At 37.4% G+C, this 72089-nt stretch overlaps 1 protein-coding gene and 1 non-coding gene across 3 annotated transcripts; one reads left to right on the plus strand and one right to left on the minus strand.

Annotated features, from left to right (window-relative positions):
• Positions 1–32485: 32485 nt before the first annotated feature.
• LOC133824278 (NADH dehydrogenase [ubiquinone] 1 beta subcomplex subunit 7) lies at positions 32486–36127 on the minus strand. 2 transcript variants are annotated; one of them, XM_062257149.1, is made up of 2 exons: positions 35709–36127; positions 32486–32700 (listed from the first exon to the last, which is right to left on the minus strand). In XM_062257149.1, the coding sequence occupies exon 1, from the start codon at positions 36023–36025 to the stop codon at positions 35723–35725; it is 303 nt and encodes a 100-aa protein (XP_062113133.1). In that variant the 5' UTR covers positions 36026–36127; the 3' UTR covers positions 32486–32700; positions 35709–35722. The 2 variants fall into 2 exon arrangements, with proteins under 2 accessions (XP_062113133.1, XP_062113134.1); XM_062257150.1 differs by having other exon boundaries at positions 32641–33907.
• Positions 36128–42867: 6740 nt separating this feature from the next.
• Positions 42868–42974, plus strand: LOC133828078 (small nucleolar RNA R71). Its single transcript, XR_009890721.1, has one exon. It is a non-coding gene; the product is annotated as a small nucleolar RNA R71 (small nucleolar RNA).
• Positions 42975–72089: the final 29115 nt, after the last annotated feature.

Here is a 72089-nt window from a genome sequence, read left to right on the forward strand (position 1 = left end):
TTTTGTTGTTGAGTTCATGATATAATTTCTGTGATGGTTAGCTTGAGTTGTTGGTTTGATTTTGGGGTTAATTGGATAAGTTTTCGTGGCAAAAATGGAGGACTTTTCTGGGTTCGAAGGGTTGGGTCGCGGCATTGTTCTTGTTGATCCGTGACCCTTTTAAGCATTTTGGGGGTCAGGATGAAGGGCGGGCCACGACATGCCCTTGCTTGAGTCATGGTGCGCCTGCCCTATTTTGGGGTTGGTCTCTAGTTGGGGGCGGGCCGTGGCATGGCCTCATGGGGCCGCAGCACTTAGTGCATTTTTGGGCTTTTAAGAGGTTTTAGGCTTGGGAATCCAAAGGTTAAGGCTCGAGATGGATTTTATCACCCGGATTGATAGAATTCAAGGTCCCGGAGACTAGAATTATGACCCAAAGTTATTTAATGGATTAGAATTTGATGGGTGGGTATTGTTGGTGTGTTATGACTAGGGTTTTAGAGAGGCTCGGACTAGGGGCTGTGCTCAGGACATCGGTGCTTGGAAGCTTGGGACACAGGTAAGAAAATTGTTGTACTGTAGAGCTTGTGTTGCAGGGCATGACCCTATATGATTGTGTTGCAGGGCGTAGCCCCTTTGAATGAGTTTATTCATGTTTAATTATGTTATGTGTGCATATATGTGAATGAATGGCGAAGGCCGAGTGCAGCAAGGCCGAGAACGGCAAGGGGCTGGAAGCATCGTTTTGCACGCGGAGTGCGAGTTGCTTGGGAGAGACCCTAAAGGATATCTGGGATATCCTCACGGTGTGGACCGCGAACCCAGGGCCTGGTAAAGCGCCTGGGACGACATGGTTGTATGTGATTAGCCTGGTGATGGCTTGTTTAAATGTTAAGTGTGTAATATGCATATGTTATCTGCTTGTGAGGGTTTTCTTGCTGGGTGTCAGCTCACAGGTGCTCTGTGGTGCAGGTAAGGGCAAGGGGAAAGTCAACCAACCATGAGTACAGAGAGCGTGAAGCGGCGCATACATGTTTGGCCTACCTGGCTGCCACAGCCAGGGGTATTTTGGGAGATGATTGTACTATACCTAGATTTTGTCGTTAACCCGACTCTGGTAATATTATTGAGTTGTAAATATTTCTAAAAAGTATTTTGGGATCCCAAATGTTAAACGCTTTATGATTTTCAGTAAATGGAATTATTTTCAAAGTTATTGACTCTGTTTATGGTTTGATTACACTTTTGTCTTAAAACCTCGATTAGCGAGTTAAATGCACGTTTTAAACTCACTTAGTAATGGCTCTAAGGAAGTATGCGTTACACATAGAGTCAATAATGTGTGTTCCGTACCCTTATCCATGTGATGATACAGTCACTTGGGCCGTTTGCCCTGGCTCTGAGTAACTAGTCATAGAACTAGGCCAGCGGTATTAGATTTCCTCGAACTTGGGGTTGGTCCGGCATTAATGCTCATAATGAGTCATTCAATGCAGAAGTCAATTAGATCTAATCTTTTCTCAGCTCTTTGTTCATGACGCTTATGCCGCTCCGAACTCATAGGTCAGTAACATACGACCAATGCTCAAAACTGCTGTTGAACTTGACTAATGAGTCACAACTTCACAACTAGTTTTGACACCATTGCCGATTTTGACTAGTAAGTCAGTGCCATTCACAAGTAAGCAAGATTTGCTAAGCATTTGATATGCAATCACTGTCCATATTTAAACACTCAACATGCCTCAATAATAACCATTCATGTCATATATAGGGTGCAATTTTCTTACCTCTAGTTCGAGCGAGAATTAATAAAAGAATGACCCTTGAGAACGATCTGTCTATTAGTTCCTTAGCGGTTACCTAGTCATAACCAATTGGAATCCATCAATAAAGTAAATCAATAAAAGGTTCATAATCTAAACCCACACTCCCGGAATCAATCCTGCACTCTCGGGACTCCCAATGCACCCAAACAGGGTAAAGGAACCAATCTCCGGGCCCCCAAAGTAATCCCGAGCCCTAAAAATAGGACTTGGTGAAACTGACCTAGCGCTGGGGCGCTGCTAGGTAGCCCTAGGAGCTGCCCCAAGTTAGAGAGACCCACCCACCTGCTCTGCCTAGCGCTGGGGCACCAGAAGTGGCGTTGGGGTGCCACCTACAGACCATATTTTTCTGGTTTTCTCCCATGCGACTTCCCCTGAAAACCAGGCTTCTGAACCAACCCCAAACATCATTCAAACATTCCATTTAACCCAAAAACATCGTCCATATCACAACCTCATCAAAACCCTAGTTAACTTACTCAAAATCTTCCATTGATTCCCAACTAATCACTTCAAATTTCTCAACTGAAAACTATTAGAAAAACATAGTATAACTAAAGTTTCATGGCTGAATTCTTAACTCAAGCTTGAAATGAGTCATCTTCAATGGATGAACCAAAGTTATAAGCCTCAAACCTTGGTTCCCTAGCTTGGTACTTCAAATAGGGTTCAAAAATTGAAAAAGAAAAAGAGGAAGAATGATGAACAGATGAAAAAAGAGATGTGCTACGCTTTGGTAAGCTTCTACAACCCAAATGGTTAATATATATCTTAGGGGTGAAAAGAATATTTTGCCCCTAGGCCATTTAAAGTTTTCTAAAGGCTCCCAAGGGTAAAATCGTCATTTCCTGCCTATTTCGTTAATCATAATTAACACCCTCCAATTCCTGTTATTCTCGATATTCTCAAATACAAATAATTCATATCCCGTTACCCTTTAATTCCCAGCAACACTCTTGTAGCGACCCGAATTCGCTAATAAGGCTTAGGGGCCTTGATTAGCGTGCCGGGAGGGCATAAATGGGATTAGAATGGATATTGTTGACTTAAATGTGTGAATATGTGATTAATGTTGATTATATGATAGTTGATGATATTATGTGATAATATAAAATAGATGTGTGATATATATGAGAACCACATTATTATGTGGACAGGTTCACAGAGCACGACTTGAGACGATCCTAGGGTCAGATAGCGGGAAAAGTCACAACGGGACTTAAGATACGACTTTGGGCAAGTCAGGGGTGTTTAAGGTATCGGGTAGTGATTTGGACTATCGGGTTACGAAAATAAATATATGGAGATATATTTGAGGTTAGGATGTCTAGGCGGGAATATTGGGGGATTTTACCATTTTGGCCTCGGGGACGGTTCCGGCACCCCAAGCCTTGGGATTGATTTAGCAATAAGATAGACTTAAGGAAACTTTTAAAAGAAAATACAAACCGACTAAAACTTTTACCTCAATTCTCTCTCACTCTCAAGGAAAACAAAGGAAAGGAAAACACAGAAAACTTAAGGGAATCAAGCTGGAATTTCCGAGGATTGAGGTGGGGATTTGGAGGCTTAGCTTAGGGATTAATCAAGAACTGAGTCAGGGTTAAGGTAAGCAATTTAATCTTCTCTTCTGTGGTTGGAAAATTCTAGGTTTTGGTTAAGTTTTGAGGCAAACATGGTTTTGATGTTTGAAGGCAGAATTGAGGAGGAAAGTTGGAGACTTAGCTTGCCTTTGGCTTGGTGAAGTGGTTCAACAGAAGAGGTAAGTTTTAACTCATGGTTTAGAGGTTTTAAATTGGATTTGAATGATTGGTTTGAGTGTTTATAGCTCTTGAGTTTCAGAAATTGAAAAGAGAAGATTAGTGTGTGTTAGGCTGTGTTTTCTGTGGAATTATGTTGTTTAAGTCATGCTAAAGGAGTTGGGATTGATTGGTTGTGAGTTGGGGAGCTTTGGGATGGTTTAAGGTGAGGTTTCAAGCTTAGAAATGATGGGTTTTCTGGGCATGAAGGGGAGGGTCGTGGCTCTATTCTAGAGCGCTGCGGCCCTAGGATGAGAAAGGGCCAGGGAGGCTCGACCATGGGAGGGCGCCGCGGCGCCCAAGGCAAGGGCCGCAGCGCGTGTCTTGTTCAGGATAGGCTTGGTTCTGTTTTGAGGCTAGGGCCGCGGCTAGGCTTCAAGGGCCACATCCCTTGGTTGCACACATGGGTTTTGAGGGTTTTAGGCACGGGAAGGTGGTCTAGTGTGCTTGGGATTTGTTTCACCACCGTGCTTGGTGGAATTCGGATTTCCTGGAGTTAGTTTTATAACCAGAAACCTATATTCGAGTATTAATGGAACCTTATACTTTGGTTGTGACTAGGTGATAAAGGCTTAGGCTCGGGAACGGATTGTGCTTGAGGGACGTGGCTTGTAGTTAATAACTATACAGACTAAAGGTAAGAAAACTGCACCTGGTTGAATATATGTGATGGGACTAAGGGCTCCCTATTGTAAATTCTTGAAAAGATGGTATTACGCCATGCAAGCCATTTAGTGAACCAACGGCCTAAGGGTGCCAAGGGTTTCACTAGCGCACAGGGCGCGGCTCGGCCACTGGTAGCCGAGGACAGCTTATTATGCACTGAGTTCGGTTTAAGCGGGTCGGAGTCAGTGGGTTAAATAGAGGGTGCGGCCTAAGTCGTCAGCCCTGAATATTTTGTAATATGAGTGTTATATGTGATAGATTGTATCTTGAATCTGATTGTATGTGCTGAATATCTGTTGTGGATCATTTGATGGGAATACATGCATAATGAGTTAATTGTCTATTATCATTGATTGAGTTGTATAAGATGTTTTCTTGCTGGACTTTGGTTCACGGGTGCTACGTGGTGCAGGTAAAGGCAAGGGCAAATTAGACCAACCTTGACTGGAGAGCTCAGCGAGCTGAATGTACATAGCCAGGTGCTCGGCCGCCACAATTGAGGTTTAGGCAAGGACGTGAGACCTGAAGACTGTCTGTTTTGCCTTAGTATGGCTAGTGAATATTCATGTACTTTTGGGAGTTTATAAACTTATTTTAACTTTGTTTTCTCATGGGATCCCGTGTTTATAATAGTTTAAATATATGAAATGAGTCTTTTGAGACTAAAACCTTTTTAACCCTAGCTTTTACATGTTTAATGACACGTTTCTAAAATGCTGACTTGATTAGCGAGTCTTGCACCTTTATAAGTACACAGTGTAACGGTCTTGGCTATCCAGGGCGTTATAACTCTAATCACCAAATTACCCCGAGACTCACTCCGAGCCCCGAACTTAATCTCATTATGACTAAACCGTTAACTTGCACTCAAAGATCGTCTTATGCCGAATAGCTCGAACAAATCCACATTATAATGTGGCCTCAACAATAGATCACCGACATGCATACAAATATACAATTACGCCCTTAACGGGCCAAATTACCAAAATACCCCTGTGATGAAATGGAGGCCCACATGCATGCATTTAACATCATATTATAATATAATTCACATAAACATGCATATAATAATTTAATGGCATAATAAATCACTTTCTAACACTTAATGCCCAAGATTCCTTATTATGGTTAATGGCCGGATTAGAGGCCGGGAGGGCCATAACTGTTTAATTATGCCATTAAATGTGTTTATGCATGTTTATGAGAATTATATTATAATATAATGTTAAATGCATGCATGTGAGTCCACATTTGTTTACAGGGGTATTATGGTAATTTGGCTCGTTGAGGGTATAATTGTATATTTGTATGTGCGATAATGATATATTGTGAGACTACATTATAATGTGGATTGGTTCGAGTATTCCGACATGAGACGATCGTTAAACGTGATTATCGGTTTGGTCATAACAGGTTTGAGCTCGGGGCTCGGGGTGAGTCTCGGGGTGATATTAAAGGCTATCGCGTTACCGGGGATTTTAGGGTAACGGGTTATGAAATATTGGAGTTTGAGGATATTGAGATTAGCGGGAAATGGGAAGCGTTAATTATAATTAACGGGTTAAGCTAGAAGTACCAATTTTACCCCTAGAGTAGTTTGAAAGGCTTTAGATGTCACAAGGGCATTTTGGTCTTTTTAGGGGAGGTTATATATAAGGTTTAGTGGCTGAAGGCTGTGGAATAAAACAGAGAAAAACAGAGTTTTGCCTCCTCCATTCCCGTACATCACCCTCTTCATTGCTTCTTTGAGGTTTTGGAGCTCTAGTTGTGGATTCAAGCTAAAGGAACTTAGGGCTGGGTTGGAGACTTGGTTCTGCTTGTGTGGGAAGTTCAAAACAGGTTCTAAGGTAAGCTTTGACCATTGAATTCAAATTAAGCTCTGTTTTTGTTCTAGCTTTTGATTCATGGAGTTTGATGTGGGAAGTGAGAATCAAAGGGGGTTTTGGTGTTGGTTTTTTTGGGGTTTGATGTGAGTAAGCTAAGGGTGTTGTTTGGGGGTTCAATTATGGGTTAGGAAGAGGTTCTATGAGGGTTTAAAGGTCTGGTTTGAGAGGGAATTGTGCAGGGAGAAAAACTAGTTCGTGTGGCCGACTTAGCCATTCTGGGCTGGGCGCCGCGGCGCAGCAGGGGAGCGCCGCGGCCCTTGGCGTTTGGCAGGCAGGGAGCCTCTCTGTCTGGAGGCGCGCCGCGGCGCAAAAGCAGGGAGGGTCGCGGCCCTTAGAGCCAATTTTGCTAAAATAAGGTTTTTAGCTTGGGGATTCAAACCATAGGCCTCGGGGTTGGACCTAGTACCCGGTTGGGTAGTATTTGATGTCTCGGGGGCTGGGATTTGGTTTGGGAACCCTTGGTTATCATTTTTATTGATGAATCCTATATTTTGGTTATGACCAGGTGACCGTCGAGGAATTTAAAGGTTGATCGTTCTCAGGAGTCGTTCATATTATAATACTCACTCGAACCAGAGGTAAGAAAACAGTGTATGAATACAGTTGCACCCTGTATAGGTACATGACATGCATGGTTTGATATAAAGGCGTGTCGATTGATATATGTGGACATGGATTGCATATTAAATGCTATTGAATGCCGATTACCTGCTTGAGACACTGACTAGTCAGGGACCGACTCTAAAGTCGAGAATCATGCATTGAATGGCTCTAAAGCATTAATGCCAGTCCGACCCTAGGGACGAGGAACTTATAAGCGCTTGCCTGGTCTACGACCAGATGATTATAGCCAAGGTATATGACCCCGGTGACTGTTTGTCACAAGGCTAAGGGACGTTGTCCATAGTTTCGACTCTAGAGTCGTGAGGAAGGTTATGTTGGTGACTAATCACCTTGCACCTGTCCTAAACAAACTTATAAATGAAACACTTATCGATTAAGCCCTGGTGATCCTATCGTCACATGGCTAGAGGGAGCGATGCTCATTATTGTGACTTTTGGCTATTGTCACCTATTTTTTGGACTGATAGTCCTGAAGGAATAACTGTGATTATTGTTGATATTATATCATGCTATATTGTGTTTTCTTGCTAGGCCTCGGCTCATGGGTGCTATGTGGTGCAGGTAAAGGAAAGGAAAAGCTTTGCCAGCCTTGAGTGGAGAGCTTGGGCGATGTGATGTACATACAGGGCCGCTTGACCGCCACGGTCAAGGAGTTCTCAGAGGGACTAGGGGTTTACCCTATTTTTGCCGCTTAGGCCGGCGGAGTTTGTATATTTGGAACTGTAGCAACTCTTTTGTAACTTGAACTACTTGTAAACATTTTAAAAGGCTCATGAGCATTTTATTTACTTAATAAAATGTACCCTTCCCTTTTTATTGGTTTTTCACCTTAACCTGTTAATGGTACCTAGATCACGTTTTTAACCAAAGGACTCGGGTAGCGGGTCAAATTTTCGGTTCACCGTTCACCGTAACTGTTCTGGGGTAACCAGGGCGTTACAACTTGGTATCAGAGCAATGCCAAGGTTAGGGTTCCTGTAGACTGGCTGGGTATGTACACACATCGTCGAAGACAAGCTCGACTCACGGTTTGGTAACTATTTACGTGGTTACATGAATAATTGTTTAAACGTGATATATATGTGTTACCTGCGTGCATGAGATATTATGCTGAGCCTGTACCCTGAAATATCATATCTTCAGCAAATGTGTACTGATTAGTGCTGAGATTGCTGGCGCCTGCTTATTAGTATGGTTGTTTATGAGTTATTATGTGATACATGCTGAGTGCTGAATGCCATGAACATGTATCTGATTGTGAATATTGAATGACTGTGGAATGTGACTATTATCTGTTTGTTCTTGGACCGTAAGGCGGCAAGAGGTTTAGTTATTACTACCTGACTGGCCGTATTGATTATTGTTTCAGTAAGGTATCAGCGACAGAATGAACCCAGAACAGACATGCACCTCAGCTGGCCAGAATGGTCAGGGTCAGAATAATGACAGTAGTCAGGGTCAAGTGAATGACCAATCTCAGGTTCCACAGCCAGCACCTGCAAACTGGCAGCAGATGTTTAATGATTTGCAGGCTATAGTGATAAAGCAGGGAGAGGAGCTTCGTCTCCTAAGACAGCAACAAGTGCCAGTGGTAGCCAGTGTTGCAGAGGCACCTTCTGTGTCGGTGCCAGTTATTGGACCACTGCCTGGGGTTGAAAACAGATTGGAACCTCTTTATGAGCGGTTCAGGAAACAGCAACCTCCTGTGTTTGAAGGCAGTGCTGATCCCACCAAAGCTGAGCAATGGATGAGCATGCTTACCACTATGCTTGACTTTATGAGGGTAGTTGGTAATGAGAGGGTGGCCTGTGCTGCCTATATGTTTCGGGAAGATGCCCGGATTTGGTGGGAAGTGGTTGGTCAGACCAAGGATGTTAATCTCCTGAGCTGGGAGGAATTTCAGACTTTGTTCAATGAAAAGTACTATAATGACGCCATTAGAGCGGCGAAGGATGATGAATTTATGAGGCTACTTCAGGGAAACTTATCAGTGACCGAGTATGCCTTAAGGTTTGACCGTTTGGCTAAGTTTGCCAAGGAGCTGGTGCCCACTGATGGGACTAGGAGAGAGCATTTCCTACAGGGGCTACAGCCTAGGTTAGCCCGAGATGTGCGCATCACCACTGTGGCAGGAGTCACTACTTATGCACAGGCGGTGGAGAAGGCACTTACAGCTGAAACTGCAGAGATTAAGATCTGGCGTGAGAATGCAGCCAGAAGAGATTTCAGGAGGCCAGGTCCTCCATTTATGGGTTCTGGTAGGGGTGTTGGCCCCAGTGATCAGAAGAGGAAGGTTCCTGACACCTTCCCAGTTTCAGGTCCTGACAGGAGACCTCGTGGTGTTACAATAGGTCGTCCTGGGGGCAGTGAAGCCTGGAAGTCCTATCCCGAGTGTCCTAGATGCAAGAGGCATCACTTGGGAGAGTGTAAGGCAAGGGCCTGCTTCTCTTGTGGAGCAGTGGGTCATCTTAAGAAGGATTGCCCTAAGGCAAGAAAGGAAGAGCCCAGGAAGGCAGACAGCTCGGCCCCAGCGCGAGTGTTTCCTTTGACTCAGGCAGAAGCTGAGGCTTCCCCCTCAGTTGTTACAGGTCAGCTTCTTAGTGCAGGAACTGTTTATAATGAATTGATTGACTCAGGTGCTACGCACTCCTTTGTTGCTAGTAGCGTTATTGATAGATTGTGTAGACCTTGTGATTTCCATGTTGTGGGGTTTGGTACTTTGTTACCCACTGGGGAGCTGGTTGTATCCAGGAGGTGGGTTAGATCTTTGCCAGTGATAGTGGAGGGCAGAGAATTGTCAGTGGATCTTATAGAGTTGGTTATGACTGACTTTGATATGATACTGGGTATGGACTGGTTAGCTAAGCATGGGGCAACCATTGATTGCAGAAGGAAGATGGTCACCTTTGAGCCTGAGGGTGAGGATCCTTTTGTATTTGTTGGTACTGTGCATGGACCCCGTATTCCTATGATTTCAGTATTGAGGGCTAGGGATTTATTGCAAGGGGGTTGCATTGGATTCTTAGCCAGTGTGGTTGATACCACCAAGGTCGTGCCAGTGAGACCAGAGGATACTAGACTTGTGCGTGAGTTTCTGGATGTGTTTCCAGAGGATTTGCCAGGATTGCCACCACACAGGGAGATTGAGTTCGTTATAGAACTGGCCCCAGGGACGAAGCCAGTGTCTAGAGCACCATACAGGATGGCCCCAGCTGAGTTGAAAGAATTAAAGGTACAGCTGCAAGAGCTGTTGGATTTGGGTTTTATCAGACCTAGCTTTTCACCTTGGGGTGCGCCAGTTCTGTTTGTGAAGAAGAAAGATGGTTCTTTGAGGATGTGTATAGATTACAGAGAACTGAATAAGTTGACAATTAAGAACCGGCATCCTTTACCAATCTAACAACAAAATCCAAGCTTCACAATACCTAAAACACCTCCAAATACCCAACTCCATTATCAAATGTCCAAAATTACAAATAACCTTATAAGCAGAAGAAAACTCAAAGGTTAAGCTTAAAATCCTTACCCCAACATTGAGTTAACACCTTCAGTTGCTGCAATTAAATCCTAAACTTCGAAGCATCAAGTCCTCAAGCTTAATCTTCGAGCATTACCTCAAACACCAAACTGAAAGAGAGAAGGAGAGAGTAGTTGGGAGAGGAGAGAAACTATGTTTTGCCTTGTTTATTCTACAACCTTCCTTGGCTTAAGTATATCTAAAGCCTCAAAAGACTAAAATTCCCCTAGAGCCATCCTAATCCCTCAAAGCCGACAATTTTGTCATTTCCACTTACCCCGTTAATTATAATTAACACCTCACAATTCCCGTTACTCTCAATTTCCTCAAATGATTTCCAAATCATTTCCCATTACCCACTTAAATCCCGGTAATGTACTAAGAACCAAATTACCCCTAGGCTCACCCTGAGCCCATTAATTAACCTCATTATGACCAAACCGCTAACTTGTTTCCTAGGATTGCTCATGCCGAATAGCTCAAATAAGTCCACATAGTAATGTGGTCTCACCCATATATTACATACATGCATATAAATATACAAATATAGCCATATAATAATACAATGCACATAATCACATAATAACGCATTAAATCAAGTATGGCCTTCCTGGCCCCTTAATCCAAGCACTAAGCCACATTAGAGAATTTGGGACATTACAACTATCCCCTCCTTACATCAATTTCATCCCTGAAATTTACCTGAATAGCTCGGGATACTAACATTTCATATCTGACTCCAGCTCCCAGGTCGCTTCCTCGACCTTGTTGTTTCTCCATAATACCTTGACCAAAGTTATAGTTTTATTTCTCAAGACCTTGTCCTTTCTGTCTAGTATCTGGACTAGCTATTTCTCATAGGAGAGATCTGCCTCAAGCTCCAGATCCTTGTAACTCAACACATGAGTCATGTCTGATACATACCTCCAAAGAGCTTAAATATGAAATACATTATGCACAACCGACAATGCCGGTGGTAAGGTCAACCTATTGGCCACCTGACCAATTTTCTTCAGGATCTCAAATGGACCTATGAATCTAGGGCTCAACTTGCATTTCTTCCCAAATCTTTTCACCCTTTTCCATGGCGAGATTCTAAGGAAGACATAGTCTCCCACTTGGAACTCCGCATTCCTGCACTTGGGATCAACATATCTTTTCTGTCTTATTTGAGAAGCGAGCATCTAAGCTCTAATATTCTCAATGACCTCATTGGTCCTCTGAACTGTTTTAGGACCCAAGTATCACCTTTCTCCTATCTCATCCCAATGAATGGGAGATTTGCATTTCCTACCATACAACATCTCATAAGGAGCCACCCCAATGGTAGATTGACATTTGTTATTGTTGGAAAACTTTATCAAATGTAGATACTTACTCCAGGACTCACCAAAGTCAACCACATATGCTCGCAGCATGTCCTCTAATATCTGGATCATCCTCTCAGATTGTCCATCTGTTTGAGGATGACAAGCAATACTGAACTTCAACTGTGTACCCATGGTCCTCTTAAAACTTCCCCAGAACTTAGAAGTGAATGTGGGGTCCCGATCTGACACGATCGACCTCTGTGCCCCATGAAGGCGCATAATCTCTCTCACATAGAAATCTACGTACTGGTCAACTATATAAGTAGTCCTTACTTGTAAGAAATGAGTTGACTTGGTGTATCGATCCATGATAACCCACATCGAATCATGTTGACCCACAGTCCTGGGTAACCCTACCACAAATTCCATCGTGATGTCCTCCCATTTCCACTCTTGGATGTCCAGAGGCTATAATAGCCATGTTGGCCTCTGATGCTCAGCCTTGACCTGTTGACATGTCAAGCACTTAGCCACGTATTCTGCCACATCCCTCTTCATCCTAGGCCACCAATAAAACGATCTCACATCCTAATACATCATCGTGGTGCCTGGATGCAAAGAGTAAGGAGTAGTATGAGATTCATCCAGAATCTCCCGTCTGATAACAGTGTCCATCAGAACACATATTCGACCCTTGTACCTCAATAAACCCATATCCGACACTGTATAATCTTTGGACACTCCAGCTAAAACATCATCTATAATCTTTGTCAGTAGTGGCTCACCCAACTGACATTCCTTTATCCTTTCCAACAGCGTAGTCTGTAATGTAATGATGGTCAACTGGCCTACCAACAACTCTATATCATCTCTGGTCATATCCTCTGCTAACTCTCTGGATATCAGCCCTACATTGAAAATCTGTCTCGGACCTTTTCGGCTTAAAGCATCTGCTACCACGTTGACTTTTCCTAGGTGATACAGGATTTCACAATCATAATCCTTCACTAACTCTAACTAACACCTTTGTCTCATGTTCAGGTCTTTCTGTGTGAAATAGTACATTAGGCTTTTGTGGTCAGTGTAAATCTCACACTTCTCCCCATATAGATAATGCCTCCATACCTTCAATACAAAGACCGTTGCTGTCAACTCTAAATCATGAGTGGGGTATCTCTGTTCATACTCTTTCAACTGATGTGAGGCATAAGCAATCACCTTCCCTGACTACATAAGAACACAACCCAAACCCTGATGTCAGGGATCACAGTATATCATAAACGTCTCCTGATCTGTTGGAAGACTCAGAACTGGAGTTGTAATCAACCTTTGCTTTAGTTTCTGAAAGCTGTTCTCACATTTTTCTGACCACACAAACTTTTGATTCTTGCGTGTCAGTTCAGTCAATGAAGTAGCAATCTTAGAGCACTCTTTCACAAAATGCATGTAATAACCTGCCAACCCAAGGATGCTCCTAACCCCTGAAGCATTCTTTGGCCTTGGCCAATCCCTAACCGCATCAATCTTGGCTAGGTCCAACTTAATCCCCTCCTTACTGACAATGTTCCCAAGGAAAGTTACCTGAGATAACCAGAACTCACACTTCTAGAACTTTGCAAACAATCTGTGTTCCCTTAGTCTCTATAGAACCAACCTCAGATGCTGCACATGTTCTGACTCAAACTAAGAATAAACCAGAATATCATCAATGAAGACGATCATAAACTGGTCCAAATAATCCTTGAACACTATGTTCATCAAATCCATAAAAGTGGTTGGGGCATTAGTCAAACAAAAGGTCATGACTAAGAACTCATAATGCCCAAATCTAGTGCGAAAGGCAGTCTTCGGTATATCTCCCTCCTTGACCCTCAACCGATGATAACCAGATCGAAGGTCTATCTTTGAGAATACCCTTTTACCCTAAAATTGATTAAACAGATCATTTATCCTTGGTAGAGGATACTTGTTCTTAATTTTTAACTTATTCAGTTCTTTGTAATCAATATACATTCTCAGTAAACCATCATTCTTCTTCACAAACAGGACTGGTGCACCCCACGATGAGAAATTAGGTCTAATAAAACCCAAATCTAACATCTCCTGTAATTGTACCTTTAGTTCTTTTTATTATGTTGGGGCCATTCTGTAAGGTGCTCTAAACATTGACTCCATCCCTGGTGCTAGTTCAATCACAAATTCAATCTCTCTGTGTGGTGGCAATCCTGGTAAATCTTGTGGAAACACATCCAAAAACTCATAGACTAGTCTAGTCCCCTCTGGTCTCACTGGCATGACCTGAGTGGTATCAACCACACTGGCTAAGAATCCTATGCAACCTTCCTGCAATAGATCTCTTGCCCTCAAAACAGATATCATGGGTATACGGGGTCTACGCACAGTGCCAACAAACACAAAATGATCCTCACCTTCAGGCTCAAAGGTTACCATTTTCCTTCTGCAATCTATAGTTGCCCCATACTTTACCAACCAATCTATACCCAGAATCATGTCAAGGTCGGTCATAACCAACTCTATCAAATCAATTGGTAGCTTTTTGCCCTCCACTGTCACTGGCAATGATGTGACCCATCTTTTGGATACTACTAACTCCCTAATGGGTAATAAGGTCCCAAACCCCACAACATAATAATCACATGGTCTACACAGTCTATCAATAATTCTACTAGCAACAAAAGAATGTGTAGCACTAGAATCAATTAAAATAGTATAAGGGGTTCCAACACTAAAAAGCTAACCTGTGACTTCTGAGGGACAAGTCTCAGCTTCTGCCTGAGTCAGTTCGAACACAAGAGCTGGGGCTGAGCTATCCGCCTTTCTTGGCTCTTCTTTCCTTGCTCTCGGTCAGTCTTTCCTGAAATGTCCCACTACCCATCACAGAAAGGTGTCCGCCTCTTACATCTAGGGCACTCAAGAAAAATCCTTCATCCCTCACTACCGCCATGGCGGCCCTTTCTAATACCACGTGGTCTCCTGTCATGGCTTGGAGCTGGGAAGGCATCAGGAGCCTTCCTTTTCTGATCATTGGGGCCTCTGCCCCTACCTGAACCCATAAATGGAGGACCCACCCTCCAAAAGTCTCTCTTGGCTGCATTGTCATGCTAGATCTTGTTCTCTGCGCTCTCAGCTGTAAGCGCCTTCTCAACCACCTGTGCATAAGTTGCCACTCCAGACACAATGTTAATAAAAACATCATGGGCTATCCTAGGCTATAACCCCTGGATAAACCTCTCCCTTTTGGTCCCATCAGTGGGCACTAGTTCTCTTGCAAACTTTGCCAGTCTGTCAAACTTTAGAGCATACTCTGTCACTATCAAACTTTCCTGAAACAACTTGCTGAACTCTTCAACTTTTGTAGTCGTGATGGCATCATTATAAAACTTTTCATTGAACAGAGTCTGAAACTCTTCCCAACACAGGGCATTAACATTTCTGGTCTGGGATATCACTTCCAACCAAATTCGGGCATCCTCCCAAAACATATATGTGGCACAAGCCACCTTCTCATTACCAGACACCCTCATAAAGTCTAGGACGGTGGTAACCATACTCATCAATTGCTCAGCCTTAGCTGGATTTGCACTACCCTAAACCATTGGAGGGTGTTGTTTTCTGAACATTTCATATAGAGGTTCCCATTTATTCCCAGCTTCTAACGGCTGCTCAACTGTTGGCACCCCTAAAGGTGGTGTCTCTGGTTAAATGTTCCTTGCAGGAACCTATTGTTGTCTAAGGAGGCGTATTTCTTCTTCATGCCTTAATACCTTGGCTTGTAAGTCAACAAGAAACTGTGGCCAGTTATCAGGAGCTAGCTCAGGGGTCTGACCCTGGTCAATATCCTGATCCTGTCTATTATTCTGGCCCTGATCCTCCTAGCCAGCTGATGAATCTACCTGTCTTTGAAGCATTCTTTCAACTTATATCTTAATGCAATAATCAATGTGGCCAGTTAGGTAGTGATAACTGAATGTAATGCCCCAAAATCCTTAATGCGATTTAATGGTTGGATAAGTAGGTCGGGAGGGCCATAATTGATTTATTATGCCATTAAATTATTATATGCATGTTTATGTGAATTATATTATAATATGATGTTAAATGCATGCATGTGGGTCCACATTTCATCACATGAGTATTTTGATAATTTGGCCCATTGAGGGCGTAATTTTATATTTGTATGCATGTCGGTGATCTATTGTTGAGGCCACATTATAATGTGGATTTGTTCGAGCTATTCGACATGAGACGATCTTTGAGTGCAGGTTACCGGTTTAGTCATAACGGGATTAAGTTCGGGCTCGGGATAATTCGGTGATTAGAGCGTTGCTGGGAATTAAAGGGTAACGAGATATGAATTATTGGTATTTGAGAATATCGAGAATAACGGGAATTGGAGGGTGTTAATTATGATTAACGAAATAGGCGGGAAAATATAATTTTACCCTTGGGAGCCTTTATAAGACTTTAAATGACCTAGGGGCAAAATAGTCTTTTCACCCCTAAGACATATATTAACCATTTGGGATGTAGATGCTTACCAAATCAGAGCACCTCTCCTTCTTCATCTGTTCATCATTCTTCCTCCTTTTCTTTTTCAATTTTTGAACCCTATTTGAAGAACCAAGTCAGGGAATCATGGTTTGAGGCTTAGAACTTTGGTTCATCCATTGAAGAGGACTCAATTCAACCTTGAGTTAAGAATTCAGCCATGAGACTTTAGTTATACTTTGTTTTTCTAATAGTTTTTGGTTGAGAAATTTGAAGTGATTAGTGGGGAATCAATGAAATTTTTTGAGTAAGTTTACTAGGATTTTTATGAGGTTGTGGTATGGATGAAGTTTTGGGGTTAAATGGCATGTTTGAATGATGTTTGGGGTTGGTTTGGAAGCATGGTTTTCAGGGGAAGTCGCAGAGGAGAAGACCAGAAAAAATATGGTCTGTAGGTGGCGCCCCAGCGCTAGGCAGAGCAGGGAGGTGGGTCTCTCTGACTTGGGGCAGCACCCCAGCTCTACCTAGCAGTGCCCCAACGCTAGGGTCAGTTTCAGCAAGTCCTATTTTTAGGGGATCGGGGATTGGTTCCTTTACCCCGTTTGGGGGATTGGGAGTCCCGAGAGCGCGAGATTGATTCTGGGAGTGAGGTTTTAGATTATGAACCTTTTATTGATGGATTCCAATTGGTTATGACTAGGTAAACGCTAAGGAACTAAAAGACAGATCATTCTCAAGGGTTGTTCTTTTATTAATTCTCACTCGAACCAGAGGTAAGAAAATTGCACCCTATATATGACATGCATGGTTATTATTGAGGCATGTCGAGTGTTTAAATGTGGACAGTGATTGCATATCAAATGATTAGCAATTCTTGCTTACTTGTGAATGGCACTGACTTACTAGTTAGAATCGGCAATGGTGTCAGAACTAGCTGTGAAGTTATGACTTACTAGTCAAGTTGAACAGTAGTTTTGGGCATTGGTCGTATGTTACTAACTTATGAGCCAGGAGGGACATAAGTATCATGAACGCAAAGCTGAAAAAAGATTAGATCTAATCGACTTCTGCATTGAATGACTCATTATGAGCATTAAAGCCGGACTGACCCCATGTTTGATGAAAACTAAAAGCGCTCGCCTAGTTCTATGACTATTTACTCAGAGCTAGGGACAAAGGCCCAGGTGACCATATCATCACATGGCTAAGGGTACGGAACTCACATTAGTGACTCTATGGTCACTCGGTTGGTTTACATTGGTGACTTGCTTATCAGTCACTTATCCTGTTTAAGCTAGTGACTTGATCACTTATTTCCTAAGGGTACAAAACCCACCTTAGTGACTTTTACAACTGTCACTCCTCTGTTTAGGGCTATAAGTCCTGGATGATTATTATGATCTTCGTTTGATATTATATATATGCAGTATTGAGTTTTCTTGTTGGGATTTGGCTCATGGGTGCTATGTGGTGAAGGTAAAGGGAAAGAAAAGCTCACCCAGCCTTGAGTGGAGAGCTTAGGTGGCGATGTGTACATATGCGGCTGCTTGACCACCACGGCCAAGGAGTTTCTCAGAGGAACTAGGGGTTTTACCCTATTTTGCTGCTTAGGTCGGTGAGTTGTGAATTTTACAGTGTAATGACCGTTTTCTATCGGAAACAACTTGTAAACATTTTTTTATGGGCCCATGAACAGTTTTATGTTTTAAATAAAATATATCATTTCCTTTTGATTGCTTTTACACCTTAACCTTTTAATAACACCTAGATGCACGTTTATAACCAAAGAACTCGATTAGCGAGTTAAACACGGTTCAAAGATCACAGTAATGGTCTTGGAGTAACCAGGGTGTTACACTGAACCTCTTGCCGCCTCACAGTCCAAGATCGTGCAGATGCTCATCCATATTCAACAGTCATGCTGATAAGCATGTCGATTCAGAAATATAACAATTAACACTTAACACTTAGCAATTAACAATTAACGATGCTCATAAGCATGTTATAGAAATATCAATGCTAATAAGCACGTTCTTGATTATCATGCAGCAGTCAAGGGAAAGCCTTATTAGTGTATTTCATGTATGCAGGTAAAGCATTTATATTCTATTTAAGCAGTTAAACACATAACCACATAAAGATTTATCAAACCATGAATCGAGCTTACCTTCAGTCGCGAGGGTACATGCCCAACTAGTCTACAAGAATCCTAAACCTTGGCATGCTCTGATACCAAGTTGTAACGCCCTAGTTAGCCAAGACCGTCACACTGTGTACTTTAAATAGTGCTTAACTCGCTAAACATGATATTAATGGGCCAATGTTAAAATTTCGGTCAAAAGGAATGGATATGTTTTATTTAAATCGTTTAAATGTACATGGGGTCCTATAAAAGTGTTTACAAAGTCATTTACAACCCAAAATGGTCATTACAATTCAAAAGTAACAATTCGCCGACCTAAGCGGCAAAAATAGGGTTAAACCCTAGTTCTCTTGAGAAACACCTTGGTCGTGGAGGTCAAACAGCCGCATATGTACACGTTGCCACGTAAGCTCTCAACTCCAGGCTGGGTAAGCTTTTCTTTCCCTTGACATGCACCACACAGCACCTATGAGCCAAGACTTAGCAAGAAAACTTTTTATTGCATGTACACAAATATAAATAAATTAGATGACTGTTAAGTCACTCTGGGGTCTTGTGCCTTGGATAGATGACTACTAAGTCATTCTGGGGTCCTGCGCCCTGAATAGATGACTATTAAGTCATTCTGGGATTCTGCGCCTTGAATAGATGACTATTAAGTAATTCTGGGGTCCTGCACCCTGGATTGATGACTACTAATTCAACCTGGGGTCTTGCGCCCTAAGCCATGTGACCATCAAGTCACCTGAGCCTTTTTAGCCCCGGCTCTGAGTAACTAGCCATAGATTAGCCAAGCACTTTAGTTTTCTTCGATCCATAGGTCGAACGAGCAAATAATGCTCTTGTTGATTAGATATAATCATATCGACCAACATTCAATATGCTATAGCCGCTCTTGAGTCATAAGTCAATTCCATACGACCAGTACTTAGTACTATTGCCAATCTTGACTCATAAGTCAGTGCATCATGACGAACACTCAACACTATTGACGTTTCTGACTAATAAGTCAGTGCCACTCACAAGTAAGTCTTGCAACTAGGCATTCATAATGCAACAAATGTCCATATATATAGCACTCAACATGCCTCATCAATAATCATGTATGTCATAAAATGGGTGCAATTTTCTTACCTCAAACTTGAGCGTAAAATAAGTTAAGAACGACCCTTGAGAATGATCCTGCCCATAGGCCCTTAGCGGTAACCTAATCATAACCAAATATGAAATCCCATCAACAAAATGAGTAGTAAAAGATTCCCAGACCTAGTCCTAGCCCCCGGGACCTCGAACCCCACTAAAACGGTTAGCAGATTTCATCCCGAGCCTTAAGATTCGAAAACCTATGCTTAAAACTAAGTAAAACCAAGCCTGGTCAAAAACAGACAGGCGGGTCGCGACGCGCCTCTCACACAGACAGACCCTATCTGGGTGTCAGGGGCGGGCTGCAGCTTGCCCTCGAGAGTAGCTGCCCGCCCCTGGCATCCAGACAGAGCCTAGTGAAGGCTCTGGGTTCACTCAAGTTGCGGCGCCCATGAACTCGGTCGCGACTTGACCCCGCGAACCCTATTCCCCTTCATATTATTCAATTCAAACTCAGCCAAAAACACAATCCAACAATCCCATTATCAAAACTAAACATCCACACAACATTATCACCAATCTAACAACAAAACCCAAGCTTCACAACACCTAAAACTCCTCTAAATACCCAACTCCATAATCAAATTTCCAAACTTACAAAAAACCTTAAAAACAGAGGAAAACTCAAAGTTTAAGCTTAAAATCCTTACCTCAACACTGAGTTAACACCTTCAGTTGCTGCAATTAAATCCTAAACTCTCAAGCATCAAGTCCTCAAGCTTAATCTTCTAGCTTTACCTCAAACACCAAACCGAGAGAGAGAAGGAGAGAGTAGTCGGGAGAGAAGGAGAGAAACTCTGTTTTTCCCTATTTATTCTACAACCTTCCTTGGCTTAAGTATATCTAAAGCCTAAAATGACTAAAATGCCCCTAGGGCCATCCTAATCCCCCAAAGCCACCCAAGGGAAATTTTGTCATTTTCACCTACCCTATTAATCATAATTAATGCCTCTCAATTCCCATTACTCCCAATATCCTCAAATAATTTACAAATCATTTCTCATTACCCACTTAAATCCCGGTAATGTACTAAGCACCAAATTACCCCTAGGCTCACTCCGAGCCTGGTAATTAACCCCGTTATGACCAAACTGCTAACTTGTTTTCTAGGAACGTCTCATGCCGAACAACTCAAATAGGTCCACATAATAATGTAGTCTCACCCATATATCGCATACATGTTATATTATTTTATTATATAATGTAATATTATATTATATTATTTTATAATATAATGTTTTAGATTAAATAAATGTGACAAAGAATGCCACATATTGTAACATATAATAGAGAGTTACAATATTTAGATGTATGAGAAATATTCAAATATGTAACATATTTGGTGTTACAAATTCAGCTACAAATTTGTAACTTCCAAATATTACCCTTTATTGTGTAAATTTGTTGTTACACAATATTGAGATGAATTTTTGAAAGCCATATGTGAAATGGATGTTAGAGATATGATTTTAACCCCAATAATGTGTTTTAGGGATTACAAAATCAATTGGGAAGGTTTGGAACCGTTTGGAAAAATAGCATAAATTCATTTGCTGAAATTGGTTAGTGGCTGCGGCCACAGGTGCAATTCTGACCAAATTTTCTGTTTTTCCAATTTTTGTTGAACGGCTCAAAAAACTCAAATAACTTCCAAATCTCACTTTTAATTTCATAAACATCCAATTTATCATTGGTAACAGCCATGGGGGTGGGTGGAATTTGAAATTTAAAGGGTGTCTCTAAACTCTATAAATATGAGCATATTGCTCACTTGAAAGACACAACTTTTCTATCCATTAGAACACTTGGCTAGAAAACAACTTGAGGCTTGATTATTCCAGAAAGAATTTCCAAAATCTATGAGAGATCTCTTAGTGCTTTAGTTAGGGGGAAATAAGCTTTTGGACAAAGATTTCAAACATTGTTCAAGTTGGTGATCCCCAACACTTTTCACTTTGGTTGTGTGAGTGAGACTTTATTGTTTTGTTCTTATTCTTAATTTTTCTTCTATTGCTTTTCTTTTCATCATTCTTGAATAATTTACTTGTATCTTTGTTTAGAGTTATAATCTTTATTTCTTTTATTTCAAACACTTAACTTTATTTGTATCATTTTGCTTAGAGTTGTATTTCTCTATTCTCTTCTTCTATTTCTTCTATTGTTTATTTGTATTTTCAGTCATAGAGTTGTAACACCTTTTAATCAATCATTATTTATTTGTAATATTTTTTCTAGAGTTGTATTTTCTTACCAATTTCCATTGAGACAAATACATTTTTCCTAACAATACATGCACATAAATATACAAATATAGCCATATAATAATACAATGCACATAATCATGTATATAATCACATAATAACGCATTAAATCAATTATGGCCATCATGCCCCCTAATCCAGGCACTACGCCACATTAGGGAATTTGGGACAATACAATCAGTTAGAATACTAACCACTCAGAATTGAGATTGAATTGACCTATGGTCAACTATATGATATGAGTAGAATAGATAATAACGACATGTTTACTTATCCTATCTACTATCAATATTGGTCCAGTCCGATGTAACAAATACATCCGATCTTATCTACTTTGGTAATGTTCTGGAAATAACATAACACTGCGATGTGTAAGTGGATCATATCGTAGATTGGCAAGTCAGTGTAAATTCTATGCATTGACTAATCTTAGGACTAACTTATTTTGAACATATATTCATATTTATATTCTACTGTGATTACGTCACTATAAATATGATTAGCTATATGCTCTGGATTTAATAGAAGTTTATATTAAACAAATAATCATAAAAATAAAACATGTGAGCAAAGTGATTGACCAAGTCAAAAATTGATTTCTATTCTTTTATTGATAATAAGATGAGATTACAAAGAAATTGAGGTTTAATTAGGGCATAAAACCCCAACACTAAGCTCATCAGAATTCTATTTCTTCTGCCATCTTAACTCACCACAAGTCGGACATGCATTTGCATCAACCGGTCTTTTTAGATACCGGATGCAATCGTTAGGACAAGCATGCATTTTTTCGTATTACATGCCTGACGAACGCAATGTCTTCTTTGCCTCATAAAATGACAATGTCATTTCATTATTTTTAGGTAATAACTTTCCTAGAAAGGAAAGTATATCTGTAAAGCTCTTATCACTCATCCCATTTTTAGCTATTATATTATAAAACCTAAGAAGTGTTGACAATGTAGTGGACTTATTACAAACAAGGTAAATGATTTTCTCAGCATCCTCTAAAATGGTTTGAAATTTCACTAGATCAAAATCTGATTCAAATTGTGCATCACTTGTCAATTCTGCAATGTCATCTCTCTCATCAACATTCACATAATCACAATTATTCTTCTTAGATGGAGATTCTCTACTAAATGTGATTTTTTTCTCCATGTAGAAACTACATCTTATAACTTTTATCTATTCCATACTTAAATAAGTGACCATTTGTCTCAATAATTTCCATTCTTTGAACATTACCACACTTAATACAAGGGCAACAAATGTTATTAGGATCTTGAGCATTTCTTGCGCAAAACTCAAAGAAATGCTCAACTTCATCCTTATATTTCACTGATAATCTATCCGTTGACATCCAATCTTTATCGATTGCCATTATTTTGTCTAAAAATGTAGACAAAAAAAAACAAAGAAAAATTATTTTCAGGCTTATGTTCAATTAAATAATCTAAAAAAAATTGACAGAGTTTCCTGTGTTAATACAACATATCCAATTTAGAATATGAACTAAATTCATAGTAATTAAACATACAAAAATAATATAACACATATTATCATGGCTAAATTTAAAACGGACAACACTTCCCATGTATTTGTAACCTAGCCATCTGTCAATACAGATTTAAATAATTCAATCAATTCAAACAACAAACAAATTTTCTTCCTTATATCTCCCTCAACACACAATTATATAAATATATATATATATATCACAGAACCTACTTCACTAAGGCATGTAAGTTATCAACATTTTGTTATCACTGCAACACACAATTATAATTCTATAACGTACTTCACTATGGATGAATATTTAAGATATTCAAACTCCTTCAACGTTCACGTGTATAATATTAAAAAGATTAAAAGATTATATCTCTTCCAATCAATAGCAAACTTTTCTAAAGTTCCTTGCTAATTCCACTACCTAAAAATAAAATTAATGATTGAAATATTATAACATGGAATATATTGTACTAAAAAGTAATACAAGTATTTTTAATTAATTTTGTATGCATAGAAATGAGTGTTTTATATGTATTTAGTCAAAATTTTCATAAATAAATTTTTGTTAGGCATTTTTGTTGTAGCAACGTCAATATGATGCTACTACATCAATTTTGAGCAAACTCTCTGACTTACTTTTGCTACAGCAAAGTTCGTGTAATGCTACAACAAAATTTTAGTGAACAATGACAGCTCTCTAACTTACTTTTGTTGCAGCAAAGTTCGTGTATTGCTACAACAAAGTTTTAGTGGACAAGGAGAGCTCTCTAACTTACTTTTGCTACAACAAAGTTTTTTCACTACTAACTTACTTTTGCTGCAGCTCTCTGACTTACTTTTATCACTACTAACTTTATGTGTTAGTACTTTTACAATGAATGATCCATACCTCTCAAAATCATTATAATTATATTATATGTCATCATTTTTTTTTAATATTTTTCCATACTCAAAAGTTTCAATGAACTAATTTTTTTTCTTTCTAATACTCTATATCAAAACAAAATCAATAAATCAAAATTTTCATACTAGAACAAGACAAAGAAAATACAAAGCATCAAGGCATAAATACACAAAATGCATTTTATCGAACACTTTGTGTGCAACTCAAAATCCAAATTAAAACACATAGTTATTTACCAAAATACATCCATAAATGACAAAATCAAAGGTAATGTTCATATAAATGAATGTTATTTTGCATGAAAAAAGTATACTAACCTTGAATTTACAAGAACAAATTCGAACCCTAAAGTTTGAGATTTTAGGGTTTTAAACTTTGAAATCTTTAAATCTAACAAAGAAATCAAACAATATGTCAAAACTACAATTAAAAACATATAAAACATAGCTTTCCATACCAAAATTGCAAATAAATGGGTTGATATAACCTTGGGCAAAGATATCCGAACAACCCGCACCAAGCTTGAGGAGGCCTTCTCGAGTCCCACGGCTAAAGGATCGTTGACCTTCGTGCAGCGTCGCCCGGTTGCTGGAAGGTCGCTGGTGTCGTGGTGGCTGGAGGATCTTCGGGTGTCGCATGGTTGGGGCTTCACGGTTGGAGCAAATTGCACGAGAGAGAGGGAGAAAGAAGAGGAAAAAAAAGATGAAAACTGAATTTTTAAGTCTGATTTTTTTTAAAGGCAATGTCGACACAATTGGAGCAATGCCAACAACCTATAATTGTTGGCATTGCTCCAGTAATGTGTCGACATTGCCTTTAAAAAAATTTAATATTTTAAACATACATATTAAAAAAATTATAACTAAAAATTTATTGAAATTTTAAAATTATTTTACAATCTTTAACCAATCATAAAACAACTCGTTTTTAACAAATACTAATTTTATAAGTATGTTAATTTAACTATATTATTCTTTATATCATAACTAGTTTAAATTGTAATATAAAAATTATTATAAATACAAAAGTTAATAATATGAAAAATTTATAAACAAAAGAAATCTAGTTTTAAAAGTTTTTAATAAATACCGAAAACTAGGTTCAAACATGTTATTTTCCACTCGCATAAAAAAAATTAGTCATGCGTGCAACAACATGCTTGAACTTAGTTTTCGGTACTATAAACTATTCAAAATTTTCTGAAAATTTTCATGATGCTCTAAATAGCTACAATATACACGGTCATAAAAAAAAATTGCACCGAAAATTATTCACGGATCAAGAACACTGAGAGCCCCACCAGTAAAATTTAAAGTGAATCCCTTATAGGAAAATTCTCCTATATTTATATATACAAGGCAATTGATAAGCTATAATAATAATAATAATAATATTATTTATATGTATATCAAAATCTAATAAATTAGAGTGATATTATTTCCTAATATATAAAATTGATTGAATGAACCATATAGCTAGTGAACCTTTTTTGACTTAAGAAACACTAGTTTAGATTCAGATATCTAATTTTAACCAAAAATTAACCTTACTCGATCGATCGAGTTTCCACATGATTCAATCTCAGCCATTAGAGAAGACTTTTCTTGAAAAGAAATATAACAAATATATGATATGAGCGCACGCGTGTGAGTGAGGAGTCTCTTTCTTCCTTTTCCATGATTTTTCTACGTAATTACTATATAATTAATTATTTATTTATTTACATCTCTTTTTGGTAAGCGTGTTAGGTTTTTAACTTTATTTTAATTGTTAATTATTCTTCAATAATCACTAAGTAATCATATCTTCTAATCCATATATAGTCTTAATTTTCCCTTGCACGTGAGAATAGTTTCAATTTTAGCATGTAATGTAGTACTACGTACTCATTATATAATTAATTAAAGCTCAAATCAAATCAAATCAAATCAAAATCAAATATATATGATACATTAATATATGGCTAATTAGCTTAGCTGCACCCTAAAAAAAATCATAAACCACTATATGAAGTTTGACATTAACAATTCAAATTCTATGCACTTTTGTCAAAAAGATGGTCATCTAAATATATATATACATATTTTTATATATATAGCTAGCTAGATTAGCTATAGCTGTTTATATGCTAATTTCACGATCCATCTTATTCTACTAAAAAGCTTTTACCTAATTTCAAAAGTAATTAAAACAGTGAAAGAGACATTCAAAATCAAGGCATTATATAAATATGTATATATTTATTTTTTATTTGGGTTTTTGTTTTTTTTATTTGTTTGTGGCAAGTGTGTGAATGAATTCTCATCCCCGAATTTTCTCCAGCTACATTTTGTCAAGATCATTCTTTTATAATTTATTATATTTATTTACACATTGTAATCAATTATAGTTAAAACACACCTTTTTCCCAGATAGGAAATAATGATAAAAATTTTTGACCTTGACTTTGTCATATTGTTTTGACAAAAGTGTTACTAGCTACTTCTCTCTGGCCATTATTCAAGGACTATACCTAACCTCAATAAATTATTTGGAAAATATAGCTGATTGAAAGACACTATATAAATTAATATTATATGCTGCAAAGAAGAAGAAAAAAAAATTACTAATTTTAAAATCTCGAAAAAAATAGTATTGAATTGCATAGCATTATATAATAATAATAATAAGAAGAAGAAGAATAAGAATAAATGAATAAAAATAATATGGGAATAAAAAAAGAATTCAGAATTAAATTCTAGCTAGTTCAAAGATCAAGATCGAGTAGTGTAATAATTGAGTACTTTGCATAAAAACTCAAAACCATAAAACAAATATATATATATCTTGAATAGACCAGAGCATTAAATATTACAATTGATTGAAGAAAATTCTAATATATATTAACTATATATATATACTTAATTAATCAGTGTCATTTTTTTTTATATGTTTTTATGTTGTTTTTGTCATTTTCAAATTATTTTTTTGTTTTGTACACGAAAACCATAAAGAATTAGGGAATAAGGAATGAGAGATGGCAGAAGTTGACAAAATATTAGCATATTTTGAGGTCATTATATAAAAATATATATATTTATTTATATATAATTCTTGTGGTCTTGGGATTGAACAATGATTAATTGAAAAGCTATAAAGAGCCGTTCCCACTTTCTTGACTTTTTCAATTTTAGATTTATTAGGTAGAAAACTTTTGAATAATTTGTTGATTTGTTCATGCATGTTTCCATATTGCTTTTAATTAGGTTATATTCTTTATGATCCGTTCATATTATATACCTCCAAATTATGAAAAAGACCCACAAAAATCTTTAAATATATATATACATATACATGGGACCTATTCAATTATTTTTCTTTATTATTATTATTTTTTTAATACACTAGCTAGTACTCCAAAAAAAAAAAAAAATTCATATATTGGATAATTCTTTATATATATTCCAAGTGACGTTGGGTTGCGTAATCAAGTTCGTATCAATGTCATCACTGTTTATCCATACAATTGACATCGTTCAAAATTTTATTTAAATTAAATCCATGAAAAACGTTTCAAAAATATATGAATTAATATTGACAATTAGGTTGGTCGAAACACATGAAACGAGTCATACTAGTATTCGATCGGATATACAATGAATTTAATTGATAATTCATTTAAAATAAAATAAGAATATATATATATATATGAGATAATCACTAACAATAAATAATATGTCTGGCCATGTTAGTTGTCCATATATATGCATACATAATTGTAAAATCATGAAAATGAATTCCAAAATAGTGTAAAACAACATAAATAAAAAAGTACTCAATAGTTTTGTCGAAGTAATTAATAAATATAAATATAAAAATACTTACCATACATATAAAAGTTATTTGAAAAAAGCAGTTGTGAAACTGAGAGAAAAAAGGATTACTAATTTACAATATACAATATACAATGTATGTAGGCTTTTATGTGAGATGTATGAATATCTTAATTAATTATTACAACATGCGAAATAAATATAAATTTAATTAAGTTCACATATATATAGTATAGTATAGATCTAGATGAGACAGAGTAAATATTTCTTTAGAATAATGAAAGCATTATATCCTTGTTCAATTCCCTTAATTAATATAAAAAGGTTTTTACTTTTCACATGAATTGCTCAGCCATTTACGTGAGATTTCTTGAACTACTTTTGACTTTTGTTTGGTTACATATATATGTGTGATTCTGCCTATATCTACATCTCTCTCTCTCTCTCTCCATATATTAAATATATATATATATATATATATAATATACTCCCATATATGGTTTGGGTTACCTTACCTTATACTTCAAGAACGAGTAGACATGTATAATAAGTTGGCACCGGCCAAGCTTAGAGAGACAATCAATTAATTAAGCTTGTAATTATAAGTTTGTAGGGATTTTGAGTCAATAAAAGCCAGCTATTTTTGGAGGTTTTAATGATATTTTTACATAATTATTATTATGTATAACAGCGTAAGTATAGGGGTGAAGCCCTAATTGACATAAGACTTGTGTGTAACGTTCTATTCTATATATATATATATATATATCTATAGAATGTGCCGTGTAGTTATGAATTTAATTTTTAATAGCAATTAGTTAATTAAGGATAATGGGGCCACTTGATATTATTATCCTTGAAGAATGGAATTGGGTATAGTTGAATAATGCAAAAGTTAAGCCTTTGTTTTGTTTTGATATGGGTATTTTCCAAGCTTTCTGTTCATGGAAATGGACGTAACACCTCCTATTTCCCATGCAATAGGAATTGGCTGATTTTGACACAAGTACTCTACCTAGCTCGCTAGCTAACATCAACATGTTCACATTTTTGGTTATTATTAGCTCTAATAAATATTATTAGACTTCCTTGTTATACAAAAACAAGTCAATCTATAATATAAATATACATATTCCTTGTTTGACAAAGATATTAATAAAAATTGGATAATAGTCATTTGGTTTTGATGGTTGACAATGATATTGCAGCCTATTATAACTTGCGAAATATCTTCATTTCATATATTTACATCTTTTCTTTTTCTATATATGTCGATTCAGTCTTTTGTGATTGGTTGGTTGGTTGTATGAAAATTGATAAAATTAATGCTTGGAATATAATTGAAGTGGACTTGTGGGAAATTGGTGAACTAAAAACCATAATAGTGTACCTAATAAACTGACAACTTGGATATGGGCTTTCAGCCACTTGGCCCGACCCTCTAAGGACTTTGCTTCAACTATTTTTCAAATGTTGAATTTACAACAAGTATGACTTTTCTTCTTTTTTTATTTTTACAAAAATATGAGAATTTTGTCTTTATCATTTTTTTTCTACGGAATTACCCCATTTTAATTAAAATTATGGGATGGATTTTTTGAAAACTGCCTACTTTTGTCCTTCATTAACTATAAATAGCCACATATTTTATTTTTATAATTAATAACCACACTTAGAGACAAAGTGACTAAAATGTCATTAGTTTACATTTAGGCCTGTGATTTTTATTTTTGGCTTGTAGTTTACATTTCAAAATCTAGTGATTTACATTTCAAAGGGTTGTAGTTTACATTTCAAAGCCTAGAAAATGTAAAATAAGTATTATGATTAGAAAAGTGTGTATTAATTAACAATTTTAAAATTTTGGGTAAAAATAGAAGAGGCTAAGTAAAACCGGATACTACATGTAATTTCTTCTATTTTTTTCCATATATTTTTGCATATATAAAAGAATACCCTAGTTTATGAAAAATGTAATATCAATTCGTTTATATTATTTTAAGGGTATTAATGCCAATTTAAATAGTTTTATTATATCCTAGTAAAAAAGTGGTTTTATTTATTTATCTCTTCCTTTTGTTGTGTTCTTTCGTCAATGGAGAGAATTTGACTTGGATTATTCGTTAATGGAGAGATCGCGATTTCTTCTTCAATGGTTTTTTTGTTTGCTATAGTAACTGGTTACTATCACATTTTATTATGTATTTTTAATTTCTGGGTTTTCTAGTTTAGTAACTAATTGTTGCTTTATTAATACCAATATTATTAACTAGTTATGATGCACTTTAAAATTTGTAACCAGTTACTATGATGTCTTTTTTAAAATTTTAGTATCTCACTACCATGCACTCTGAGATAATTGGTTACTCGAACATTTTTTCAAAATATTTGTAACCTGTTACCGTGCACTATAAATAGATACGAAAGTGGTAAATGGTCATTCTGACATTCTTATGAAATATTTTTTGGATATAAAATGAAAAAAGAACCCCAAAATCGTCAGTCCTTCAATATTCACTTTCCCTAAATCACTATTTATGGAGGTCCATTTCCAAGAGAAATGACACAAATCTATTCTCTATCAAGGGCAATTTAGAGTAACAAAAAAAAAATGCATTGTTGGTTATATATTTATATTGAGCATTAAGGTCACCAAATGACACACATAATGGCCACTTGATTGATAACTATTTTATACGCTAAATTAGAAGAGGAAATCATATTTTATAGAGATTTCTAATAGAATTTGCAAAAATATGGCTTTTTTTTTTCAAGAAAAGTTAATCTATGGCTTTTTTTTTTAAGAATTTTCACTTTTATGGATTTTTCACTATGACTTTTAAGAATTTTCAGTTATTCTATGACTTTTTTTTTTATTTTTAATCAAGTTTTATTAATTTGGAAGTGCATGTTTGTAATTGGATTATTTTTCTTAGCTTATTTGATTTTGTTATATTAAATTTTTCTTTGGTTGTTTTGCAAATTTTTTATTATTTTTTTTAATATGAATTGAGTTTATTATTATTTTTACTTATTATAAACATTTTTTTCCATTTTTTTAGATTGTACATTTTTTTTCAAAGTTTGGGTAAGGTAACCAATTACTTGATTGATTTTTCACAGTTATGTAAAAAAACTCATAGAGTTAGGTTAAATAACATGTATTAGGAAGGGTAATCCGTTACTTGTTTGATTTTTCACAGTTATGTAAAAAAAAGTCCTAGAGTTAGGTTAAATAACATGTATCAGGAGGGGTAACCAGTTACTATAAGAAGGGTGACATGTCACTCATATTAGAAATGAAATGAAACATCAAATTTGAAGGAAAAAGAGGAAGAAAATTTCATTAAAAAAGGAAGAAGAAGTAAGTATGATTTTAGTAGCATGGTAACCAGTTACCATAAAGAACCCAGAAATATACACACACATTAGAACGTGAAGGTAACCAGATACCCCTAGAAATATACATACAAAGAACGTGAAGGTAAACAATTACCACAATCCTTAAGAAAGAAAAAAAAAACAGATTTGACCACGAACCACCCTCCTCCCTCGCCTCCAACCACCACCAAAACCCCTTATCCCCTGCACGTAGAACCCCGTCGCAACCCCGATCATCCTTGTCGTTTTGTGCAGCTTTGAGCACCATAGATCGCACTCAGCCCAGGCACCACCCTTCTCCCTCGCCTTAGTCTAGCCTTGTCGTTTTGGATTTGGGGGCTTGCGAATGGAATCGCGCAGAGATGCACGGATTGGGGCTGGGTTTCGCAGAGATGCGCGCCTAAGGTGAATCGTAGGTGGTAAGGGTGGGTGGCCGGAGATGAAAGTGGGGATGGTGAGACAGGCGAGTGGAAGACAAGGGAGGTGGTAGTTAGGGCAAAAGGAAAGAGAAGAATGGTGGGAGAGAGAGAACCGTGCGGTTGGGTTTGGAGAGAGAAATGATTTGTGTTGCTGGAGTTTGAGAAAGAGAATAGTGGAATGTTAATTTACAATAGTACTCTTATTTGGTTGATGTGCTTTAGTTTTAAATTTAGCATGCATATTTTTAGTTAGCTAGTAATTGTGCCCATACTTTATTTTTTTTCTAAGAAAAACATAATTTCTATATTTTTGTATAGCGATGGCATAAAAGCTATATCAACTAAAAATCATAAGAAAAGCCCAAATACATATTGTTCAGTCAATATTACTATTGAGAGGGCATAACGGTCGTGACCTTTATTTGTGCTTGGGCTGGGAATAGTATTTAGAAAATTAGTACGAATGCGTAGCACACCATTTTGTACTAGTCCAAATTGCGAAACTAATAATTTTTCTTTTTCATATGATTAGTTGATAAACATCACGTATATGGACAAGACAAGACTAAACCAAGTCAGATGATCTTGGAGAAGCAAATTACAAAATGCACAGCACTAATTTGGACTACTAGTTTACTTCCACCGAGATCAAATGACTGACTTGGACAATTGGTGCACACACATACATAGTACTTTGATACAATTGTTTCGGATGTAGTGAGTTTGGCATTTTTATTTTTCTTTTTCATGGTTGGAATTTATTTTATTGGGAAAAAAGATGCAACTAAAGGAGAGATCATCAAGTACAAAACTCTCTTCGGGGATAAAGTTAGAACATCAATGTTAAGAAGGAATTTTATTCCAATATATTGAGAACAGAATTGGGAAAAGAACAAGACAGAAACATAACTGAGTTTTGATTTGATACATTTGTCTTTTTGAAAACCAATTCCCATTAATAGCAATGAAAATCATCAAACCATTCACATCTCACCAAATAAGAAGTACCCTGCAAAAAACCAATCCAGCATTGCAGGCATGAGTGGAAAATAGCAATAAAAAACCCACTATTTAAAAGAATATGAAAAAACATTCAACAAGAACATTATTGTTTCACAAAAATAAATCTAGTGTCCCGAAAAACTCGTTTTAGACGAATTAGAGAGGGTGGACATATGAACTACTCCATCTGAACCATTACCATCGAATAATTCAACAGGGTGGACATACAACTCTTTTAACAAATGCATGCATGAGTGAACCAAAATATTAAGTTATGACTTTTAAGGTAAGATAGAGACACACACAACAGTAGTTAAGCCCTATTTTGTGAGAATAAAAGATACAGCATTTAATAGAAGATATGCAATCTGTAATCTAAATCCGAAAAACAGATGGAATAAAGAAGATATAGCCATCACTGTGCAAAGCTTGCTTTTACATAATAAAGTCAGTAAAACTGGAAAAGTAACTTCTATAGTGTAAAAACAATAGATCGCACTAATCTTCAACAAACTTGCATATAATACAAACACAAAGAAGATGAAGATCATATAGCATCATCCTATCCATCCAAGCAAATCTAGGGTATTCAACTTTCATTAGCTAAAGTTCACGCAGAATCCCAAGAAGATGATTCACCAAATAAAAGAACTGAAGAAAGATCAGCATTTGGATACAAAAGAAGTATTCATGGACCACACCTATTGAATGGAACTTACAACTTTAAAACCAAAGTCCTCAAATAAAGTCCAAAGTCTCTCATTCATCTAAGTTATGCCATAAATCAAAATTTATATCAAGAGTTTTTATGTGCCTGCCAGTAATAAAAACAATACTTAATTCTGAGAGAAACCAACTAGATTTTGGTTCAAGTAAAATCACAGTTACCTACAGGCTCCTACCACAAGATCTCTTAAATTCCCATATTTTCCCCCATCACATGACAGTTATATGCAATGCAGCACAAAAGTTCTCAATTGATTACAAATTTACAATGTTTGTATATAGTTTATCTACCCAAACATCATTCCTATTACATTTCTACAACATTTGATTTACTAATTACATTTAAAAGCAAAACTTCTAGAGAAACATGTGGTCTATTTCTTAGCAAAATTGTGCTCAATTTCATAGATTGCAATTCCACCAAGATCTCTTCTCTAGTTGGGGAAATTAAGTATGATAAATTTAACTTCACAACAAATCCACAACATCTGCAATTAGAGAAAAAATCAGAAGAAAGATTAAAATGCTAAACCTTGTCCCTTCAGCCTAATTTAATATGGTCCACAAAATGCATTGTGAGGGGGGCTATTTATTTATTTTTTGTGGGGGTGGTTGGGTGTATTTAAGTTCCCCCGCAGCATGCTGATCATATATCATAACATGAGTTTATAGTCAAAGGATATATCGTTATTACTTCCCTTCTTTTGAAATTTCATTAGAGTGAAAAGGCACCGACAACACCAGAGAATACAACTTCTCTTATCACTCCTTCAACCCGTATTGCATGTGTTTCTTAAGTAAGCAACACCTTTTAATAGGTGTACTCATTAATTCAGTTTATCCAAAACCTTTGCCAAAAGTTTGCATCTTAATGACTAAACATCTACCTTATTACCTAACAAAGCCTAATTCCTTTGCATAAGGGTTCTATATCACATAGCATAATTTAAAAATAGAACTTAAAACAATATAGCTATTAACTTCAATGATATTCAATTAACAAAAGTGAATATGGCTGGAATCTGCCTTTTATTGTGCTGATTCTCAATGAACAATACCCTATACATGAATTTACAGAACTTACATTGCACATGAATCAGAAATCTTGTTTCATTCTTCATAAAAAGTTTAAGAGAACATCCAAGATAGCATCTTTATGGAACCTCAAGTTCAGGAAGTAAAGACATAGAAATAGCTTTATTTCAAAGAAATTTAACAGCTAACAAAACAACATCCCAGAAACCCTCACTAAATAAAGACACGCCTCCCAAAATTGTTTGCTAATAGATTCTCTGATCATGAATCTATAGTTTTAATATACTTATGGTCCATCTAATCTATCCCCCATCACATGTGTAGAATACCAATGGAAACAAGCTAAAAGTTTAAAACTGGAAAAAACAGTTCCCATAGTCTACTTAACTACGATTATCAAGGAATTTACAACAAATGGATATCAAATAAAGATGAAAATTGTAAACCAGACAAAAATTAGTTAGAAGTTCACCTGTAAACCAGGCAAAAATTAGTTAAGAGTTCACCAGTAAAGAGAATTATTGCTAAAAGCAAACAATTATACAAACAAAGTCAAACATCCATGTATCTTAAGGTATCGATTTTAACTTGAGAACGAGGGCAAATTAAAATAAATAAAATCAATCTCTATTAGCGAAAAACCACTGATCAAAGTTACACAAAAGTATTTGATTAAACTTATCGCTGAGTATAGTTCAGTGAGTCTCGTGACACTTCATGCCAGAGAAAAAAATTATATCATGTGTACTAATTTAGGACGCGTAATTAAGAATCCAATCCAATGAAATTCAAAGAAAATTCAGATTTAAAAAATGCAGCCTATTTCCTGAATCCCATAACAAATTATGGCTCGACATTGACAATGACAATAGCTGTTAAACCATATGCTGTCACCATATATGTAAGATAAGTGAAAAGCACTACACTTGCAAAAGAAAACTAGATGTCTAATGTAGCTCATAAACTTAAAATGTTCAGGAAAACCCCTTTTACCAAATATAAATCCCAAACGAACATAACTCCGACATCCATCGAATTAATCCCTAATTTAATTAAAACCCAAAGGAAAGATAACCAATATACCGAAAAAAAACTACTGAAGAGAATCAGAATCGAATCCTAGGTCATAGAAAGATACCCAAATCGTAAAACTCATAGATTACGAGTGCAATCAATCACAGACAATGTATTGAAAATGGAATAGCAATAGATTGAAATTGATTATCAAAGAAGATAAAAAGTAGAGGAACGAACCATAATTTTTTGGGCTAAGCATTAGCAGTGTTGGGAATGAGAGGAATGCCCTGCTTCTGTCCCTGCTTCAATTTGGCCTCTTTTTCTCGGATCTTCTGCATCTGAAGCATTCTCTCCATGACGAGCTCGTATTCGCACTTCTCATATGAGTGTCTCTCGTTCTCGCACTTCCATGGGAGGAAGAACTCGGCTTGACGGCACTTGTTGAGAGGGATCAGCAAGTGGGCACACTGGTCTCTGTACGCTAGAGGAACCCTCGCCTCAACCATCTCAGCCTGAGTCGCTATCATCTTCTTCGAAGAACCCTCCACCTCCATGGCCTCGCACGCTCTCTCTCTCTCTAGCTTTCGTTCTTGTCTCTGAACTAGACTTTCGTCTTCGTCTTCGTCTTCTTCTTCCCTGGCCACTGTATTTGTCAAGCTCGGTCCCAAAATCTCACGAGAATATAACGAGTTGGGCTTGTTAGGAACAGGCCGTCAATGGACCCAATCGTGGTGGCCCATATTGGCGTAATGGGCTCTTAATAAAATGACTCAATTCTAGGCGTCTTTTTTAAAAATGGCACTTTTAAAAAAATGCATAACATAGCAAAACAATCGGTAATAAATATGTTAGACTATGAAAATACTATAGGGGCTTATTAGTAATTTGTAAGTGGTGTAAAAGCCTATAAATATGTAGTGGTGTAGCTATTTGGAGGATGGAAATGAGATAGTAGAACTTCGGTTCAATTTGGAGTTTGGCACTGACTCGAAGAGTGCATCCCGATACAATTGATATTGTATCAATTAGTGCTTTCATTGAGAGAATTTCATTGAGAGCCCCGCAAAATGACTGACGAAGAGCTTTATGAATTCGCGAGAGCCATACTGAAATCCATAGAATTGCGCATGGATCAATTCTTCGATGCTCAACCGAAGGCAATAAAAGTGCATCTCAAAGAGGAATTAGATGCTAGAGTTGAGAGATATTGCTCATCAACAGAGACATCGATGGCTCCCTCAAGTCCGGCACTGCCTACTTCGCCGAAGGTTGAATCGGTCAGCAACACGAAGCAATTGGAGATGCCTCTTGATCTCGTCTGTAGCAACATTTCTAATGGATCCGATCCAGGTAGATCGCAATCGATTCCAGTACGATCTGTGGCGATGACGGCAGTTTGCAGATCACCGACATCGGAGAAGACACCTCTGGCTTCGTTAGAGGTTTTAGATCCAACGATTTCGTTGCCTCCAGATCGTGGTGTCGATCTATGTAGATCGCAACTGATTCCAATCCGATCTACGTTGATGACAGCTTGCAGAGCACTGAAGGCGAAGAAGACGATTGTGGCTTCATTGGACATTGTAGATCCTAGATCTGCAGCCATGAATGAAGCTCGAGGAACACCAACGCCGAGGAAGATGATCTTAGCTCCAATGACCGATGTTAGCTCCGACATTGTCTTCGTTGTTCGTGATTCGAACCAGATCTGGCACGGATCTGGTCGAGTTCATCGTTCAGAGTTTCCAAGCAAAAATGTCAAACTCATTCGAAAATTATTAGAGGGAAGGAAAGTGGAGCTTGCCGGGGTAACAGAGTTTGACGACGATGGACGAAACAGAGTGATTATGGACGGTCGGAGAGAAGCTTGGTCACGCCGAATCGCGGTAGCAAGTCGGAGGAGCAGCGACGACTCATCCTTGATATGGTATCTCATGAGTTTGCTGTAGAAGAAGAAATATATATATATATACATATATCTACGCATATGTGTATATGTTACAGAGAAATCAAGAAGAAAGTTGATGGAATCTACAAAGGAATTAGCATCATTACTTCAATTTCAGGAGTTGAGTTGCTTCAAGGTTCCAGTGGCGGCTAGTCATGTGGAGAAGAAGACCCACGTGTTACCTAGAAGTCTTATTGAGTTTGGGCTTGGGCTTGCTAAAATGGACCAAAACAAAAATAAATGGGGTGTAATTAGATTTTACCTTTCTATGGTTGGGCATGTTTTTAGTTTTATTTTTCAGTTTTACCACCTCGAGGACAAGGTGATTTTGAAGGGTGGGAAAGTGTTAGACTATGAAAATACTATAGGGGCTTATTAGTAATTTGTAAGTGGTGTAAAAGTTTATAAATATGTAATGGTGTAGCTATTTGGAGGATGGAAATAAGATAGTAGAACTTCAGTTCAATTTGGAGTTTGGCACTGACTCGAAGAGTGCATCCCGATACAATTGATATTGTATCAAAATATTCGAGTGGGATGTGATTGGCATCAAGAGATATATTAAAATTGGAAAGTTTTTAATATTAATACATAATTTATTCATTAGGTATACACTCTATCAATAAAGAATAATGATATGTGCACCGAAATTATACACCAACTGAGGTGACACTGTTTTTTAAATAAATTTGCCTCTTCAGTAGGTCCCACCTGAAATAAATTTGATTAGTTAAATGAAACTGCCACATCAGTTGATCAAATATTTTGATGTATAATTTTGGTGCACATATCATTATGATGTATTAATATTAAAATTTTCCTATTTTTTAGAAATAAACTTTCAATTCCAACCTTAGGGTCTAGGGGAGACAAACAGAATCCCCTACGGTCAATCGATAGACGATTGAAGGTCGTTACGAAGGCATCTGATTCCTCAATAATTAACTCATTCAATTCAAACACTCTTCCAATTCACTTAAGTCCAAACAAAACATTCTTCCAATTCACTTAAGTCCAAACAAAAAATAAAAGCTCTCAAAATTATGATTAAAAAATAAAATGTATTCGATTCAATTCATGCTCACCAATTTTTTTTTTTTCATTACAATCAATTAATATCATTATCCCATAAGCTTGCTATACTTACTAATCTCCACTAATGTAGAAAACACATGCTCATAAATTAGTAGGACTTTCATAGCTTATAATTGAATGACTTAGGTAAAGGCAAATGAAAAAAATCATTTAGGCTAAAGTATACCATAAGTATACAAACCAAACAATCCAATCTTATGACAAACTTACAAACCCAAAAGCAATCCCAAATTTCCCATTCTTTCTTCTTTTGAGAGAGAATTCATAAACATGCTTTTTTTTTTAATTATTTTTTCTCTAGATACTCCACTCCCCCAAACTTATATCTTTGTATTTTCAATTGGAGTATAGTTCATTTTTATTATATTTTTTTCTTTCTTTCTCTCTCAATTTTTCTTTTTCTATCGACACAAATTTCCTAATATAAACCCCATTACAAACCATCCCTCACTCACTTTTCATATGCTTATGGTATATCAAAGGGAAGGAATAATAACAAAGTTTTAAATAAGCTCAAAATAAGTGTCAAACAAAAAGAATCAAATTAGGCTCAAAAATTGGGTAACTAAGTGTTGACTGTGTTTTTAGCCAACGACGTGAGAACGTCAATAACGACAAACCTTCAAGAGAATTTAAACGACATAGATAGTTTAATCAAGAAAAGTAAATAACACACAAGATTTTATAGTGGTTCAGCCCCGTTCAGTCGGTAATAGCCTAATCCACTTAGAGATTTTATTACTTTATCTACACTCAAGATCAGATGAACCAGTGTCAACTGAGTTTCTTCAGTGTAAATTTTCAGGAATACAAAAATGGTTCTCTCTCAAGGAAAACACACATTCTCTCTCTAGAACTCAGACCAAATCTCAAATTGCCAAAAAAAGTCCTTTTCTGATCCCATCAACCCTCTATTTATAGGCTTGGGATCCTAAACTAATATCCCCCTAGGATCGAGATATTTTATTACTCATATTATATTTAAATTACACAAAATATTCAAAATACAACAGATTCCTCAATTCAAGTGAGGAATGAGAGATTCCCGCGATGCCCAGACTGATTCTTACTGAAGCCGTTTCTGGGAATTTGACGTAGTCTGGTCCATTTGTTTGATGAATATCTTCTTCTGGTCGGACATATGCATGCTGAACACCTGCATACGGACCATACCCCTTAGACTCTCTTTGGACCAAAATCCAACCAGACACCTTTTGGGCTCACCTCGGACCACATCCTTGGGGTCTCCTCGGACTAAAGTCCGACCATACCTCTAGGTTCTCCTCGGACCAAGGTCCGACCACCCCTCATGGGTGCTCCTCGGACCAAGGTCCGAGCCACCCTCTCCTTGGCTCTCCTCGGACCAAGGTCCGAGCCATGCATGGGGCTTCTCCTCGGACATGGTCCGACCGGACCTCTTGGAGTGCCTTCCTCGGACCAAGGTCCGAGCACATCACTTGTGCCCCTCCTCGGATGAAGGTCCGACCGGACCCCTTATGGCCTCTCCTCGGACTAGGGTCCGAGCCCATCTCTTAGGGAATTCCTCAGACTAAGGTCCAAGCACACCACTTGGACTCCTCGGACTAAGGTCCGACCGGACCCCTTGGATTGCTATCCTTGGACCAAGGTCCGACCGGGCACACCTTAGCCCAAGCATTCTCCTCGGGTGCATTTGGCTTGGTTATGACATCTCTCAAGCAGTCCAAACTCTTCACTGATGTATTGGGCTACTGCTAAGCTAGATCACCCAACTAATCCATGCCACTTGTCAATTTTATTGCCACATCATCATTTTCAAATTTTGGGATAACACTAAGGTTTAAATAATAAATGTTAGCTTGAAAGGCATAAACGTTCCAAAGAATTGCCTAAATCATCTTCCTAAGCATGCATCATCTAGGATTTCGTCCCAAATAGCAAGCAAACAAGTTCTAGGATAACAACATTTTCATAATTTTTCTTTTTAACATTCCGCAAGCATAAAAAAATTTCAATTACACAAAATTTATTAAAAATCATGATTAAGCTCTCAATTATTTAAGTAGACAAAGTAAAAATGGAAAGAACTATTCAACCAAGCACATAGATTTTTATAGCTTCATTCCCATTCAATTTATACAGCACATCATTCAATCATATTATCATTGACTAATCATTGTCAACTTGATTCAACTAACATCCTAAACAACCTAGACAACACATAACAAACACAACACAACACAAACAAAATAACATAACATATACAAAACAATAAATCTCTTCCCCCAAACTTAACCTAAACATTGTCCCCAATGTTTAAATAAAAGCTAAAGAAAAAGAATCTTACCTGACACCTCATACTACTTAAAATGATACGGATCAAGATGGTGAATCGAAAATGGGGAAAGGAATTTTTTTGCCTTGGCCCGAAGTAGCGCTGCAACTCAAATTAGTCTCATATTTAATAGAAGTTTAAATCAAATAAAAATAAATAAACAAAATACTAAAATTAAAGTGTTCATAATCCAAAACTTAAATAAAACTAATAAAAAATTGCAAATAAAAGATTGTAATGCCTCCAAATGCGTTGTCGTTGACGTCATTTAGTTGGTCGCTTGTTTTCCTTCATATTCAACTTAGATCAAGTCCTCCCCTCACATCCTTGAGAGCCATAGTATCATGAGTTAGCCCTCGTTTCTTGTGATTATAGATTGCTGGAACTTTCCACCGCTCATGTAACATTCGAGCTTTCCCACTAAAGATATTTTTCACGCGCTGATGAACTGTTCAAACACCACATTGAACCATTGATCTTTTGTTAGAGAATTCCAACTTGTTCTCTCCTTGTTTTACCACTTCAACTCTACAACAAGTTGGAATTTTCATTGCTGCAAAACCATTAAATATTACCTCATCTTTTTGCACTCGCAACTTTAACTCACCCTTTTGTACATAATTCAAAGCCCTACCGGTAGCCAAGAATGACCTTCCAAGTATTATTGGAATATTTTCATCTTCCTCCATATCTAGAATAATAAAATACGCAGGAAAGATGAATTTATCCACTTTCACCAATACATCCTCAATCACTCCACGAGGATGTTTGACTGATCTATCTGCCATCTGCAAAGATACGGCAGTAGGCCTAGCTTCTCCCAAATTCAACTTCTGAAATATTAATAGAGGCATTAGATTCACATTGGCCCCTAAATCACATAAAGCATTTATTTCTACTGAACCCCTATAGAACACGGTATATTGAAACTACCAAGATCTTTAATCTTGGGAGGTAGTTTCTTCTGAAGTATCGCGTTGCACTCCTCAGTAAGTGCCACTGTCTCATAATCTTCTAGCTTCATTTTCTTTGAAAAAAATTCTTTCATAAATTTCACATAACATGGCATTTGTTCAAGTGCCTCAGCAAACAGGATATTAATGTGTAGCTTTCGAAAGATATCCAAAAATTTAAAAAACTTCTTGTCAAGCTTATTCTTTTGAAGCCTCTGAGGATATGGGATCTTTATATGGTGATCTATACTTATTTCTGACTACTTTTCTAAGTTCTCAGTAGCATTAGACTCACTCACTTCCTTCTCCTTATCAGCCACTTTTGGCTTTTTTAACTCCTTGCCACACCTCAAGGACATTGCATTACACAGTTATTTTGGGTTTACGTCAGTAGTGCTTGGAAAGTTTTCTTGAGCATGGTTAGTCATCAAAGTAGCCAACTGCCCGATTTGAGTATCCAAACTTCTGATAGATGCCCCAGTTTCTGTCATGAACTGGTTCAATACATTGGGCTATACTTCAAGTTGTTTCATATGTGTTGGCTGATGTGGTTGTGGCTGTGGAGGTGGAAATTGGTGCTGACTTTGTGGGAAAGGCTGTTGTGCAACTTGATTATTTATCCAAGAGAAGTTAGGATGATTCCTCCACCCTTGGTTATATGACATCGAAAATGGGTTGTTGGTTGGTCTTTGAAAATTTCTTATAGCTTGGACTTGTTCCATAGGTATATTATTCATATCCATGGCAGGACATTGAGTTAATGGATGAGCATTCCCACATGCCCCACATAAACTCTGAACTTGCATGGTTTGGGCTGACAGGTTGCTCTGTTGTAACTGCTTCGTTAAAGCTGCCACTTGCGCTGTAAGCATTGTAATGGCATCTAATTCAATCATACCAGCCACCTTCTTAGTTTGTCCCATTTCAGTTGGCCATTTGTAGTTATTCATTGCCATTTCCACTAGCAATTCATACACCTCATTAGCACTCTTGCTCATGAATGCACCTCCTACTGCAACATCTATTATGGTACGAGTAGTACCATTCAACCCATTATAAAAATTATGGACCAACATCCACATCTCTATACCATGATGTGGGCACTTCCTTAACAATTCTTTAAATCTTTCCCATGCATCATACAATGATTCCCCTTCTGTCTGGTAGAAATTATTTATTTCCCCTCTCAACTTTGCAGCTTTTGCTGGATGGAAAAACTTTGCTAGGAAATTCTAGGCTAACTCCTCCCATGTTGTGATATAATTAGCTTGCAGTGAAATTAGCCAACTCTTTGCCCGATCTCGTAGAGAGAATGGGAATAATCTAAGTCTAATCGCATCGTCACTCGCCCCATTCATCTTAAATGTTGCACATAACTCCAGGAAATTGGCTATGTGCAAATTTGGATCTTCTGTGGGAAACCTCCCAAATTGATCAATAGACTGCACCAATAGTGGGGTGTTTGATGCAGGAATGCACTCCTGTGGTAGTAGGAAGTACATAGTCTCTAAACGTCCTTGGTCCTCGTTCCACTGAGACTTTTGCAATATTTGGGATATTATTAATATTAGCAGCATTTCCTTAATTCTCAGCCATGGCAAAATCCAACCTTTTCTTTATCTTTTGGCTCTTTCTGTACGTTTTTTTCAATTTCAATTTCAATATCTACCAGTATGAGCTCCTTTTTTCTACTTCCACGCATATACCAATGTTGACCGCATTTTTGGCCAACGACGTGTAGACGTCAAAACGACAAAAAACCTTCAAGAGAAATATACGACACAGACAATTTTTATAGTGGTTCAGCCCCAATGTGTTGGTAATAGCCTAGTCTACTTAGAGTTATGATTATAGATCTACACTCAAGATCAGATGAACCTGAGTCAACTGAGTTTCTTTAGTGCAGATGAAATGAATACAGTATTTCTCTCCAGATACAAATATTCTCTAAGAAAATTCCCCCTTCTTTATGATGCCATGAGCCTTGTATTTATAGGTTCAGGATCGTACAAATGAAGTCCCCCATAATCGGGATATTTTGTTATTCTCACTATATTTAATTAATAATAATATTCAAAATACAACAATACACTACTTTTGTGGGATAATCTGAGAGATTCTCGCGCAGGTATGACCGATTCTTGTTGATGTCGTTACTGGGATCTTTTGCGTAGCCCTGTTCTGTTTAGTCAGTCCACATCACACCTAGAAGGAAAATTGAAGGGGCAAAGTACTCCACTGGTCAACCAAACACTTGACTGGTCGGCCAACACATTTCAAGTCGGCCAAACACTTGGCTGGTCGGACAAGCACATGACTGGCTCGGCGGACAAGCACCTGACTGGGCGGACAAGCACCTGACTGGGCGGACAAGCACATGACTGGGCGGACAAGCACATGACTGGTCGGTCATGACACTTGACTGGTCAGTCAAAAATCTTCACCGATCTATCGGATCACTCCTAAGCCAGATTACCCAGCCATTCCTTGCCACTTGTCACTTTTATTGCCACGTCATCGAACTTGAAATTTTGGGGATAACATTTGCCCCCGAAGTTTATTATACGATTTACTCGTATGATAAACTTTTCTTCTAACAAAATGTTTTTGAGGTCATCCAAAAGCTTCCATCCGGTTAGTAACCTTCACTTTTGTAATAAACCCACGATCGAACTTTTCTTTTGATTTCTTCAAATTCCATTCTTTGAGCTTGTTTGAATAGATGATTTGAAATGCCTATTTGGTCCCCGGGACCCAAATAATTTCTTAACTGCTGACCCTTGGGTGCTTTGTTTCCTGCTGCTCAGACGCTTGCTTGGCTCCTCGGACACCACTCCACATATATGCTCAACCTCTCGGACATGTAGCCTTGGATGTGCCAAACTCCTTGAGAATGCTCCATTCACTTGGCATGCCTGGCTAGCAGCTCCTCGGGCATGCACCCCAACACTCAGACACCACCCAGCTGCTCAGACGCATGCAGCTGCTCAGACGCCTACGTTGCTGCTCGAACACATGCAGCCGCTCGGACGCATAAACTCCTCGGATGCGTGTGCGCACCTACAGCTGCTCCTCGGCGTGCCTGTCTCCTCGGATGCACACCTGCAACCAGCCGATCGGACGTGCTCAATCTGCTCGGACACACTGCCAGCATCCGCTCGGATGCACCACCACCTTCCGCTCGGCGCGCGCATGATTGCTCGGATGCAGTCCCCAGGCTGCTCGGACATGCACACCAGCCCCTCGGATGCTCCTCCATCCGCTCGGACACTCACGCTCACCGCCCGGATGCAACCTCATCCCGCTCGGACACGCACGCTAACCAATCGGACGCGCCACCATCTGCTCGGATGCCAGGGTACAATCACTAGGATGCTAGAGCCTAACCGGCTCTCGGTTTTGAATGCTTGGATACCACCCAACCGATCGGCCATATGGCATAAGCACTTAAGCCTATGCCTATGACTTATCCCTCCAAAATCCATAAAAACACCTTGTTTGATTCTCTCAAAAGTGTTTTGAGAGATTGATTTCTCTCCATCAATCTTGGGGAAAAATTGACTTCTCTTCTCAAAGACATTTTTTCACTATGTAGTATTTACTTTGCATGTATTTGTTCGTGTTTGTTTGATTCACTTCAGGGACTCATCGTTGTTAGTCATGCTAAACAACAGAGTTTCCTACTCGACCAGTGATATATGCTCAGCCGACCAGGAAAACTTTGCACCTGATCAGCTAAACTTTGCACTTGGCTAGTAGTTTACTCTTTATTCTTGTGAAGACAATCGTTGCTTAGTAACTTTGATATTTTTCTCGTACAGGCGAGTTGTTGGCATTTATACTTTACTTTTCTTTACTAACTTGAAACATTCTAAGTCTTTTTAGACTTAAAAAGTTATAAGTTTTTTTTGAATAGTAAAGTCACTATGATGTATGCCTTATATTTTCGCATGAGTACTTAGTTTTCTAACTTAGAAATTCTAGACATTTCATAAGTCCATACTAAGTATACTTTCTCACACTCTTATTGCTCTAACATTTTATGAGCATAATGTTTATTGTCACACGAATATTTGCTTCTAACTTGAAATTTTGAAAAATTCCAAGTTACTTAAGCTTTGTCGAACAAGTTAGCTTAATGGCCTTTTTTGACTTCAAAATTTTACAAGTCAGCCTAAAAACAAATATGTTTACTCGTGCTCTTATTGCCTATGTTAAATTATATACCAGTATACCCCATGTGCCCCCCAAATGATCGAGGGTTGAAAGATTCTTAGTCACTTGCTACTTGACCGAATCTGTTCGAGCAATTTATTGTTCGTGAAACACATAGAATATATTGAAAATATTCGAGCAGTTGAACATTGCTTGAACGTATTGACCAGTTGAACACTGTCCGATTTTACCGACCAGTTGAACACTGTTTAGATAATTAACACATATGCACATTTGTAGCAAGAATCGACCACGCTGCGCGTAATCTCTTTTATTACTCGTAAATTAAAAAAGGACAATACGTGTCTAATAACGAGTCTTAACAACAAAAATTGTTCAAAAATAGCTGACTGGTCAGCAAATAACCAGCTCATAAACCAAATTTAAATAACAAGTTAAACAACTTGAAATTAAACTACCACTTTGAAAGCGGTATTTAGTGATAATATATTCACAGACGCTCGCCGTTCCAGTGGCTCCTGATCCTAGCACTCCCGCTCATGCTGAAGTGTCTCGGCATACCTCTCCCTTACCTTGTTGCTATCCTCAGCCAAGTGTGGACCTCCACATATAGTGTCTAAGGCGAAGTCCACAGGTCCGGGCTGCAAGGGTGGAGATCTTTGTCGTTTGAACCCAGGATTGCTGCTGCCTCCTTCTCCTTGGAGTGTCTCTGCCTGGTATTTCCTCAACTTGCCCGACCGAAGAAGAAACTTTATCTCGTCCTTGAGGTGATTGCATTCATTCGTGTCGTGACCATAATCTCCATGGAAACAACAAAACTTATTCATATCTATCTTCCTCATCTCTTTCCTGATGGGTGGAGGTTTCTTGTAGGGAACCTCTTCATGACTACCAAGATATATTTCTGCTCGGCTGGTCGAGAGAGTGGTGTAATTAGTGAACTGAGGCTCATACTTGGTTGGCTTTTCGTTTGAACTCAACTTTGCTTTCTTTTCCTCATGGTGGTCAAACCCGTTATTTCCACGTTTCTTTCCACCATTATTAGGAGGGTCAGTTGATCCGCTCGGATTGTTTTTGCCATTCTCCTCTTTCTCGATTGCATCATCCAATTTCATATACTTGTCTGCTCGGTCAAGAAATTGTTGAAGTATTGAAATTGGATTTCTATGTATGTTATCCCACAAAGGGCTCCAATAAGTTATCCCAGCGGATATTGCAACCATCTTCCCCTCGTCTCATACAACAGTTGCTCTATTGTCTTCTCTCATGAATTTCTGTATATAATTCTTTAAAGACTCATATTTTCCTTGTTTGATATCTGCCAAATGGTTGGCATAAACTGGTGGAGTCCGGGCAGTGTTGAATTGTCTACAAAACTCCTTCCTGAATGCTTCCCAAGAGGTAATGGAGTTCGGCTTAAACTTCCAATACCATTCCTGGGCAGTATCCGACAATGTAGTCAGGAAAACTCTACACCGATAATTGTCACTTACTCTGAGCAATTCCATCTGGTCCTCGAACTTCCCAACATTTCTGATGGGATCTGCCTTTTCTGTATATACTGGTAGAACCGGTGCTTTATATTTTGCCGGCGGCTGGGCTGCTCTAATCCGGGCACAAAATGGGTTGCCACTCCGGTGGTCTATCGCATCTATCTCGGAAGGTCATTTTGATAAACCTTGCACTGCAGCTGTTAGCACGTCAAGCTGGGCTTCGATGGCTGGTGCAACTGATGAAGTTCCAAGATCTTGACCACCTGGTCGGGCATTACCATCTAGCGCACTGTCATCAAGTATTTCTACTTGAGTGGCAGGGCGGTCCAAATTTTGCCCTTCGACCGGAACGGTCCTCCTCTTGTTGGTGATAACATCCCTTAGATCCTTCTAGGAAGCATGCTCTCCTGCCCAATCGAACATTGTACTCTTTGATTTCCCAGAGGGCTTACTACGTGGGACTTGCTCTCTCCTACTACGTTGCTGGCCGGGGTGCAGTGGAGGCCTTTCGGTATGCCCCGGGCAGTCTTTTCCTCCTTGTTGTTCGTTGCCCTCCTTTTCCTTTGACTAGTCGGTGTGATGAATACCAGCCTCATCAGGACCATGCCCATCTTTGAATTGTGAAGTCCTCTTATCTCGAGGAGTCCTGGTCTGATCCTGCCTGGGTGGAGTCCTTTTACTGCCTGATCGGTGACTTCCTGATCTCAAAGTTTCTGATCGTTGGCTCCTAGAGGGAGTTCTAGAGTTCTCCCTATGCGTTGATGCAGTTCCAGAGTGGACCCCATCATCTTCCCGACCAGGGGGTTACTCCTGCTTCTGTCTGGTCCACGAGAATTGACTCTGTCAGTGGTCCTCTGATCAGCATTATTATTTCTTACTCCCTGGGAGGCTGCTCGTACCGTGGCTTGAGCATTGGCTTAGGCCAATTGGGTAGCTGCTTCTAGAGCAAGTGCTGCTTTATGATGTCTCCGGTCAACTTCCTCCTGTCGCTGTCTGAGCTCTTTGCTGCTCTAACACAGCTCTTTGTCTGGCCATCTCTTCAGCGAAAAACTCTTGCTGAGCATTGAATTTCCCCATCTCCTCTTGGAAAGCGCCTATTGCTTCCTGGAGTTATTCAAATTTTGGAGTGGTCTCCTCGAGAAACACCCTGGGCTTAGTCTCTGGGTTCTGCGGTCCCGGATCTTCTGATCTAGCAGGCTCTTTTGACGTGCCTGACTTTTTGGATGCCACATTGGTATTCTTGGGTGCCACTTCGATATGATAGTCGTGTGTTTCTTCTCTTCAGGCTCTCAATGAAAGCACCAAAATGTTGACCGCGTTTTTGGCCAACGACATGTAGACGTCAAAATGACAAAAAACCTTCAAGAGAAATATACGACACAGACAATTTTTATAGTGGTTCAGCCCCAATGTGTTGGTAATAGCCTAGTCCACTTAGAGTTATGATTATAGATCTACACTCAAGATTAGATGAACCTGAGTCAACTGAGTTTCTTTAGTGCAGATGAAATGAATACAATATTTCTCTCCAGATACAAATATTCTCTGAGAAAATTCCCCCTCTTTATGATGCCATGAGCCTTGTATTTATAGGCTCAGGATCGTACAAATGAAGTCCCCCATAATCGGGATATTTTGTTATTCTCACTATATTTAATTAATAATAATATTCAAAATACAACAATACACTACTTTTGTGGGATAATCTGAGAGATTCCCGTGCAGGTATGACCGATTCTTGTTGATGCCGTTACTGGGATCTTTTACGTAGCCCTGTTCTGTTTAGTCGGTCCACATCACAACCATGAGGAAAACTGAAGGGCTAAAGCACTCCACTAGTCGGCCAAACACTTGACTGGTCGGCCAACACATGTCTGGTCGGCTAAACACTTGGCTGGTCGGACAAGCACATGACTGAGCAGACAAGCACCCGACTGGTCGGACAAGCACATGACTGGGCGGACAAGCACCTGACTGGTCAGACAAGCACATGACTGGGCAGACAAGCACCTGATTGGTTGGACAAGCACATGACTGGGCGGACAAGCACATGACTGGGCGGACAAGTACCTGACTGGTCGGACAAGCACATGACTGGGCAGACAAGCACCTGACTGGTCGGACAAGCACATGACTGGGCGAACAAGCACATGATTGGTTGGACAAGCACATGACTGGGTGGACAAGCACCTGACTGGTCGGACAAGCACATGATTGGGCGGACAAGCACATGACTGGTCAGTCATGACACTTGACTGGTCAGTCAAAAATGTTCACCGGTCTACCGGATCACTCCTAAGCCAGATTACCCAACCATTCCTTGCCATTTGTCACTTTTATTGCCACGTCATTGAACTTGAAATTTTGGGGATAACAACCAATAATTCATGAAACACGATACATCCTTGATCTGAATGAGTATAAAATATAAAAACCAAATTAGAACAAAAAACAATTAATTTTGATATTGGATATTTAGTCCCCGCCAATGGCGCCAAAAACTTGATTGGTAAAATATGCACGCAAGTGTACGTGGTCATGTCAAGTAATAAATTCTAGAAGAACGTATATCGTCCCACAGAGACTATTAACCAATTACCAATAATTGCTCTTTATTTTCTATTTGGCAAGTAAAATCAAGATAAATAGATCTAACTATAAATACAATTCAATAACTAAAAACAAAACAATTAATCAAAAGATAAAAATTAATAATAAAAAGACCTAGGGTATTAATTTCGTCAACTTTTCATTCTATTAATTTTATTAATCAGTTCTAAATTTCTTTCTTCCTATTCTAATAGCAGGTTACACATAAATCGATTCCTATTCTTTTTCAAGATATAAGATCTCAACCTATATGCAGATTTTCTACATCTCTGTGATAAACTTAAACATATATCAGGAATTAAGCATGGAAACCTAATTGCTACACAAGTCATACAGGTACTTTCGTCCAATATGTAACCTATGTCTATATAACGATAACATATTCAATTCTCATCTTTCAAATTTTGAATCAAAATCATAAATCGAGCAAATATTGATCATGTATTTACTAGCATTAAGCAAACATTATATAGATTAGAATAAATAAGAAGAATCAATTAAACATCATAATAACATTAAATAGAAATCCAAGTGACTACATTAAACCCTAGAGAAATAATTTAGTTCATATCAAACATAATAACCATAACATTCAAATAATTGTTCATAGAAATTACCCTAAAGAACTAAGATGAAGAAGAAATCTAGAGAACAATAAACAGAGAAAACAAGTAGTCTCCTTAGGTTTTTTTTTCTTCAGAAATCATCATAATGATGCTTAAATAGTAATTTGTACTTTGGATGTGAAATCTCGCTTTTGCCTATGCATAAAATGCCATTTTCTGTGAAATACACCGCTCAAGCGTTGCGACTCCATAATGAAGCGCCACAACCCATGTCTGAAACCTGGACTTCTCGCGTCTCTGACTTGCTCAAGCGCCGCGACTCTAATAGACCTGCATCGCGGCTCAAATTCATGAACCAATAACGTCGCGACTCTCAAAGGAAGTGCCACGACCTTTTTGCCTCTCAAGAAATTGTTATTTTTGTCTAATTGCAGCGCCGTGGCTCTAACTCCAAGCGCCGCAGCTCAAATGTCTTTTTTTTCTCATCAAATTCCATATTTTTGACACCAAATGCAGCCATTTATCAATTATGTCCCATAAATATGAAATATTATCAAACAAAGTTAACAAAACGTCATACTGCACAAAAAATTACTAAATAATCCTAAAAAATTAAATAAAATAACCTTTTAAAACACTATAAAAACTACTCTATCAACGACTGGGCTCGGGAGAAGATGGCCTCCACGGAGACCATCAATTTCTCTTTTGCCTGCTTGGCCTGAGCAGTAGTTGGGTCCATGGTTGGCGAAGTCAACAGTTGTTATATTACTAAATTGTTTAAACGTCATACAATTTCCCTTGTTTAAACAAAGGTAACCAAGGAGATGAGCAAGATGGCTAGCAGGAGACTCCCAACCAACGGAGGGAGTCTGAATAAGAGATGATGGAGAAGGTGCCCTCGGAGAGGTAATAGTAGGTGGATCGCTCCTTGGTTGCTTGGCGGCTGGCTCTTTGCTCGAGCTGGCCTTAGGAGCCACCTTTCTTTTCATGCCCTATTTGGTCGAGGCTAGAGGTGAAGCGTTGAGGTTGAAAATGTCTGACTTAGACATTGCTGCAGAAAAAAGATGAACATTAAAGAAAAAATCAAAGATACACAACGAGCATCAACAAAAAGCCTATGTCAACATTCAACAAAATTAAACAGTTCGGCAACAACCTATATTACATAGAAATTCCTCGTCGAAATCGTCCTCCTCCTCCAGCACCTGTTTACCCTTCCCTTTGTTCGCGGAAGGTGCTCGAGGCCTTGGGCGAGGAACATCCGCTTGTTCCCTAATGCTAATCCCTGTTGTCCTCCTCCTTTGAGGGACATGGATAGCTTGGGGCTGTTCGAATCACCCCACCTCCTCGCCAACTGCTGGATCAATAGTTCTTCCACCAGCTGCACCCCTAGAAATGCCTCCCTCATGGTTCTGGTGGGCGTCGAGCAGACCGGCCTCCCTCAAATTGTCCTTCGTCATGAGAAGCTTACAGTTCTTCTACTCAAAAGAAAGTTTATTCAAGGCTGTTGCTTGTTTTACCATATCAGACGTAATAATAGGTCTTTCTCACAAACCTAAAGTACAGTAAAGGAAATAAAACTAAGCACTAGTGTAAATGAAGAATGTGAAAGAGAAAAACTAAGGATTATCATTACCTCCTCCCTGGAAGGCCAAGTTATCTACGATGAGGTCAGTCATCAGAAAGTATTCTTTGAAATAACCACCCATGTTGCTTCTAAACATGGGCTCTGTTAGGAACACCCTGGCCGTGTCCCTATGGCAAAATAGAAGCCCGTGCCCTGCAGGCCTGGGTTTGACTTCAAGTCAAAGAGGTAATGAACTTCGTGAGGAGTAGGAGCATCCCACCCTTGAATGCAATAAATGATATATAATGTTGAAAGCATTAGATATCCATTTGGTGTTGTTTGGAATGGGGAAATGTTGAAGTATCTGGCAATGCCCCTGAAATAGTCATGGAGGGGGAGAGCAACGCCTGCTTGAATATTATAGCGCAACCAAGCACTAAATGCACCACCAAGATTGCTAGCACGTTGGTCAACCTGGGGAATAACCATATTTATCCCCTTGATTCCATACTTCTTGGGATACTCCTCAAGAAAGCTGCTCGTGAGGGTACTAGCAGAGACTATATATCGGTGCATGTTCTTCCTCTTACGAGGCCCTTGCTTGGCATAGAGCCTTATGGTATCGGTCAATTGCTCTTGTTCTTACGGTGGTTGTTGTTGATGTTGTTCTTGACGCCGCCTTTGTTGTTGTTGTGGAGGTTGTTGCTGAGGTTGCTGTTGCTACTGTGGTTGCTGCTCATTGGTCGCATCAATAGAATCAGGGTAGATAACAAAAGTTCAATCAGTTGGAAGGAATCTCCTTATTCCTTGGTTTAATTCCTCAATCATTCAGCAATAATCCTGATCGGGAGCAAAATGAAAATCATAATGAGAATGCTCACTAGATTCATTAGTGGGTTCCGGAATATCGCAATTGAGATCAATGTCTGGTGAAGTCCGTTCCACTTCATCGACCATCATTTGTAGCAAATTCGGGTCAATTGAAAAATCACTTCCCCAGTGATCGTGTGAGTACATATGATAACAAATAAATGGGAAGTGAGTTATTCGAGCAATTTATGTGTGTGCCTAATAAATGTGAGTTGTTCAAGAAACACGATTCTACGCTCGAGCATAAGCTAGGTTGGATCCAAAAGGCAGTTAAAAAAAATTTACGAAAACTTTTCACTTACCTTTTGGAGGGAAATTTCCCAACATTTTTTCCAAAATACAACAAGCACTATCTCCTCGATTTTTCAGAATTTCTCAATGTATCAACACGATCAAGTATATCCCAAAGCCTAAACCATTTTTTTACTTACCAAACAGATACTTTCTTGGAAAATCGTTGGTTTGTACAAGAAAAAAGCAAAAATTTTCATGTGAAGTTCAAAATCCTCAAGAAAGTAGTTAAATTAAAGCAAGAAGTTACAAAAGTAAAGCAAATGTGATTGCAAGATCAAGAAACTTACTATATTGAAGAATGAGAAAAAGGTCTTGGGTAAAAATTGAATTTGGGGTTTGGAGAGTGAAAAACAAGACTTCGGTTTGAGAGGATTTCAGAGAGAGGAGGCTTGAGAATTTTTTGAAAGCGTAAATAATGAAAAGGGAAAAGACATGGCTATTTATAGGCCATGACTCACACGCGAGCAGCTGACATCATAGGATAACTTTTTATCATGAGTTTTTGGTCGATATGATGTCAAACGCACGGGAGAGCGAAAAGTTGCATTCTTTTTCCAAAAAGTACAATCATTGTTGTATTGGGAAGAGGTGTCAGGTTGCATAGGGAGCCCAAAAACTGTCAGTTTTGTAACCAAGGAGGTGTGATCATTACTTATAAAAGTGATGCTACAAATTTTAAATGTGTCAGAATTTGAAGAAGCGCCAACCTGGTCGAAGCATACAAGTTCATCCAGTACTGGTCGCAATAGGATAAACTTGATGGGAAAATGTTTAGCCTAATTTTGGACTCGGTGACGTGGCATTTGAAGATGACCAGTGCTAACAAAGACAAAGGTTATTAATGATTTTGATCATTTTTTGACTTGGTCAATAATTTTGCTCACATGTTTTATTTTCATGATTATTTGTTTAATATAAACTTATATTAAATCCCGAGCATATAGCTAATCATATTTATAATGACATAATCACAGTAGAAAATAAATATGATTATATGTTCAAAATAAGTTAGTCCTAAGATTAGTCAGTGCACAGGATTTACACTGACTTGCCAATCTACGATATGATCTACTTGCACATTGTAGTGTTATGTTCTTTCTAGAACATTATCAAAGTAGATAAGATCAGATGTATTTATTACATCGGACAAAACCAATATTGTCAGTTGAGAGGATAAGTAAACATACAATTATTATCTATTCTAGTCATATCATATAGTTGACCATAGATCAATTCAATCTCAATTATGAGTGGTTAGTATTCTAACTGATTGTATTATTTGAGTTCTTTGACTTGTTCGTTACCAGCTTACCCTATGGACTAGCCCATACTTACATCTTGGGGACTCGGTAGTATAATTGAGTGAGAGTGTTAATCATAGATATGAACATCTATAGCTTCTGATGAATAAGTGAAAATATGGTTTCCTTTTAGTTTGGTTCAAAGTGTTAAATGATAGAGATCTCATTTCAGTAATCAAATTAGTTTACTGAAATATCATTTACAAGGAACTAGGTGTTTTAAGGATAAAATACAATGAGGGGTAAAACGGTATTTTTAGTCCCATCTCATTGTAGACTGTCTATAGAGGATTGAGTGACAATTATGGTTGTAATAATGGATAATTAATAGGGTATCTATATTTGTTATAGAGCGTTCTATGAATTCAAGAGTGCAATTCCGAGTCTTTAGTGGAGTCACGAGAAATTAATAAGTTAGTAAATTTATTTGTTAGATTTATGATAACTTATTGGAGCTTGATTTCATAGACCCATGGTCCCCACTGTACCTTGGATAAAATCATCTATAAATTCTCAATTAATTGATTTAATTATCAATTATAATTATTAAAGTTGACTAGGTCAATTTCGGATAGTTTCACAGAGTTATGTAATTTAGAGAAGAAAAAAGAAATTAAGGCAGATTTATTAATTAAGATAAATTGGTATCTAAATTAATAAATAAGTTTAAATCAAGATTCAAATTATAAATAATTAATTTGATAAATGATTTAAATAATTAAATTAATAAAAAATAATACAGGCCTTGATTTTAAGTCCAATGGGCTTATAATCAAATGGAAAATTTCACGGGCCTAAAGCCCATGATAATTTCGACATAGGGCTGTTAATTGGCTATTATTTTATTGATTTTGTTAATTAAATAAATTACCTAATCGAGTCTATAAAAATAATGTTAAGAGAGAGTTGAAAACACAAGTCAAGTCACAAGTTGAAAACACAAGTTTCTGATAGGTTTTAGATTCTCTCTAAACATAAGTCATTTTCTAAGCCTTATTGTTCTTTTCTCTTCTTCTCTTTGTATCTATCTCATGTGTTGAGAATTGCCCACTCTAGTCTAGGTGATTCTAAGGATACTTTGGAAGGTTGTGAAGAAAATTGGAGATCAGTTCAGTTTCTTGGTAATACTCTGCGATAAGGGTTAGAGAAACTGAAGGAATGACTCATTCATTCCGCTCCGTATAATGTAAGTATTCTTATCATTATTTCTCTTTGAATTAAATTTTAGACACATGTTTTAGGTTGTATCATATTAACTTGTTTAATATTAGATCTACATGAAAGTAAATAAAGATCATGTATAAGTTTTTCCAACAAGAGGTTCTAGCACTAGAAAGCCTACCTGTCACTACTAAGGGACTAGCCTCAACCTCTGCCTATGTCAACATGAACACTCGAGCTGGAGTCAAGCTATCCACTTTCTTTGGTTCCTCTTTCTTTGTTCTTGGGTAGTCTTTCTTCAAATGTCCCACCATCCCACATTAAAAGCAAGCCTTTGCCCCGACATTCCCCCAGATGGCGTCTTCTACATCTAGCGCATTCTAGGTAAGCCCTCCAAACCTCATTGCCTCCCTGATGACCTATCTGTATACCACGTGGCCTCCTGTCGAGGCCCAAAGCTCAAAAGGTATCTGGAGTCTTCCTTTTCTGGTCATTAGGGCTTCCGCCCCTACCTGAACCCATAAATGGAGGTCCCATTCCTGGTGTCTCTCCTTGTTGCGTTTTTGCGCCCTCTGCAGTAAGGCCTTTCTCTACCACCCAGGCATATGTCGTCACCCCAAGCACGGTGGTAATTTAGACGTCTTGTGCTATCATAGGCTATAGCCCCTGAATGAACCTTTCCTTCTTTGTCCCATTAGTGGGCACCAAGTCTGTAGCAAACTTGGCCAGTCTATCAAACCTTAGTGCATACTCTGTCACTGACATATTTCCATGTAGCAGCTTACTGAATTCCTCTACCTTTGCAGCCCTAACTTCATAATTGTAGTACTTTTCATTAAATATAGTTCTGAACTCTTCCCAATCCATGATTTTCATGTTCCTGGTCTGGGATATCACTTCCCACCAAATTAAAGCATCCTCCCATGTAATGTCCCTAAGGTAGGGTACATTCGCCACATACTCGTAATTCTAGAGTTTACGAGTATGTTAGGCACTTGACCAAAAGAATTAAATAAAATGATACGAAGAAATACAGAAAAATTTTAAACTTTTATATAAACTTATTAGTAGAAATTATTACACGTATGAATACTTTAAATTTAAGGCAGCCATATGAAAACTCTAAACCATTATTGCATTGCTACTGAGTCTGTGCTCCACAAGTTGCTCAACAGCTAAAGCCACACCTGGAAAAATGTTGGAAAATAACATAATGAGCTAACGCTCAGTAAGCAAATCTCATGCATACACATACACATGAATGTCGTGAGTTTGTAGTGCACATATACTAATATGCTGACTTATATACTTATGCATTTCATTTATTGCTCATGCACTTTCAAACTTTACTTTTATGCTCTTTCTTTTAGTTTCACATTTTTATGGGCCCAATATCACTTGTGCACACTGTTTGATTCGGCCAATGCCTGCAGGGCTTGTTACACATATCATATAGAATCCCATGGGTTCTCCTCCGTCTAGCCATTATCACAGCTAGGCTTATCATAACACTCATTTCATCGTTGCCATAGCTGCCATACTTATTACACATATGGAGGAGAAAGACGGAAACATGGAAAACATATCTGAATGGTCCACTCTGACCTAGCCCACACTAGTGGGCAGCCACTATAAGTCTTATAGACTTCCGTCTTCTTTAGTGAACTTACTTGATTGCTTCATCAAAACAGTGGCACCCTTTTTAAACATCTTATTATCACTTTGCTTAAGCCTTGTGTCATTAAAATGTTCACTTCACATAAGACATTTCAAGGCATTTCACAATTTTCCTCATATTTATATGCATGGTCTTATATCACATAATAATGTATCACATAACTGTACATGCCATGCATACATGCTGATGCTGAAATGTCAATGTTCATGTTTGATGGTATTCAATCAAGGCATTGTATCACATCTCATATAACTCAAAACATCTTTAGTCATAATACATGAATCTTTGGGTTGGTGGCGTTGTTATACCTTAACGTAGAGATATGGCCCAGGTCTAAGGTTTCCAGCCTAAAAACTTAAATGCTTCATATATCATAACATATAACAAATCATGAACATAAAGTAATCCACATATCCATCAACATAAGAACACATACTTGCACATAATTCATATCATTCTTAACCAAGTAAGACATCTTTCACATATCACGGAATTCATCAATTACATATCACACAACACCCTTATGGTGTTCATATAACCATTCTTCACATACTTATCATATGCATCATCATCATACCATACTTAACTCATCAGATGTACACAATCAATGTAGTCATGCATCTTACACTTAAGCACAAAATGTGAGATTTACTTACCTTAGGTCCTTAGCTTATTTTAAAATTGCTCAGCAAGAGTCAATCAATCAAATCCATACAAATCCTATTCAAGGCACATCATTTATTAAATTCTATCAAAATCGTAAATATACACTATTGATAATGTATATTAACAATACCATAAACTATATGAATGATAATAATAATTATTATCAACGTAATACAAATAACTCTTCATATAAAACATTGCTCATTTAATAATGTACTCTCATGATAATAATAATAATAATAATAATAATAATAATAATAATAATAACAACAACAACAATAATAATTATCATCTATAATTAAACTTATTTCAATAATAATAACAAAATACCTCAATAACAATACATATATGAATATATATATATATTCAAATAGTTATTTTATAAAAGAAATCATATTTTTAACATAAAATTGTAATAATCAATATAATGATAATAATATAAATATAAATATTTATATTATTATTAATTAGTCATAATATCAATTCTAGTGATATAATAAAATACTTTCTTCAAAATTCACTGGTCTTACAAATATCAATAACTGTAAGAAACTAATATTTGATATTATTTTAATATTCAAATATTAATAAAAATATTAATATACAATAATAATGGTTAAATAATAGGTTTACTATAAATCACACTTTTCATATATATATATATATGAATCTGTATTCTTGATTTATTTAACAAAACAATAACAATAATAATTAAAATTAATTAATCATAATAATTTCCATATTAATGGAAAATCAATTAAATATGTATTTTTATAATTTATTTAATATTTAATATTTTCTAGAAAATTGGACAGCACAATGGCTATAAAGTGGACAATTCCAAAATCAAAACCTGTATAAAAAATACATATAATCCCAGACAGCCAGTATAATTACAGAAAAATATTCCATATATCAAGAATATATAATTATATACTATAAATACACATAATAACAATTATTCTAATCAATCACAATTAAATCACAATATATAGGTCAAAGAAATTATACCAAAGTGATCGGGTTCCACAACAAGTCAAACGATGATTTTCTGAGACTCAAAACGTACTTCAAAACCTCGAACACTAAGTTTCGACTGTCGGTCTACGGTGGATCGCGGTGGCTCGTGGCGGGCCCACCACCCAACTATGGTAGATGTAGGAACCAGTTATTGGGTTTTGAAGCCCACAACACGAGGAACGCGATGGTGGTGACGGATGCCCGAGGTGGCCGAATCGCAACTTTGAAGTCACGGGGTGGCCGAACTTAAATCGACCAGTTGAGGTGTTTAATCGGCGAGTGAGCTCTAGATTCTAGCGTGGTCGATAGTTCGGAGGCCTCTGAATCCAACGGTTCGGCGCGTGGCTATAAGCGGTGATCGCCGGTGGACGTTCGGTGGTCGGGCAGACGCACGCACGCGAGAGAGAGAGAGAGAGAGAGAGAGAGAGGGGCTCGGGTAAAAAAAGAAAGGATGAAGCCTTTTCTTTTCTTTTTTTTTTAAAAAATTTATTTTTAAAATTACACTTGGACCCAAAATACTAAAATTCTTTTCAAATAAGCCCTTTAGCAAAACTTTCTTAATTTTATAAAAATCCCCAATTAAAATTATATGACATTTGGGTCCAATACTTGACTACTCAAGTTTCTCTCTCTTTAATCTCATTAAAAACATAAAATCATATTTTAAACACTATTTTTCCATTACTATTTCTTAAATTTGTACATTTTATGTATTAAAACTGTGATTTATAATAAATAAATGTATTATGAAAATGTTGGATATTACATCCCAAAACATATACGTGGCACATGCCACTCTCTCATTACCCTCTACCATTATGAAGTCCAAGATAGCGGTAATAATGCACATCCATTGCTCGCCCTTTACTGGATCTGTACTGCCCTAAAAACTAGAGGGTGCTGCTTTCTAAACCTTTCATAAAGAGATTCTCGTCTGTTCTCAGCCTCCGGCAGCTGTATTACTGCTGGTACCAATGCAGGTGGCACCACTGGCTGAACGTTCCCTGCTGGAACTTGTTGCTATCTCAATAGCCAGATCTCTTCTTCCTGCCTTTGTAAACTAGCTTGCATATCAGCAAGCACTTGCTGCCAGTTTTCTGGAGCTGGGGAAGGGGTCTGAACCTGATTATCATTTTGGGCCTGTATTTCTTGGGTAGCTAATGGATCTAACTGTCTTAGAAGCATACTTCCAAGTTTATATCTTAATCAATCCGACCTATTAGGTAGTAATTGTTAGAGAATATATTTTTATACTCAATGGCAATATGGAAAAACCAAAATACAACTCTATGCAAAAATACAATAGACAAGATAATATTGATTAAAGAAATATTACAACTCAATTGCTCAAAATACAAGTAAATAGAAAGATGTAGAAGAAGAAGATTACAAATTCAAAACAATAATAATACAAGTAAATAAGATCAACAAGATCAAAAGAATGAAAATAAAACCAATAAAAAGAACAAACTCTCACACAACCAAAGTGTAGAGTAGTGGGGATCACCAACTTGAACAAGGTTCAAAACCTTTGTCCAAAAACTTATTTCCCCTATTCTCTAAGCACTAAGGGATCTCTCTAGGAAATAGCTCTCTGGAATTATCAAGCCTCTATGGTGTATTTTTCAGCCAAGTGCTTTGTGGATGGAAAATGGTGTGTCTTACAAGTGAGCATTAAGCTCCTATTCATAGAGTTTTGAGACACCCTTTGAATTTCAAATTCCACCAACCCCATGGCTGTTACCAATGATTAATTGGATGTTTATGGAATTAAAATAGAGATTTGGGAGTTACTTGGCTGTTGGAAACGTTCAAAATTGGATAAAACCGAAGTTTGGAAAATGTTGTCAGCCGCTCAGGCCGCGGCCCACGATGTTTCTGCCTCTTGGGCCGTGGCCTGAAAAACATAGGCAGCGACCCAAGTCGTTTTTTCAGCAACCAATTTTCCAAATTTGCCAAAACGTTCCAAATTCATTCCCACTTGATTTTGTAACTTCCATACACATTATGGGAGTTAAAATCACATCTCTAACATCCATATCTCTTATGGCTTTTGAGAAATTCAAATCAAAATGTGTAATATAAAATCTCCACATTATTGGGTAATATTTGGGAGTTACAAGTTTGTTTGTTTTTTTTGTAACTCCAAAATATGTCACATTTGCCACACACATGTGTCCAATTTTTGTGACTCTCAATAATATGCTACAAGGTGTGACAAATCACATTATGTCACATTATTTAATCTAACATTATATTATTTAAAATAATATAATAGTAATAACAATACCTTTTACCGCCCTGCAGTCCAAGACCGAACAAACAAGCATTCACACTCAACAGTCATGCTAATAAGCATGTCGATTCATATTCATGCTCAAACATGGTGTTGATAAGCACTTCTTGACGTTTATAAGCAGATAACGATGCTAAAAACATTTTCTGGCATTTATAAGCAAATAGCGATGCTAATAAGCATTTTTATAACATTTACCAGTAGTAATAGTGATAAATAACACATTTTTAGCATACACACATTAGTCAAAGGCTAGGCCCTATCAGAATATCTCATGCTCCTTAATAAGGCAGACGAATAAGAAATTTATATCCTATTTAAGTAGTTAAGCACATAACCACATAAATAGTTACCAAACCTTGAATCGAGCTTGTCTTTAGTGACGAATGTATATGCCCAGCTAGTCTTCAGGAACCCTTAAACCTTGGCAGCTTTGATTCCAAGTTATAATGCCCTTGATAGCCAATATCGCTACACTGATTTTAAATAGTGTTAGACTCGCTAATCGAGTCATTTGGTCATAAACGTGTAACTAAAGGTAATTAACAGGTTAGGGTTAAATATTTTGGCCAAAAGAAGTAATCATTTCATTAAAAAAATTTAAGATTACATATGAGATCCCAGAATAAACATTAAAAGGTTATTTACAATTCAAAATAATACAACCGGTCGACCTAAGCGGCAATATTAGGGTTCGACCCTAGTTCCTCTGTGAATCCCTGACTGTGGTGGTCAAGCATGCTGCATATCTACACGTTGCCACCGAAGCTCTCCAACTCATGGTTGGTCTAGCTTCCCTTTTCCCTCACCTGCACCATATAGCACCCGTGAGCCAAGGCTCAACAAGAAAACTTAGACATGCTCATAAGCAAGTAATAACAATTTACAGAATCATAATTAGCATGCGTAGCAGTAATAACACTACTCGTGCATGCATTCAATCTAGATAAGTGACTATAGAGTCACATTGGGACCCATTGCCTTAGATAAGTGGCTGTAGAGTCAACTCGAGGCCCGTTGCCCTATTCGTTGTATAACGAGCCTTAGTGTAACGCCCCACACTCCAGGGACCGTTACGGTGTGCCTTGTAAATAGTGCTAAACTCGCTAATCGAGTCATTTGGCCAAAATCGTGAACTAAGTATGATTAGCGGTTTAGGGATTAAAAACTTTGGTTAGGATGTAACGTTTCACTAGAACGTTTAATTTATACATTGGGATCCCGAAAATATAATTTCAGAGTTTATTACAGAAAATATTTACAACAGGCCGTTCTAAGCGGCAAAACAGGGTTCAACCCTAGTTCCACTTTAAACCTCGGCCGTGGCGGACGAGCAGCTGCATATGTACACATCATCACCTAAACTCTCCAACTCAAGGATGGTCCAACTTCCTCTTGCCTTTACCTGCACCACGTAGCACCCGTGAGCCGAAGCCCAGCAAGAAAACACAATAAAGCATGATATAATATCAACAACAATCATAATAACCATTTAGGACTATCAGTCCAAGCAAATAGGTGACAATAGCCAAAAGTCACAATAATGAGCATCGCTCCTTCTAGCCATGTGACGATAGGGTCACCAGGGCTTAAACGATAAGTGATTCTTTCTTAAGTTTGATTAGGACAGGTGCAAGGTGATTAGTCACCAACATAACCTTCCTCACGACCCTAGAGTCGAAACTATGGACAATGTCCCTTAGCCATGTGACAAACGGTCACCGGGGTCATATACCTTGGCTAAAGTCATCTGGTCGTAGACCAGGCAAGCGCTTATAAGTTCTTCGACCTTAGGGTCGGTCTGGCATTAACGCCATAGAGCCATTCAATGCATAATTCTCGACTCTAGAGTCGGTCCCTGACTAGTCAGTGTCTTTCACTAGTAAGACATGCCACCAATCACATATCACATGTTCCACATCCATAAACGAGGCATTTAGCATGCTTACCAAACAGGTAGTAGTGCTATCAGGGCCATGCATAAACACAGAGGCTCAAGCTCTGAACAGTGTCATACTCAGTATATAAAGCATGTCTCAAACACATGTTTCTCATGCATCATATGCAATAAATCCAGCAATCTAACATGCATCAATAACAGCCATGCATGTCACGTTTAATAACCAACCAACATGCATCAAGAATAGCCATGCATGTCATACATAATAATCAACCGACATTCATCAATAATAACCACGCATGACGTACTCATTAATCAACCAACATGCATCATAATAACCATGCATGTTTCATATACACAAGGTGCAGTTTTCTTACCTCAATGTCGAGCTAGAACGATTAAAAGAACGACCCTTGAGAACGATCAACTTCTAGTCCATTAGCGGTCACCTTGAAACCTGTTTTGAATCCCCTTTAATGGTTGAAACAAGTCTCCTAGCTGCCACCTTTGATTTCCAAGCTTAACTTCTTGATTTGGGCTCTCAAAATTCAAAGAAAAGAGAAGGGAAAATCTTGTACGGGAGAGGAAGGAAGAGAGGATGAGGATGGCTCTGTTTTTACTCTGTTTTCTACAGCCCTTTATGTCATATATATCCTTAGGGTCAAAAGACCAAAATACCCCTAAGCCAAATAAACCCCTCTAAAGTCTTCCGAGGGTAAAACCGTCCTTTCTCGCCTACCTCGTTAATTATAATTAATGCTCTCCAATCCCCGCTATTCTCAATATTCCCAAATACCAATAAATCATATCCCATTACCCTTTAATTCCCGGTAATGCTCTAATCATTAAATTCACCCCGAGACTCACCCCGAGCCCCAAACTTAAACCCGTTATGACTAGACCGAACACTTACACCTCATGATCGTCTCATGTCGATAGCTCGAGCCAATCCACCTTATAATGTGGCTATATTAATTACTCACAATCACGCACCCAAAATAAACAAGTACGCCCACAATGGCCAATTTACCAAAATGCCCTTGCATTATAAATATGAGCCCATATGCATGCATTCACCGTCATATAATAATATAATTCACGTAAACATGCATATAATCATTAAATATCATAATAAATCATTTATGGCCCTCCCGGCCTCCTAATCAAGGTCTTAAACCTTATTAGGAAATTTGGGGCATTACACTTAGGGCTGGCCAAGCATACCTGACACTTTATTTTCCAAGCGACCATAGGGTCGGTCAAGCATATACCACACTCCTGGATATGCCTAACCATATCGGCCTGCGCTCAGCGTGCTATTGCCGCCCTTGACTTATAAGTCAAGCCTTCGGCCTACGCTCATCGTGCTATTGCAACTCTTAACTTATAAGTCAAGCCTTTCGGCCTGTGCTCAGCGCACTATTTCCTCCCTTGACTTATAAGTCAAGCCTTTTAATCAGAAAATACAGACAAAGCATAAGTCATTGAATAATTATCTAGATCTAGAGCATTCAAGCATGCTTAATCAAACAATCACATACATAGCATAATCATGCTCATTCATAGGGCTAGGGTGCAATTTTCTTACCTCTAGTCCAAGCATTGGATAAATAGAAACGACCCTTGAGCACTGTAGAGTCCAAGAATTTTACTTAGCTAGTTAGATAGGAGTAGTAATAGTAATAGCTAGTAGTAGTTGTAGTATGTTTATGACTGTGGATTTTGGTTCAAGCCGGGACTTAGTTGGAAACTCCTAGCAATAGTTATGGATTTTATAAGTTTAACCTACAGTTTAAGAATATTAATTATAACATAAGGTTTGATTAATATTGCTGGTTATTAATATGATAATTGTTATAACCTAAGGTTTAGATAGAGCTAATAAGAATATGATACTTGTCATGGGCATGGTTATTCCTAAGGTTTAGATAGAGCCAATAGGAATATGACACTTACATATGTATGATTATTAAGGAATTAATATTTTAATGATAAAATAAGGGAAATATAAGACTTAGTCTTCACTAGAATTTGTTAGGAGCATGACATTTGTCACAATTTTATTTATATGAGATTTAGATAATTAAATAGATTTTTCGTAATTTTAGGGTACTGTAACTTCCGACCTATTTTTGACCCAGTTATGTTATGAATTTCGAAAAATAGTATTTCTAGAAAGTTGTAGATAATTGAATTAGATTTCTAACAGTATAAAGAGAGTCTAAATCAGAGTCCTACAACTCCAGATATGTTGATTTTACTGCATGTAAGTTTAGAGTTGCGAGATTTAGGGAGTTAGAAGTTAGGATTCTATTTGTGTTTTATTATTTTTGTTTTAAAAATCAAGTTTTGACTCCTTAAATCTCTCTGAACAATTTGACCAAGTCCTAAGCCTTTGGCTGAAGGATATTCAAATATTTTCAATTAAATTCATTATTTTTATTCAAAGCCAAAAAGAAGATTTTTATTCCTAGAACTCTATAAATAGTACCTAGCACCAAGCCTTTTCATTCATTCTTCAAGCATTAATCAGAGCCTTCCAGGTGCTAGTGAGACTATAGAGTGATAAACATTTGGGTTGGGGTTATAAGCTTAATAAACACTTGGGAAGTAAGGTTATAATGTATTTCGGTTTCGAGGTATAGTTCGGTCATAGAAGCATTCGAGGTATTCCTAATTCTAGTTCCTTTCTGTATTGATTCTTATAGTTTTTCTACTCAAATCGTAACTCATATTCTTTATTCTTGGTTAGGCATCTAAGTTCTTCGAACTTAAGGTTTTCGTTGGTAAGTATCGTTTCGATGGTGTAGTTTATTCTTTCCATCTCTTTTCTTTAGTATACTCACCTCTCTATTATGGTTTTTAGGAGTGTTCCAAAGTCCCGATCTTGTTCTCATATTCCGGTATTTTTTGTAAGGAAAATAGGATAGTTTTATATGCTTATATGTTATGTTGATATGTTATGATAAGTTATGCTATAGTATGTTATGTTATGTTTTCTTATGTTTCATGGTTATGATTTACCCTACCTCAGATATTAGATAGGGGACGTAGATGGGTTATCATAAGCCTACCATGTGATCTAACCTACCTCAGATATTAGAAAGGGGACGTAGATGGTTTATCACATGTTTTAATGGCCATTAATAGTATAGTCTTATATGATGTACGTCTTTATAGATATATGTTATAAGTTTATAGCTTATAGTTATGTGTATGATTATGTTTCATGCTTGTAGTAGATTTTCCTTGCTGGGCATTAGGCTCTTTCCTTTATGTTTATATGTGCAGGAAAATAGTTATGGCTGCGGAAAGATTCTTGACATCTTGGGGATGTGTATTGAGGTAGGATGGAATCGGTGGATTGCGCGTTCGATTCGAGGATGAAGTTTTTAAGTCTTTTCGTTATGATTTCTATGTATTATTTTTCCGCACTTAATTTTGTAACTAATTTATTTAAGTAATGTTTTGTTTTCAAAACAATGGTATCCCATATCCTAAATGAATTTTTATGTATTTAACCTTTACTTTACAGTTTTTAAATAAAGTTATGGTTATTTCATATGTACGTTTTCTTAAGATTAGTATGGTAGTCATTAATGATCCAAAGTCTAGAATAGTTGGGTCGTGACAAGCACGATCCCCTTCCAAGCTCTAGCATACCCTAGTCACAACCATAATAGAGGATATCCATCAATATCGAGTAAATAAAGGCGTCCGGACCGAGTCCTAGCCTCTGAGACCTCGAATTATACTAAATTGGGTAGTAGAATCCTTCCCAAGAACTTAGGTTAGAGTCCCCGCAACTCGAAACCTCACTTGGCTATTCTTCCCAATTAGCGCTGTGTTGCACCCCTGAAGGGCTGCAACGCGCCCCAAAGTGAAGAGCCCTGGACCTGTTTTAATTGGACACGCACCACGACGCAGCGACGCTAAGGCGGTTCAGGAGAACCCCAACGCTCCTAAGTTCATACGAGCCGCGACGCTCCAAGAACAGCGCCGCAGCGCAACCTTACGAACCTAGATTTCTAACATTTTTCTCTGAGCCAAATCCCTCACAATTCATCCCAAATAACAACCAAACCCAGAATTGAGTCCCAAAACCTCAATAATACACTTAAGACAACACAAATACACCAAAGCTTACTCCAATTCAAAACCCAACCATAAGCTTAAAACTCAAGAGAAAACTTAAACCACCAGAAATTCACTTAGCAAAAACAGAGCAAAGAATCTTATCTCAGTTGTGTAATTCGACCCCTAAAATGTTCCTAATCCAATCCTAGATCCAAGCCCTCAATTCAAGTCAATCTCCTCCAAAACTCAAAACTTCACCAGATCCAAGCCCTCAATTCAAGTCAATCTCCTCCAAAACTCAAAACTTCACCAGAGAGAGAGAGAGAGAGAGAGAGAGCAAAGAATCTTACCTCAGTTGTGTAATTCGACCGCTAAGATGTTCCTAATCCAATCCTAGATCCAAGCCCTCAATTCAAGTCAATCTCCTTATGAAAGCTTCCTATAGACTTAACCATTCCAAGGGCAAGAAAAGACTAAAATGCCTCTCACCCAAAAACTCTCTTTAATACTCTTACGGGCAAAATCGTCTTTTGCCACCATTTCCCACTAATCTCAATTAACAACAATATTCCCAATTAATTTTAATATCTCCAAGTAATCACCAAATAACTTCCCATTACCCAATAAATCTCAGTAATGTACTAAATTACCAAAATACCCCTAGGCTCACCCCGAGTCGGGTATTTGACCACGTTGTGACTAAACCGCTAACTTGCTCACTAGGATCGTCTCGTGCCAAGTAACTCAAATATACCCACATAATAATGTGGTCTAAATCACAAAATACATATATTTACAAATATACACTTAACATGTCAAAATTACGAAAATACCCCTTCTAATAAGAAACAGACCCACATACATATTTAATACACTTAAGTATATAAATATAATCAAATCATAATATAACTCACATAATTAACGTAAACACTTAATTAATCCAATATTACCCTCATGACCCCCTAATTAAGACACTAAGCCTTATTAGGGAATTTGAGATGTTATAGATAACGTACATGATAGTTATACTAGGCGCATTCCACCTATTTTAAGGAAATTTTGAATAATTTACATTGCCAAAATCAGAGTTCAAACCGTCTATTTTCGATGCGTATACAAAAATTTATGCACACGTGCAACTACTGTTTGAACTCAGATTTCAACATCGTAAATTATTTGCAATTTCCTAAAAATTGGCGAGATGCTTGTAATAACTATAAAGTTTACCATCATACAAAAAAAAATGTTATAATTTCTCAAAGTGCTGAAAATAGAAAACGCCCCTAACGGTAGGGGCAAAAGTGATGCCCCTACCTCTACTCTAGGGGTGTTTTTACAACTAAAATACTTGTTGGGCAAGCTTCAATCTCTCTCTTTCAATCCAGTTAAACTTCTATTGTAACTTCGCACTAAAGAATTTGAAAACATATACGTAAATTTACTCAATATCTATACAAGAAGAAAAGTACTCTAACGTGATTTTATATATGTAAATATGAATACTTTGCAGTATATAAGTTATATAAGTTTTGTTTATTTAAGACTGTAAGCTAAGCTACTTCACACACACCACAAACTTGTAAGCTATAAATGTAATCAAGGAACATTTTAATTGACTGCAAGTTTTCATATTGAAGAAAATGGAAAAGAAATCATATACATTTGAGTTTCCAAAAGAATATTCTGATTAATCAAAAACCAATAACCTTGCAAAATCTCCAATTGCATCAAATGAAATACAAACAAATGAAAAATCGACCATTTTACAGCCACATGTAGAAGGTGGTCATGGACTCAGCTGCAGCAGCAGAAGCAGAAGCAGTAGCAGCAGCAGTAGCCACCGGTTCATGCTGTTCGGCAGTAGCAGCTTCAGTGGTACTAGCCACCAGTTCAGCGAAGTAGTCATGCTTAAGCGCATTAGAAGCAGTAATTCTCTTACTTGGATCCAAACAGAGAAGTTTCTACCAAAATCTTTGATTAGCAACAAATGCAGGCATGAAATTTGTAACTTTTTTTAACCCAATTTTTGTGAAAAACAAACTTACTGAAATGAGATCGAGCCCGGCTGGTTCGAGATCAGGAAATACTTTTGATAGGTCCTGCATGGCATAAAGAAAAACATTTACCAAATAGAGTTTTAAAGTAGGGAGTGAAAGAAGAAAGCTATGGCAGAATCTAGTGACAAATTCAATTACCAAGGGTGTAAACTTTTTCCCAGAGATTTCTCCACCCATAAGCCTGTATACAAACAGAACATGAATATTTACAATTACAAATTCTCTACTAAAGCCTAGTTATTATTAACAATAATGATTCGCTTGTATATAGAAGCTATATGTTATACTTGAAAATTTGATATTTTGTCGATAAAAGAGGTTTTTTCGTCAACATTTCACCAAATATACAACCCACAGAGAACATATCAGCAGCAAAAGACTCTTCAATGGAGTCAGATTTAGGTTCAGGTGCATCGTAATATGCGTCTTTAGTGATCTGTAGTAAATCACCAACAGCTTATTTAGATCAACTCATGACATATACAGAATTGTAAAATTCCAATACTCATTGCTCTTTTTTTTTAAACAAAAATTAGAAATTTCTATTACTAGGTCAAGGTTTGTAATCTGTAAGTGGTACTCTTTATCTTCATCCCTGTACTCAATCAGCACATTAGACTGGTTTAAATTTTCATGAGCAGCATGAATGGAATCATGGAAGAAAGCAACGCCAGTAAGAAGTTGGTACATTAGCTTCTGCAATTGAAAAAAGATCAAACTAATAAGAGAGACGAACTTAAAAAATTGGAAAACACACAACATGTTCATGTCTCACTACTCCTAATCTCACTCACTTTTATCAACTTCATGTATTCATCTCTGTCCTTGATTGGGTTGTTTTTAATGAAGGTTTTCAGATCCACACCGCGATATTCAAGACCAAGACGCACAAAACGATCACCTCCACATTCACTGTAAATCAACCTGATTGCACAAGCTAGCATTAGAATTTCTTTTTTTCCACAATCAAATCATAAAAAATTGTAATTACTTGGCAATATTCTCATGTTGGAAGGTCTTGTACAGAGAGACTTCTCTAACTACCGCGGCAGGGACACCGTCTTCTTCTTTGCCATTGTCAAGACTGAGCCTTCTGAAAGCAACAGTTGTACCAGTCTTTACATGAAGAAACTTGTACATTTTTCTCCCAAAGTCCCTTTCCACTCCTATCAGTGGCCCTTCCGTGGGCTGCATGAGATTGAAGCTTCATTAATTAGTTATTTGGTCCAAAGAACAGAGCGAAAACAGGGAAGAAGCTTCAAACTATATACATATATATACCCTGTTCGTCTCGTCGGTCGAACTGGCCATGATCCAACTTCCAGAAAAAATTGCCTTTGTAAAACCAAAAAGAAAATAAAGATAATCAGATACAAAGATAAATAAGTGATTCAGTGATTCAGAGGAGGAGGAATCAACTCTATCTGCAACTGAAAAATAAAGAGAGCAAGAGAGAGAGAGAAGAGAGGTTTCGAGCATCTTCAAATTGTTTTATTTTTCTCGGGAAACAAACAGCGAAAATCATTCAAGAATTGGATATAAGAAAGATAGAGAAAGAAATTCACCTGAGGAAAAACACAACGGAGAAAGCAACAGTAACAGTAACCTAGAGAGAGAGAGAGAGAGAGAGAGAGAGTCTGTTAGTGTGTTTATAATGAAGACTGTACTGTTGGGTTCGTTTAAATAAGTCCTTGCGCGCCATTTCTCTAACCGTTTTTTTTCTTCTTATATTTGCTAACATAATAATAATAATGAAAGCTTTGCTTAAGACTTACTAATTATATTTATGTTACTTTTCCTGATAAATCTTGGCACACGTTTATGCATCAGCAAATGTAAATAAAAAGTAACCAACATTATTTTTCCTAATACATACGTGCAGTGACACATTTTGGCCTTTCAAAATTAATTTTAAGATTTTTTTTATTTAAAAAAGGATGAATGCCCATTTAGTACCTTGTATTTTATCGAAATACAAATTTGATATCTTTTTTTTTATAATTATCAATCGGTACTATTTGTTTGCAAAAACTACATAGTTTGGTACTCTCAATGTGTTTAAATTTTTAATATTTAACAATTGTCATTTAACAAAACAGAAGGTCCGATCGGTAACTTTTGCACAACACATGGGCTAAAATAATATTTACTCTTAAAAAAATGAAAAAACATTGCCAAATGGTGCTCATGAAAAGTTTTTATTTTTTTTATTTTTTTATGTGTATATCTTTACATTCACACAAAATTAATATACATCATGTATGTTCCTCTAGCTATACAAAAACTAGAAATATACATTTTAGAAGAAACTAAAAGTTGAAAACACAATAAAACTAGAAGGAGATTTTTGAGTAGAAACTAATTTTAGTGATCCCACTAAAACAAAAATAACTTTTAGCGTAAGATTATAACTGAAGCTAAATCTAATAGATTGATACTGAAGCGGACGACGTGGTAGGGTTTTGTTTTAGTATCAGTGCACAACTGATCCTAAATATGTAAATAGCATCAATTAAGGATTGATGCTATAAAAAAAATCAAATAAATACCAGAACCAAAACCAATTTTAGAAA

This window comes from Humulus lupulus, chromosome 3 (assembly GCF_963169125.1).
Source record: "Humulus lupulus chromosome 3, drHumLupu1.1, whole genome shotgun sequence".
In the NCBI taxonomy this organism is placed as follows: Eukaryota; Viridiplantae; Streptophyta; class Magnoliopsida; order Rosales; family Cannabaceae; genus Humulus; species Humulus lupulus.

Bases quoted from the DNA above. Each gene is read 5' to 3' on its own strand.
- LOC133824278 (XM_062257149.1), bottom strand. From the start codon at position 36,025: ATGGAGGTGGAGGGTTCTTCGAAGAAGATGATAGCGACTCAGGCTGAG.